A 72,089-nucleotide genomic window follows, 5' to 3' on the forward strand; every position below is an offset into this window, starting at 1 on the left:
ATAATTCTTGTTTCCCTCTTCTCCCTCCAAAACCCAGAACTATCTATTCCTTAAGCTTCCTTTGCTCACTTATTGTTGCACACTCAGTCTAACTGGACTCATGGAAGCTTTTGCATAACTTCATAGGCTTTATGTATCGCCTATGTTAGCATAAATTCTTGTACTGAAGTTCACATCATCATTTCAGACCGCTGATAGAGGCAAGGAGAAAACATTGCTGTACTTTAAAGTGAAATAACTACGTACCTAGAAATGATGGACACCTCAACATCTGTGTGTAATAGGTGTCTTCCAAACAACTGTTGAAATACCTCTTAAAATTCTTGTATAGATAATTCACTATTAACAATTCCACCATGGAATGAATAGAAGCTTACTAGATTTATTTTCTCAAAACTTCTTATTTTTATTATTGTTATTTTATACCAGGTTTTTTGAAGGCAATGATAGCCTAAAACAAGAACAGAGATGCACTTGTGCAGTCTTGTGTTCACTGCTGGGAATGAAGAAGAATATAGAATATCCTGTAAGCAGACGAGTTTCAAATATTTAAAATTTGACATATCTACCATGGATTTTGCTCACAAACAGCAGCTTATTTTTGTTTTTTTATTTAGTTAGTTATTAAGAGCAGAATTCCAGTGAAGAAAGATATTTTTAAGATGTAGTACTTCAAGGCTTCCAAGCCTGGTGTCCTGGTTTCATCTAGGGTTAGAGTTAACTTTTCTTGAGCTGGGAGTGGGGCACAGCCGGAGTGCTGGGCCTGGATTGGCCATTGGAGTATTCTACATCATGTGATGTTATGCTCAGTACATAAAGGAGTCAGGTTCTCTCTCACTTCTGGTCTGTAACAGTGGGATCTTTGTTCTGTTGGGATCACTGGCTGGGAGAGGGCTGGGTATCAGTCAGTGTGTGGTAAGCAGTCACATTGTGCATTACCCATTTGTACTTATGTCCTGGTTTAACCAGGATAGGGTTAAGTTTCCCCAGCAGTGTGGGGGGAGCTCTAGCCGGGTTATTCAGATACCATGCGGACGTCACATCCTGGCAGGTCACATTTTTCCTGGCGCAGGAGCGCGGTGCACTCGTGGTTTTGTACATCGTGCTTCAAACTGCTGTATTTGGTAGCTATTTTGCTCTGTTCATTGCTATCACTATTACTGTTATTGTTATTGTTGTTGATGGTTGTGTTGCTATTGCATTGTTGTATTAAACCTTTCCTTATTTCAGTCTTGGGGCTTTGTATTTCACTCCCTTTGTGGGGGAGGGGCAGCGGCCGCGTGGTCTCAGACCCCGGCAGAGGCTAAACCATTACAACTTCCTATTATTACTGCTGTTTTGTTACTGTCACTAAACTGTTTTTTTAATCTCAACCTATGAGTTTTTCCTTTTTGTCCCTCTCCTATTTCCCAGACTGGGGGACGGCAGAGTCAGCAACCAGCTGTGTGGTGTTTGGTTGCCAGTCAAATTCAAACCATGACAGTTCTTTCTGGCACCCAGCGTGGGGCACAAAAGGTTGAGATAACAACAGATCTGGTCATAATATCAATCACTTGGCTCCTTAAAATTTCATCACCTCATTTGCTGCATGTAGTCCCCATGTTGTTGCTTACTGCCCGTGAGATTTGGATTAAGATTTTTTTTTTGCTGTACTATGTAACACTGATTTATGGCATGATGAAGTCACTGATCCTGAGCCTATTTATAATTGTATTTGAGAATTTTGAGAATTTCAAATATCCTTGGAATGTTGACACTCACATGACCATCTTACTGCTGGAAGCCAGTGTGTTCTTGCATGTGATTCAGGTTTTGTTCAGGGTAAAGCAACTATTTCAGAGTATCACCCAGAGATCTACCCCAAGGTTGGGGGTGTGGGATAGCATGGACAAGTACCTACAACAGATGGCACCTCCAGTGTATTGGAACTTCACTCACAAACAGGTGCAGAATCCCCCAAAACTAGTGAAAGATTTGGAAAAAGTATGTTGTCTCCCTGGTAATTCCAGAGAGGCACAGATCACTGCAACATGCTGGGGCCTGGTCCATGCCTACTGAGTCCTGTTAAACACTATTCAGTACCCTCAAAGGGAAGAGAAGGGCTTTAGATCTGGTAAAAAAATGACAGACACTGCAGCCACTCCAAAGTCCACAACAGAATGTGCAGCCACTACAAACCCCATGACAAGTGCTGTACCTAGTCCAACTCTGGCAACAGGTATTATAATTAATCCAAACCCAACAACAGACACTGCAGCTGAACCAGAGGACCAACCTGTGATGGTGTGTGTTGCTTCTAAACATAAGAAGAAATATACCCAAAAAATCCCCTCACATTGTAAAGGATGACGATGAACCAGGCCCATCACGAGAACAGGAGGAGGAGGCAGAACCTGTGATAGTCACCTGATCCTTATCTCTGAGTGAGCAGTGAGACATGTGAAAGGATTTCAGCTGCCATCCACATGAGCACCTTGTTACCTGGCTCCAATGCTGGGATAGCAGGGCCAGTAACATGGAATTAGAGAGTAGGGAGGCCAGGCAGCTGAGATCCCTGTCTGGGAAAGGTGGCATTGACAAGACAATTGGAAAAAGGACACAAAATCTCAGTCTCTGGAGGTGACTCCTGTCAAGCACGGAGGAGAGGTATCCCTTCAAGGAAGTTGTTATATGTCATCCAAGTAAGTGGACCACTGTGCAAGGAAGTATCCAATACTTGAGAGAGCTTGCCATGCAGGAGATGGTTTATTATGACCCAGACAATGCGCGGCTACCCACAGATCCAGATGAAGTCCAATGCACCTGGCCCACATCACGTAAGTTTGTACAGAGCACATGCTCATCATATGCCAATGCATTAGCAGTAATGGACTGGAGGGACAAAGAGGGACCAACAGTGGATGAATTGGCTTGCCAGTAACGACAATATGAAGAAAATCTGTCTTCCCCTCTCGTCGCAGCTATAGAGAAATTATCTCAAGAATTCCAGTAATTTAAAGAGGACATGTTCTACTCCCCACCTGCATGGACTATGATCTCGGCTATTAGGAGCAAGTATTTCCCTACACAAGAGGACCGGTATACACTATGGGGGAACCTGTGGTATCACCTGAGTGACCATGGAGAACACATGAAGAAATGGGATGGAAAATCTACCTATCTTCTAGAAGAACAAGTATGTGAGTTGGAAGGAAGAACATCTACAAATAGGGTCTTTCAGGACAAACATTGGTCCAGTTTCCAGAAATCAGTTGCCCAAACAGAGCAGAAAGGTTGACTTTGCTCCCAATTTTATGAGAAGAACTTCTGACTTGTATTCACAAGAAGTGATTGATCAGGATGAGACTGAGACCTGTGCATACAACACTAACCTGTTCATCAACTGTGGATACTATGACCAACATTAGAGGGGCCCTGCCTCCAGCCAGGTAGAGGACAGGGACAATCGAGTTTACTGGACTGTGTGGATTCGATAGCCTGGCACATCTGACCCCCAGAAGTATAAGGCTCTAGTAGACACTGGTGCCCAATGCACCCTAATGCCATCAAATTTTAAAGGGGCAGAACCCATTTGTATTTCAGGAGTGATGGTGGGGGGTCTCAACAGCTGACTGTGTTGGAGGCTGAGGTGAGCCTAACTAGGAATGAGTGGGAAAAACACCCCATTGTGACTGGCCCAGACACTCCATGCATTCTTGACATAGATTACCTCAGGAGAGGGTATTGTAAGGACCCAAAAGAATATTGGTGAGCTTTCAGTATAGCTGGCTTGGAGACAGAGGAAATTAAACATCTGAGTTGCCTGGTCTATCAGGACTCTTCTGTTGTGGGATTGCTGAGGGTTGAAGAACAACAGGTGCCAATTGCCACTACAACAGTGCAGCAATGGCAATATCCCACCAATTGAGACTAAGTAATCCCTATCCATAAAATGATTTGTCAACTAGAGAGCCAAGGAGTCATCAGCAAGATGCGCTCCCCTTTTAACAGCCCCATATGGCCACTGCAAAAGTCTAATGGAGAGTGGAGATTGACAGTAGACTATCGTGGCCTGAATGAAGTCACGCCACCTCTGAGTACTTCCATGACAGAAATGCTAGAGATTCAATATGAACTGGAGTCAAAGGCAGCCAAGTGGTACACCATGATTAATATTACTATCATATTTTTCTCCATCCTTTTGCAGCAGAATGCATGCCACAGTTTGCTTTTACTGGAGGGGTGTCCAATACACCTGGAATCAACTGCCCCAGGGGTGGAAACACAGCCCCACCATTTGCCATGGACTGATCCAGACTGCACTGGAACAGGGTGAAGCCCCGGAACACTTACAGTGCATTGATGACATCATTGTATGGGGTAATACAGCAGAAGTTTTTGAGAAAGGGGAGAAAATAATCCAAATCCTTCTGAGAACAGGTTTTGCCATAAAGTGTAGTAAAGTCAAGAGACCTGCACAAGAGATCCAGTTTTTAGGAGTAAAATGGCAAGATGGACGCCATCAGATTCCAATGGAGGCGATTAATAAAATAACAGCTATGTCTCCACTGACTAACAGAAAGGAAACGCAAGTTTTCTTGTGTGTTGTGGGTTTCTGGAGACTGCACATTCCAAATTACAGTCAGATTGTCAGCCCTCTCTATCAAGTGACCCAGAAAAAGAATAATTTTGTATAGGGCCTGGAGCAACGACAAGCTTTTGAACAAATTAAGCAGGAAATATTTCATGCAGTAGCCCTTGGGCCAGTTCGTACAGGACAAGATGTTAAAAATGTGCTCTACACTGCAGCCGGGAAGAATGGCCCTACCTGGAGTCTCTGGCAGAGAGGCCAGGGGAGACTCGGGGTCGACCCCTGGGGTTTTGGAGTTGGGGATACAGAGGATCAGAAGACCACTATACTCCAACTGAAAATATTGTCAGCATATGAAGGGGTCTGAGGTGTTTCAAGGGTGATCGGGACTGAAGCACAGCTCCTCCTGGCTCCCCGACTGCCAGTGCTGGGCTGGATGTTCAAAGGGAGTGTCCCCTCTATACACCATGCAACTGATGCCACGTGGAGTAAATGGGTTGCATTAAACACACAGCGGGCTCGAATTGGGAGCCCCAGCCATATTGGAAGTGATCACAAATTGGCCAGAAGACAAAGATTTTGGAATGGCATCAGAGGAAGGGGTAACGCATGCTGAGGAGGCCCCACCATATAATAAACTACTGAATAATGAGAAGTGATACGACCTGTTTACCGACGGGTCCTGTCACACTGTGGGAAAACATCGAAGGTGGAAGGCAGCTGTGTGGAGCCCCACACGACAGATCACTGAAGCTGCTGAAGGAGAAGGTGATTCGAGTCAGTTCACAGAGGTGGAAGCCATCCAGCTGGCCTTGGATATCACTGAGTGAGAAAAGTGGCCAGTGCTCTACCTCTATACTGACTCATGGATGGTGGCAAATGCCCTGTGGGGGTGGTTACAGCAGTGGAAATGGAGCAACTGGCAGCGCAGAGGCAAACCCGTCTGGGCTGCTGAATTATGGCAAGGTATTGCTGCTTGAGTAGAGAATCTGGTTGTGAAGGTACGCCATGTAGATGCTCATGTACCCAAGAGCCGGGCCACTGAAGAACATCAGAACAACCAACAGGCGGATCAGGCTGCTAAGATTAAGGTGTCTCAAGTGGATGTGGACTGGCAACACAAGGGTGAACAATTTTTGGCTCGCTGGGCCCATGACTCCTCAGGCCATCAGGGAAGAGACTTGTGACGAAGGGGTGGGCTTAACCATGGATGTTATTGCACAGGTAATCCATGAATGTGAGACATGTGCTAGGATCAAGCAAGCCAAACAGTTAAAGGCCATTTGGTATGGAGGACGATGATCAAAATATAAATATGGGGAGGCCTGTCAGATTGGTTATATCACGCTCCCACAAACTCAGCATGGCAAACACTATGTGCTTACAATGGTGGAAGCAGCCACCAGATGGTTGGAAACATATGCCGTGCCCCATGCCACTGCCTGGAACACCATTTTAGGCCTTGAGGAGAAAGTCTTATGGCGGCATGGCACATCAGAAAGGATTGAGTCAGATAATGGGACACATTTCCAAAACATCCTCATAGACACTTGGGCCACAGAATAGTGTATTGAGTGGATATATCACATTCCCTACCATGCACCAGCCTCTGGGAAAATTGAGCAATACAATGGATTGCTAAAAACTACACTGAGAGCAATGGGTGGTGGAACTTTCAAACACTGGGACGTGCCTTTAGCAAAAGCCACTTGGTTAGTCAATACTAGAGGATCTGCCAAGAAGCTGGCCCTGCTCAATCAAACCTTCTACATACTGTGGATGGGGATAAAGTCCCCGCAGTGTGCATGAAAAATACACTGGGGAAGACCATCTGGGTTATTACTGCAATGGGTAAAGGTAAACCCATGTGTGGGATTACTTTTGCCCAAGAACCTGGGTGCACTTGGTGGGTAATGCAGAAGGATGGAAAATTCTGATGTTTGCCTCAGGGAGATTTGATTTTGGGTGAAAATAGCCAATGTATTGAACTGTCAAATAACCCTGTTATTGCATAGCATCATTGTTATGGTTGATGCAGATTATAATAATGGCATCAACTTAATAAAAAAGATTAACTTTGATATATTTAGGACTAATTTCAGCAAATGGTGCCTGCAACATCCTCGAGATCAACATCTTTGCCCCACAGACTGTGAGCATGGACTGCACCAGATACATCAACTATGAACTCTAATTATGGCAGAGACTACACGCCATACTCCTGCCACATCCAAGGTCACCTGCTCCACTGATTGAGCCAACTCCGCCTCATACCTCCAGCCTTAAAAGATTTCATGACAAATGAAACCTGAGCATAATGTAAATGGTATGGAATAAGGGGTGGAGACTATCCTGGTTTCAGCTAGGGTTAGAGTTAACTTTTCTTGAGCTGGGAATGGGGCACAGCCAGAGTGCTGGTTCCGGACTGGCCATTGGAGTATTCCATATCATATGATACTATGCTCAGTCTATAAAGGAGGCAGGTTCTCTCTCACTTCCAGTCTGCAATGGTGGGATCTTTGTTCTGTTGGGATCGCTGGCTGGGAGAGGTCTAGGTATCAGTTGGCGGGTGGTGAGCAATCGCATTGTACATTACCCATTTGTACTTCCTTTTATTACTGTTGTTTTGTTACCATCACTACTCTGTTTTTTTATCTCAACCTATGAGTTTTTCCTTTTTGTCCCTCCCCTATTTCCCAGTCTGACAGGGGAAGAGCGATCAACTGGCTGCATGGTGTTTGGCTGCCAGGTGAGTTCAAACGATGACACATGGAAAGAATGAAATACGTGGAAGAAAGAAAAAATCTTAAATAATTTAAAGAAAATCTACTGCAAATATATTTTTCTTAAATAAAAGACTGCAAAATTTGAGGGTTGCTTTCTCTATAGATTTATTTACCATGTCTGATAGATGGCAGTTGGATCCTACCTGGAAAAGTGAAGCTCTCAACCTACCTGTAAACTAGGCACAGCATTAGTTATGGTAATAGGAACTTCACTGTACTCCCATGTACACCTACGCCTTTACACTGACCTAAAGTGACCCTGTATCCTTAACTAACAGCAACAAATTGGACTGGGTGGTGAATTCAACTGAAATTTGAGTCCAGATCATAAGACAGACTGCTTTCAGATGGAAATGCCTTTTATCCTAAAGCTTTAACCAATGCATTCAAATAATTTTGACTTAAAAGAAACCACACCCTACAATTACACACTTTTTTTTACTAGTCTCATTTTTCATCCTCACAATTTCAATCATGTTTTTCTCAAGCCACAACAAAAGACAATGTAAGGAGATGCCAAGGCAAAGTACTAAGCTATATGTCTTCTTATCTACAAAAAGGTGCTGTTCTCCCTGGAGCTCTCACCATTTCCAGCTGGTGAAACTCATCATACAAGTGATATGTGGATCTAGCTTTCTATTCCTTTCAGATTTACTATGTAAGATGTACTAGAAAATGCCTGGTTTTGACCATTCATTCCAAACTTCCAGCTGAAAGTTGGCTATGTCACCAACTTCTCTCCTTTTGCAGGAGAAGAAACAGGTAAAGAACACATGCTGAATAGGTTTTGCAGAAGTTTTATTTTCCCAGATGTTCCACTGACTAGATCTTCAGGACACAGGAAATTACATCCAATATTTCTGTGTTTCTGAGGGAAGAAATCCTAAGCCTCCCACTATTTTTATAGCAGTACTGTTCTGGACTTTATGGAGATCAAAAACACCAGACAGAAGCTCCCGGAGAAATGTAATGCTTATTAAGTTGATGGGATAAGGTGCTGCCAGAAGTTGCAAATTTCTTTTAAAAATAGTTTTAAATCCCTCTTCTTTTTTATTCTCTTCTCTCATTTTTGTTATCACTGCTTGACATAATAAACAGGAAAAAAAATGCCTTACATGATCAGTCCAAATATTTATCATGCCCAGTAACATTTCTGTGAGAGTGGTCTATAGGGAACACCTAAGGAGAAGTATAAGAAACAGGGTTATTGCAAAACAAAACTTCTCCAAATTATGTCCCAGTCTCTACCATTTTTAGCTTCAGGACCTCCTCAGGCCAAAGATCACATCTCTTTGTTTAGCCATGCACACTAGATTTTTCCCATTTATTGTTGAATTGCTTTTTGAACCCTTGTAAACTTTAAACATTCACACGCACTGTGGAAAGAACTTCATACGTTTACTGAAAAACTATCTCCTCTCTTTAATTTGAATGTACTGTCTGCTACTTCATTTGATGTCCTCTTATCTTCATACTGAGAGAATAGTCATTCCTCATTCACTTTTTCCATGCCGCTCGTGAGTTGACATTATGTTGTACTCTCCTCCACTCTCCCTCACTCCCTCGGAAGGGATTTTTCTAAGCTCAGGAATCATAGTTCTTGTGGAAACTATTTCACACATTCGATGATCCAAGAAGTAATTACCATGTAGCAGTCAAAATCCATGACAGACACTACCTATAATTTTGGCCTATTTAACTAGAACAGATACTGCCTGTCATACCCTTCATAAATAGTATAAATTAATTAGAAACAGATTTTAAAACACTTTCTTTTTCATTTTGTAGGTGCAAAAATAGCACCTAGTGAAATATAAGTGAACACATTAGATTGTAACTCATTGAGCCTTTCTCTTAGACTGAGCCATCACCATCACTTGAGGCTACAGAGCTCTCTAAAGGCATAAATTTCATCCTAGTCTTTCTTTCTTTCTCTAAAATTAATAAAGTGATAAAGGGAGACAATTTATTTTCAAGGACATTTTGCACCCACCTGTCCCATATGTAAATGAAAACCACTATGTCTATGATTGATTAAGAAATAGTTTATCATTATACTAACGAATCTTTTTTTCCTGTCACTGTTGAATCAGAATTACTTTAAATAGGCACATAAGGGACACTTATGGAAAAAGTCTGAGAGCATAACACATTAACCCACACAGGAAAAACCATGTGTATGTTGTGAAGCTTTAAAATTCTTTCAAAAGCAGACAGTCAAGGGGAAAAAAACCCCAACTATCATTTTAATTTTTAGTAAATTATTCTAGTCAGATTGAATCAAAAACTTGATATTTACATTTGACTTTTGTTTCAAAGGGCATGAATAACACAGTCTAGACTTATTTACTTTGATATGTAGTTGCTATAGCAACATATGTAAATTATTAATCTTTGTATGTGAAATATCTCCAAAGGACAGATTACCTTTGTGTTAAAAATTGAGATAGTTTTAAATATTTCCCTGTAATGAAGTAGACTGCTTATAAAACAACAAATGTAGTCAGGAGAATTAGGTCTTCTGAAATGTCTAGTAGCTGCCCTAGAACTGAAAGATATTCTGAAGCTAAAAATTAAATTAATAGTAACAACATATGAAATTATATAATATTTTAAATGGTTAAGTATCTTGACTTTATGTTTTTGCCTAGAAATGTCTCTGTTCCACTCCTGTAAGTAACATAACCATGTATAAATCAGTGGAGTGCAGGACACAATAAGGACACACAGCTATGCAACGTGAATGGAAGAGACCACACTTGCTGCACTACAGAGCAATGAACTCCCTGCACGTGAGGCTGCACCATCAAAATACTTTGCTTGTCTGTGGAGGAGGAAGGGATTACTTAAATCATGATGGCAGCCTTCTGGAAGTTATGAAATTTCTTCATTATCTTAAAAGGTCGCTTATAAAATCTGCCTGCCTATTTTAGCTTTAGGTATAGTTTTTCCTTTAGCAGTCTTTAAAAGTTCTACAGAGAGCACAGTGTCTCAGTGCTTTAATGACAGAGCAAGTTAACAAGGAGATTTTCAAGGACAGCTTAAGCCACATGCACTGAAAAGCAAGAGGCTGCGAAAAGTTTCCAACACATATATTCTATTATATAAATAAAATCTATTCTATAAAAACCACTGAGAAATAAAGAAAGAAGGTCCCATATTAAGGCATTTCCAGGAATCACAAAAAAAATAATATCAGGCCACCTTGGCACATAGTTTTGGGCACATCATAAATTAATATTTGTTAGCAATATTCGTGGGTTTCTTTAATTAGGAAAGGTGTTGGCTGGGAATAACAAAGAAATCTGATAAAGTACTCTAGTCATATTTGACTAGAGTTATAAAGTTGGTTCCTACCCAGTAACTTAGGAAATTAAAAACACTAAATCTAGGATTTTCTCCACTGGGACTTAATCCGGTCCAATTTACAAGTTAGGGATTTATAAAGGCTTTTCTGAAAGAAATGGAGAAATGTCAGCTACAATTTCTTGCTAGAGTTGCACTGAATCTATTAACCTTGCCCAGAGAATATAATGTTCCTGTTATCTCATTTATAATGTTATTTTATATGATTTATGACCATGACATAAAATCTCAAACTAGGTTTTGTATTTTTAGAAAAGTTTACATGCCTACAATATAAATTATTCTTTCATCATTCAGGAAAATATATTAAGAAGATATTTACAATATTTTAACTTTATTGAAAATATAACATGTGAGGACACCAGAGATGGGGGAGAAACTCACAAAACCTTCAGACATCAATGAATATCTGCAACTAGGCTAAAGCTTCTCCTCTCTAATTAAGCAATATGAAGCATGAAGTACATTGAGTTAGTCTGAACTTATATAGATACTGAGAGTCTCTAGTGGAGACAAGCATGTAGGGAGAAGATTTTTGTGTAAAATGGAACAAAGCACTTTAAAACCACTCTGAAAACCACTGTCACCTCCAGCTTTCTTCAGAGAAGAAATTCAGAAGTGGTTCACAAATATATTAAATGTCTACAAACCAAAAAAAGAGGGCAGAAAAAGCAGTTTAGTTTGCATGTCTCCCTTTTGACCTACAAAACATTTTGAAGTTCCCCCTATTTTTTTTAAAGTTTCAAATCTTGAAACACCAGAGATGTTTTTTAATTTTAAATGATACTTCTTTGCCATATTTCTGCCTTTCTGATTTACCAGTTTTGTGCTTGGATTTCATTCTAAATCAAACCCAACCCACATCCAGAACCACAGTGATTCAGAACTGCTTCTAAACAGGTGTCACTGTTTCCATGTCATTCCCAGGAACAGAAAGAGAGTACAAAAATATTCAGAGGATGCTCCCCACTCCATCAGGAATGAATATGTCAGGTTCCTGCATAATACAGCCCTACAGATAACATGAAGGGTATCTTTAAAAATGGCACATGAGAACCTGCACTCGTGCAGGTCTCTTGACTTTACTACACTTTATGGCAAAACCTGTTCTCAGAAGGATTTGGATTATTTTCTCCCCTTTCTCAAAAACTTCTGCTGTATTACCCCATACAATGATGTCATCAATGCACTGTAAGTGTTCCGGGGCTTCACCCTGTTCCAGTGCAGTCTGGATCAGTCCATGGCAAATGGTGGGGCTGTGTTTCCACCCCTGGGGCAGTTGATTCCAGGTGTATTGGACACCCCTCCAGTAAAAGCAAACTGTGGCATGCATTCTGCTGCAAAAGGATGGAGAAAAATATGATAGTAATATTAATCATGGTGTACCACTTGGCTGCCTTTGACTCCAGTTCATATTGAATCTCTAGCATTTCTGTCATGGAAGTACTCAGAGGTGGCGTGACTTCATTCAGGCCACGATAGTCTACTGTCAATCTCCACTCTCCATTAGACTTTTGCAGTGGCCATATGGGGCTGTTAAAAGGGGAGCGCATCTTGCTGATGACTCCTTGGCTCTCTAGTTGACAAATCAGTTTATGGATAGGGATTACATAGTCTCAACTGGTGGGATATTGCCATTGGTGCACTGTTGTAGTGGCAGTTGGCACCCATTGTTCTTCAACCCTCAGCAATCCCACAACAGAAGGATCCTCTGATAGACCAGGTAACACAGACAGCTGTTTAATTCCTTCTGTTTCCAAGCCAGCTATACCAAAAGCCCACTGATAGCCTTTTGGGTCCTTAAAACAGCCTCTTCTGAGATAATCTATACCAAGAATGCATGGAGCGTCTGGGCCAGTCACAATGGGGTGTTTTTCCCACTCATTCCTAGTTAGGCTCACCTCAGCCTCCAACACAGTCAGCTGTTGAGGACCCCCCACCCGTCACTCCTGAAATACAAATGGGTTCTGCCCCTTTAAAATTTGATGGCATTAGGGTGCATTGAGCACCAGTGTCCACTAGAGCCTTATACTTCTGGGGGTCAGATGTGCCAGGCCATCGAATCCACACAGTCCAGTAAACTCGGTTGTCCCTGTCCTCCACCTGGCTGGAGGCAGGGCCCCTCTAATGTTGGTAATTATACCCACTAATGACAAATGAGTTAGTGTGGTGTGCACGGGTTTCAGTCTCATCTTGATCACTCACTTCTTGTGAATACAAGTCAGAAGTTCTTCTCATAGGATCATGAGCAAAGTCAACCTTTCTGCTCTGTTTGGGCCCTTGGTTACTGGAAACCGGAGCAGCATTTCTCCTGAAAGGACCACGTTCTGTACTTGTTCTTCCTTCCAACTCACATACCTGCTCTTCTAGGAGGTAGGTAGGTTTTCTGTCCCATTTCTTCATGTCTTCTCCATAATCACGCAGGCGAAGCAACAACTTCCCCCGTGGTGTGTACCTGTTCTCTCGAGTAGAGAAACAATTGCTCCTAATAGCTGAGATTCTAATCTGTGCAGGTGGGGAGTAGGACATGTTCTCTTTAAATTGCTGGAATTCTTGAGATAATTTGTTCACAGCCACGATGATGGGGGAAGAGACACTTCCTTGATATTTTTGTTGACGGCGAGCCAGTTCATTCACTGTTGGTCCGTCTTCATCTGTCCATTAGTGCTAATGCACTGGCATATGCTGAGTGTGTGCTCTGTACAAACATCCTCCACATGGGCTGGATGCATTGGACTTCATCTGGATCTGTGGGTAGCCGTGCATTATCTGGGTCATAGTAAACTGCCTCCTGCACAGCTAGTTCCCTAAAGTATTGGATACCTCCCTACAGAGTTGTCCACTTACTTGAATGACATATAACATCTTCCTTGAAGGGATACCTCTCCCTCACGCTTAACGGAAGTTGCCTCCAGAATCTGAGATTTTGTGTCTCCTTTCCACCGGTTTTGTCAATGCCCCCTTCCCTAGACAGGGATCCCAGCTGCCTGGCCTCCCTACCCTCTAGTTTCACACCACTGGCCCCACTATCCCAGCACCAGAGCAGCCAGGTAACGAGTTGCTCACCTGGATGGTGGCTGAAATCTTTTCTTATGTCTCGCAACTCACTCAAGGATAAGGATCATGTGACTATCACTGGCTCTGCCTCCTCCTCCTGTTCTCGGGCCTGGTTCATCGTCACCCTGTACACTGCGAGGGGATTTTTTTGTGTATTTCTTCTTCTGTATGGGAGCAGTCATCATGGGTTGGTTCTCCGGTTCAGCTGCAGCGCCTGTGGTGGGGGTTGTAGTGGCTGGAGTTTCAGTTACTTGGTTACCAGGTGCAGAGCCCTTCTCTTCCTCTTGAGGGTGCTGAACAGTGTTTAATAGCACTCAGTAGGTGTGGGCTATGCCCCAGCATGTTGCAGTGAGCTGTGCCTCTCTGGAACTACCCGGGTGACAACATACTTTTTCCAAATATTCCATTAGTTCTTCAGGATTCTGCACCTGTGCAGGAGTGAAGTTCCAATACACTGGAGGTGCCCACTCTTCTAGGTACTTGCCCATGCTACTCCACACCCCCAGCCACTCATAATCCTCCAACCCTGGGGTAGGTTTCCAAGTGATACTCTTAAATAGCTGCTTAACCCTGAACAAAACCTGAACCACATGCAGGAACACATTAGCTCCTAACAGCAGAGTAACCATGTTTATGTCAACATTCCAAAGCTATTTGAACTCCCCAAATTTCTCAAACACAACTGTAAATAGCCCCAGGGCTGATGAGTGCACGCTATAATAGATGACCATCACATAGTACAACAGAAACAAAATCTTAACCCAGCTCTCACGGAAGGTGAGCAACAGCATGGGAAACTCATATTGCAAATGACGTGATAAGATCTTAAGGAGCCAAGCAATGCACATTTTACCTGTTTTGTTGTTATCTCAAAAAACCTCAGTGCCCCACGCTGAGTGCCAAAAACTCTTGAGGTTTGAACTCAGCCGGCAGCCAAACGCCACATGGCCGGCCGTTCACCTCCCGCTTCCCCAATGAAATAGGGGAGGGACAAAAAGAAGAGAATTCGTAAATTGAATAAAAGGAAAGAATTTAATGAATATAACAAGAGAACACCAGTAACAATAGTGAGTCCAAAAAGAAACGGGTAAAATTCAGCAGTGGCTTACCGAGCACTGCAACCGCCCCCACAGCAACACGTGACTGGACTGGAAACCTGAAAACAGCACACGACAGAGAGAGCTCGCACCCACCTGTATCCCTGGGCATGACATCACATAGTATGAAATACTTCAATGTCTGATCAGGACCAGCCCTCTAGCTGTGCTCCCTCTCAACCCAGTGAAAGTTAACTTTATCCTGGTCAAAACCAGGACAACTGTATACTCTAGCTGTTTTTTGCTTTAAATCACAGTTTAAATCATGTTTTACATTACTAATAGGAACCTCAGACAAGTCTGAACTGAGATCCTGGAGAATGCTGGCTCTCATCTGAAGTATCAGGTACTATATATCAGATAAAACCCCTCTGATGTAATGTTTTGTCCCCAAGTTAATGCAATGTAAGCATTTTTTATTTTAGGGATTATTCTACATTTCTTCAGGCAGAATAATATCGTTTTTCTATCCAAGTTCTTGAATATATATGTAGGATTAGTGTAGTTTGCACTGTGTGAGTCATTCAGAATTATAAGGTACAGTAATTTGATTTACTGTAGACAGGACTATCTTTAATTCATGTATGTCATTTCCCCTTGTAAGACTAAAGTAGTCAAAATTTTGATTGCATTAGTTCAACTTTTCCAGCTAGCTCAATATAAACTTTTTGTCAGTTACAGTTTCAAAAAGGACAGAGGGGTTTTTCTTCTCTTTTAAAGATAACAAATGCAAGAATATTATCTCAGAGCTTTTTTGTCTCCTGGTGTACTTCTATTTCCCTTTCTGAACACTTACATGCATGCAGAATCACATTAATGAAATATATTAGAAATAGCTGATCATACTCCATTTCACCATCAAAAAGACAAATATATGTGCTGATCAAACTAATTTAGCTAGTTAGTTTCTCCCATCTTGTTACTCTCTTCTCAGAAGTACAATTCTTCCTTTGCAGTCAGGCAAACTTTGGCTTTGATCTTTGTTTGAATCAACACCTACCTAATCTAAGAGTTGACAGACATAAATATCATTAAGTGTATTCATAAAATGAGAAGTCAGTAAGGATATGAAAAAGTAATGCTTATGATAGGCATCAGAACAATAAATGAAGAGATCTTCAGTCACTGAGTGTCAGCCCTTGAGGTCTGTAGTATATGCAATGACTCCAAACTATTCAAGAGTGTAGCAGTCCAGGACACACAACCTCTGTTAAAAAGCATGCTTGAGAGTGCTGGCATGCAAGAATTTAGTTACTACTTTCTGAGACATCGTTTGCCTTATTAGTTCATGCACAGTGACTAAAGGGTGATGGCAGATCTGCAACAGAATCTCTCCATTCACAGGTCCATAATGGTTTTGGTTTCATCTGGTGCTGATCAAGACCTATAAGCAGGTATCTGACGAACTTGAGCAGGATTCCTGTACCGATGTCCATGCTCTTCACAGACCAATATTTTCTATTGGTCAGCCTATTATCATCAATGGTAGGAAATAAGTTAATCGATGAACATCTGGATGAAGACAAACAAGCAATATGGAGATGGTGCTGGTAGAGGGAGAAAAAGAAACTTAGCTATGAAAAAATTCCTGACTGTCATAGGTCTTTCACTGACAGACTACATCCAGCTCAAAATCTGAAAATGGTCTTAGATTAATTTTCAACACTAGACTTTTGCTTAGCAGTATGAGCTTCATGGTACCTATGATTATCTAGAAAATTCAACTCTTCCTGATACCATAGATCATTGTACTCAAGACTGCTAACCGTATCTTTGCAATGGGCCAAAGGGAAAGACTTAGTTGCAGTAGATTTACTTTTTTATTCTTTCTCTTTTACTGAAGTTTAAGGGAATAGAGTTATGATACTCACATCTACAACTACTTCTATTCAGGACTTATCACCACCATCATCTCCTGTCAACCTGTAATTTCATTTGGGATTTTTCTGACTGATGAGCAATTAAAATACTCATTTTTAAAATTACCTTTAAAATTCATAAGACCACAAGATATAAGTATTATCACCTGCAATATGGAGTTATGATGACCTTGATAAAATGCTATGAAAAATAAGTGAGTAATATCTGAGGGTTGAAAGATTAGTTACTACTGAGTTGCTCTCAATAAAGATATTTTAAATTCTCCAGTTGTGAACATTGAAATAAAATGTGGCAACCAATAAAGTCAGGTAATAGTTTTGATAGTTCTTACTAACTCAACATTCTCTGACTCAAAGCAGTTTATTCTGGTGGGGTTTTTTGATACAGAAAAGAACTCTTATCAGCAAAACAGTGTTTAATTTCTCAGGAGAAAAGATTTCACAACCAGATATATATTTTACTAGGCAACAGACAATCTATGGAAAGAAATATATTTCACTGGAAAATATTGATACTGGCCTATCAAATGGCCTACCTACTTTGAATGCTTTACTATATGAAACCAGAAAATCTAATTATTTCAGAAAAAACACAGCTGCAGTTTTGTTCACCAGTTTGGCCCGATGAAAATGTTACAACATGACAGTAACAACCACAGAGCAATTAACAGTTATGCCACAAATGCTCAGACCTCCTAGTTCAAGATATCCACTGTGTTCTAGGAGTGAGAGGAAACTGGACAGTCACACCTCTGCCATCGTCTGAAATAATACTAATAAAAAAATCCTCACCATTTCACTTCAGAGAATAAATTCTGATTAAAATTGCTGAAAAACAATGCTTATAAATACCTAAATGTCAGACTTTGGCTTTAACCACTAGAGACATAACAGCCACCTAAGAAATTACATATTGGGATTTCAGCACCTTTCTCATTCACATGTTCATACTGTGAATTGGAATGTGTTCCAATCAGACTTTTGGGTTGTGACAAAGGTAAAATTCTAATTAAAACTTCAATGCAATAACCAAAAGAATTTAATTTGTATCACTTTGGCATCTTTTTTCTTCTTCTTCATGCAAAGGAACAAGACAGTGCTTCTTACAGTCTTGCCACATTCTACACTCTGAATCTTGCAGAAAGGGTCATCACAACTGAGTTGCACTTTCTTGTGTTTGTTCCTTCTATAACTGCTAATTTTTAGTATTATAAAATCCTTGGTTTTTCTTTTGAAACTCTTTCTCTCCTCATTTTACCCATCAACTCTATAGCACATAGTGGGCATTCACATCCCACAGCTCTGGAGACCTGACCTTCAGTCCAGTAAGCACAAGGTCATATGTTTCGGCTCTCTAGTCAATGGTAGGAATTAAGCTCCTTGACAGGGCAGGATAATGTAACATACCTTGGTTCCTGCTCCAGACATTGGCCTGACAGGGACCTAGGAAATGAGTCTTATGGTCAGAACAACCTCAAAACATAGATTTCTCTTGTTCAGGTTGTCTCTACATTCAGGAATTAGTGTCTATTCAGGTAATAAAGATATGAAAACAAACACATATTTTACTTGATGTTAAAAATATACTACCTGGAATATTTTATCATGGCAAGGAAAAGTTTACAGTGACCTTTTCTTCACCTGGCTTTCTTTATCTGCATAAAGTTCTGAATAAACGAAGGCACATCCCAAGATCAAGTTTTTCCTGTCCTAGTGTTGTCATGACACAGTAAAACAAAAGAGAAATTAAGTATTAAAACATATTAGCAACATAAAAAATGTTTTAAAAAAATCATGGTTTTATTATAACAAAGTTGAAAGTCATGGGAACTGTTACTTTTGCCTGTGCAAGACTCCTGGGGAAAAAAAATGCTTATGGATTAATGTTCCATCTTTTCAAAGCACAAAAGTCTCCCTCAGAATTGAAAGTGACTTGAAGGGAAAATGTCACTGATGTGCTAAACTTGTGATAACTTATTTTCTGTAGTAATAACATTCCTTAATAGAGCTGAATTATAGAACAACTACTTTAGAGATACTTCTTTTATAATTCTGAAGTGAAATAGCAGAATCCCCACTACACTGAATGGGACCATTTAGGGTAATTTCTTTTTTCTGGATCCATATTTCAGTATTTATTATCATCATGCATTTTGGGGATACATTGGTTAGACACAGTTCTGAGGCATTATAAAAGTAAACTAAGGAGTCTCACGCATGCTTTTCACAACTTTCCATCCACCATGCTCAAAAATTTATTTAATCATAGATAGAAGAGGTGAAATGGACTTGTAGTTTATCTGGGTTTGGATTGTTCCTACTGAATTTCCTCAAATACTTTATCTGTCTAGGCTATTTCTTCAGTATCAGCAACTATGGTGCTTCCACACTGACCTCAGAAGATTACAACAGATTTTAGCTGGCTCTCTCACTCTTTGTCTGATGGAAAGCACATTTTCCAGTGCAGATTTTCACATTCTGGAACTGTGTTTAATAATTCCCCCCCCTCCTTCTCATGAGCAACCTTTTGACAGTCCTTAATCCATGTTTCTCCTGAGCTGCACATTTTTTGTTCTGTCCCTCTTTCTTCAAATGTCAGTTCTCCAAGGTCTGTCACATCATGCCTGTGGGCTTTCAAATTACATCCAGTTTATTAACATCTCTTTAAAATATTTTCTTTATATGATGTGCATAAAATATACTGTAGAAGCAAATTAAAAACAAAAGAGCAATGGGAACTACCAATAGACTTTAATGCTCATTCCTTCTCTCCCTTATATCATCCTTGCTCAGGTTATAAAAATCTGTAAAAAAAGCAGATCAAAAAGCTAACTGTCAGATTCACAAGTATTCAGACATATAAAGGTAAATTCTTAATATATATTTTGCTTGAAGTCAGACTTAGAAACCTAATAATGTGAGAGCAGGGGACACTACTATGACCTCTGCTCCTACTCCTTGCCACCAATCACCAGAGCAGGGAAGATGCAGTAGCCAGGAGCATAAGCTTTTCTTATAGTTCCAGGCTTCAAGCCCACCCTTATTGCATGTTCTGACCAAGTATGTTCTTGCCATTATATGGCCTCTTTGGTCATTTGACAGTGCTTGATATACCAGTGTCCCTAGCAAATGTTTTCTTTTTTGGGGGCCCTTCCCTCCTTCCCCTCCAGAAAAAACTATTTAATCCACCTACAATTAAGCAGACATTTCCAGCACTTTTTTTCTTTTTAATGTCATTTTGGACTCACAAATTAGGTGTCCCTGTGCTTATAAGCTCTGCAGATCATACCTTCCCCCTCAGTGACAGCCAAGTTCAGCTCAAAGCACAGCTGTCACTGCCAGCTTTTTGTAAAAATAAAACTAATATTTCCTCCCACACTCAGTCTCTCTGTAATTGCTGTAACTATCAAACTCTCACTCAAGAAACAGGAGACCAAAATTTAATTGTCACTTCAGCATGAGAAGTTTAAACCCACAGTACCCATATGCCCAGCTGACTGTCCTAATAACCAGAATACGCTGTTTTATGCAGAAAATGATGCAAGATTCATGAAATCAGGGAGAGGAAGATGCTTCACTCCACAGCCCAGGGATGAAGGCAGTTTTCTAGGATGAGAATCCTGAATCTTTATCTCTCTTCTAGAAAGAGACCATGATTTTGCAATAAAGAAACAGTATACAAAGGACACAATGTCCTGTCAGTGTGCTATTTCCTCACCCTGAAAAACCTTTGTCCTTCTTTCTTCTAAGAAGCTGAAAGAGAAATCCGTGCAGATGCTGCTCTAATATAATTTGTCTGCAAGCAGGTGACTTCTATAACCAATTTCCCCTGAATGTTCCTTAGAATTTAAAAATACTTAAACCTCTTAATAACATCAGTATATTTTCAGAATAACTTCAATGATGTTGGCCTTGTTGACAATATAAGTTACATCTGTTAACATCAGATTATTTTAACATGTTAAAATCAGTCCTTAAACTTTACACTTTAGCCAATTTCCTCAGAAAATGAGAAAAATAGTGGCAAATATATGTTTATGCATTTACAAGTGAAGGATGTAACTCTGGCCTCCAGAGCATGGAGCTCACTTAAAATGAATAAGCAAATAAAGCATGTACTCACAAGGTACATGTTGACTTTTGTTCTTTGCTTTGAGTATACCAGTATTCATTTTCCTAAAAATCTAATTCCTTGAGATTGAAGGTGTCTTAAAACATAACAAGACTCTCCAAAATGAACATTTTGTTACAAAATGCTTAGGTAAATAACCAAATGTAAGGCAACTGATGTGCATAAACTACAATGAACAACAGAAGGAATAAATTACACTGTTTTGTGTCCTCCTATGTGTAACCAATAGGGAGCTGTCTGGCTACATTAATTTTTACACTTATTTTAGCTAAATCTGAGATGTTAATGCAAAAGCTAATACTAAAAGATGTGTACTTGTAACATTCTCCAGAGACCTCAAAGTCCTATAACAGACAGATAAGCAGCACTGCTCTGTACATATGAGATGGAAAGAGCCAAAACTGCTTGTCACAATGTTGCAGAGTGATTATTAGAGATAGTATTTTGTTCAACTTTCTATGCCTTAGTAGAAAATATAATCTGATGTTAACTGCAAATATGAAATGGGGGAGGGGTTGAAAAACGTCATGGCATATGCAGACAGCTTCCTGTCACATATCAGTGTTTTAGTAGAGTATTTTGTTAATTCCTTCACTCTGACCTGAAAAGGACAACACTGAACAAGAACACACTACAACCAACAGTTAAGCATTTTAGTGGTAGTCCTTCCAATTTACTTTACTTCTGATCACATTTTTCCCCGAGTAAAGTCTCTTAACAAACACAGAACTTCTAAAGGAATGTTCTGTTTGGCAAACTGCACATGAAAAAAACCCAAAAAACCCAAACCTAAAAAAGCAAAATCTAAATATTTTCAGTTTGAGTACCACACTTTTAAGAAAAATATTTCCAACTCCCTGAATTCCAAGGTGTTTTTCACTGGAACCTGAAGTGTTTTGCAGAATTACTTTTATAAAATGTCAGCAACCATAGGATCTAAAACAAACCAAAAATTTCCTTAAAAGATTAAATTATAATCCATTTCTAAAAGTTTCCTCTATTTTTCTTTTTTACAATAGAAATTCTAATGTAGAACACTAATAAATCTGTGAGACAAAGGTGTGAGACACAAAAATCTGTTCTTGAAGCAAAAATTTGTTTTACTTTACATGTTTTAAGCTTCATCCACTAAAGTATCATGAACATTTGTAAGTGAAGTCATCTCTTGGGTATTTGCACCCAGTCTCTCTTTTAATCTTTCTTTTTCGTAGAAAGTCTAGTGGGTACCTATCTATCTATCTATCTATCTATCTATCTATCTATCTATCTATCTATCTATCTATCTAATCTATCTTTTGTATGTATGAGATTGTGTGTATGTATACATATTATACAATGTGTATACACCTATGTTGTTTCTCCCCTAAGTATTGGGAGCTAAAAATAGACACTTGAGGTCAGTAATAAAAATTTGGAAAGCAGCAAACATAAATGCATGTTAGCAGCCAGATAATATAATACAAAAATACAGCTTTCTCAGCCGAACAGCTGGAAATTTTTGGCTATTTTCCATTTTGAAAAGCCTTTCCTCAAAGTATTCAGTGTCTGAGGAGACAACTGCTGTGCTTCCCTGCCCATACAAAAACGTATTACTGGGATTTCATATAGTAAAATAACAGAACCAAATAACAGAACCAAATGGATTTCCTGTTTTTACCTTAACTCCTTGGGGTTGGCATAAAAATATATATATTAATGATGCAATTTAAATAAAGTGAGCAGTGACATTTTCTGCAACACGGTTCATTTTTGCAGGATCCTATTAAACTTCATTACAAAAAAAAAGAAAAATCCTTTGTCAGGTAGCACTGAGGATCAGATAATTTAAAAAACCTTGGTTCTGTATATGGCAGTACAGGGCCATACTGGAAAGCCACAGATATTGGTTTAGACATCTTAAATGGCAGAGGTGTCATTACAATAGTACTGAATGGTGATGCATGTCATTAAATGAAGCTGTTGCATGACATGTCTTTCAATTATTTGGATGTGCTGGAAATACTGCAGGAATTTCTTTTAAATTTAAATTTAAAGTGTAAAGCTAATGGCATGCCAATCAAATTCAACAGAATGTCATAGAAATGCAGATGGCAAGAAAAAAACTGTATCATTCAGTTTATTGTGTCCCCTCCCCCTGCTAGAGAAGGAGCATTTTCTACAGGGAACATGAAAACAAGGCAAGCTGGCACTTGCATCCCACTTACATCCCCACATTGGTCTAAATGAAAAAGAAGAGTTTGGCATAAATCTTACTGCATCTGTTCAAAGAGAAGCAAACATTATCCTTAATAAAAGACTTAAGGCACATGTCCAGCTCAGAGCTCACACACTTCCAGGCTGATTGAAGATACATGGTTTAACAGATCAGTACACAAGACACAGGTCTCTAGAATGAAAAGAGGCCAAAACATGTTTCCATGGCTGAAAATATATGAAATAAGGTAAATATTGAATGGAAATGTTTTATAAATGTTTACATTTGTAACAATGTTGGAATGGCATGTGCCATTTCACAAGGCTTACTGCCCAGCTGGGGTGAATGGTCCTTGGCTACACTTCAAACCATTATTATCTCTCCAGTGATCATTAATCCTTCTTAAACACCTTAATCATTATTTCTTCAATACTGACATATTTTTAACTAGAAGGGTCTGTTTGCAGTGATATAATTTTCAGGTAAGCACAACAAATCAGGGCATCTTATGAGGAAATGAGAAAGATGTTAAGTGAAAAAATGCATGCACTTGTTTCATGCCAAAGCCTGGAAGAAGGAAATAATAATATTCAATTAGCTCTTAATTTACAGTAAGTAAGCAGAAAAAAAAGTGTTGAGGTGGAAGCATTGAAGGGTCAATTGAAAAGTTGTTTCTGCAGGAGTCCATGTGCTACTTTCAGGCAAACTGTACAGACACTTAGTAGGAATTGAATCAGTGCTTCAGAAAGATTTAGAGAATACAAGAAAGGAAATTTACAACTTCAGTGGGTTTTTTTTTTAAGTGCCAGGGTGAGCAGCTTTCCCAGCAACAGGGTTCCTAATTACGATTAGATATTTGCAGTTGTGGAGGAAAAAGTGTTAACTGTCTGCATTTCCATCAGGATGAGAGGGTGGGCTGTTGAATTTTCTTCACAGGAAGCACTGGCCCTTTGAAAGGGGTGTAGCAGATTTCTACATAGGAAGTTTCTAAGTAGGAAAGAGGCTGTACATTAGAAACTTTACAAGGTGGACCTTCTTTTGACAACTTATATCATTAAGTATGTTGTTAATCACACTGCACACACACACACACACCTTCTCTACTTTATCTATTACAGGCACAATATAAATATGCAAAATCCTCAAATTAAGGCTTGACATATTTTAATTAAAATTATTCATATGTTTTGACAGCTGATACTAGTAATAACAAAAAGAAAATTGTTCCTACATTAACAGTGTAGATGTGAAATAGGGAAAGTTGCAAACAAGTTTTCATTATGCTTCTCTCTGAGGTTGAGAGAGTAAGGTAAACTGCTGAAAAAAGCTTGACTTATGAATTTATGTGTACTTAATACTTCCTCAAGAGTCTTAGCAATTTCACATGTCCCTAATCTCTCCTCCAGCCCCATCTCATAACAAGAAGAACAAAATAGCAAAAGCAAAATATTGCTTACTCTGCTAACCTGGTAGAAACTCTGAATCTTTGCAGCTGTCATGCATCTAACTTCATATTTCCTACAGCTATTTATTGAATCACAGAATCATAAAATCATCTAGGTTGAAAAAGACCTTGAAGATCATCTAGTCCAACAATTGACCTAACACTGACAGTTCCGAACTACACCATATCCCTCAGCGCTATGTCAACCTGACTCTTAAACACCTCCAGGGATGGGGACTCCACCACTGCCCTGAGCAGCCCATTCCAATGCCTAACAACCCATTCTAGAAAGAAATACTTCCTAATATCTAGTCTAAACCTTCCCTGGCGCAACTTGAGGCCATTCCCTCTTGTTCTATCACTTATTACTTGGTTAAAAAGACTCATCCCCAGCTCTCTGCAACCTCCTTTCAGGTAGCTGTAGAGGGCGATGAGGTCTCCCCTCAGCCTCCTCTTCTCCAGACTAAACAACCCCAGTTCCCTCAGCCGCTCCTCGTACGACCTGTGCTCCAGACCCTTCACCAGCTTCGTTGCCCTTCTCTGGACGCGCTCGAGTAATTCAATGTCCTTTTTGTAGTGAGGGGCCCAAAACTGAACACAGTCATCGAGGTGTGGCCTCACCAGTGCCGAGTACAGGGGCAAGATCACTCCTCTGTCCCTGCTGGCCACGCTATTTCTGATACAAGCCAGGATGCCATTGGCCTTCTTGGCCACCTGGGCACACTGCTGGCTCATGTTCAGCTGGCTGTCAATCAACACCCCCAGGTCCCTCTCTGACTGGCAGCTCTCCAGCCACTCCTCCCCAAGCCTGTAGCACTGCTGGGGGTTGTTGTGGTCCAAGTGCAGCACCCGGCATTTGGCCTTATTGAAACTCCTACAGTTGGCCTCAGCCCATCGCTCCAGCCTGTCCAGGTCTCTCTGCAGAGCCTCCCTACCCTCGAGCAGATCAACACTCCCACCCAACTTGGTGTCGTCTGCAAACTTACTGGGGGTGCACTCGATCCCCTCATCTAGATCATCAATAAAGATGTTAAACAGGAGTGGCCCCAAAACCGAGCCCTGGGGGACACCACTCGTGATCAGCCACCAACTAGATTTAACTCCATTCACCACAACTCTTTGGGCCCGGCCATCCAGCCAGTTTTTAACTCAGCAAAGCGTGTGCCCATCCAAGCCACGAATAGCCAGTTTCACCAGCAGAATGTTGTGGGAAATGGTGTCAAAGGCCTTGGTAAAGTCAAGGTAGACAACATCCACAGCCTTTCCCTTCTCCAATAAGCAGGTCGCCCTGTCGTAGAAGGAGATCAGGTTTGTCAAGCAGGACCTGCCTTTCATAAACCCATGCTGACTGGGCCTGATCATCTGGTTGTCCTGCATGTGCTGTGTGATGGTACTCAGGATGAGCTCCTCCATCAGCTTCCCGGGCACCGACATCAAGCTGACAGGCCTGTAATTTCCTGGATCATCCTTCTGACCCTTCTTATATATGGGTGTCATATTGGCCAGTTTCCAATCTGTCAGGACCTCTCTGGTCAGCCAGGACTGCTGGTAAATGATGGAAAGTGGCTTGGCAAGCACCCCAGCCAGCTCCTTCAGCACCCTTGGATGTATCCCATCCAGTCCCATAGACTTGTGTGTGTCTATGTGATGCAGTAGGTCACTGACTGTCTCCTCCTGGAATGAGGGGGGGTCATTCTCCCAGTCTCTGTCTTCTGGCTGAGGAGGCTGGATTCCCTCAATACAACTAGTCTTGTTATTAAAGACTGAGGCAAAGAAGGCATCAAGCACCTCAGCCTTTTCCTCATCACTTGTTACCATGTTTCCTCCTGCATCTAGCAGGAAATCCTGTCTTTTTGTTTATCAACAACGATCCTTGCATTTTTGCAAGTACTCTCAAGATACAGTAAAGCAGAATGATGAGAAAACAAAAAAATCATAAATTTTCCTATTTGTGTATAGAAAATTTGCCCATCACAAGCATGATCCATTTTTACATATGTACATACTTGTTAAAAATCAATAATAATCATGACTACATTAAGAATGATGCCATTGGTAAAGCTTCCAACATTTAATTGGCTATTATATACATGGCTTATTTACATCCCTGCAATAAAAAATGAAATTTAAGATGATCATTCAGAGCACGGTCAGCAGAAGAAAATAATAAGTATAAAAATGGACTATCTGTGACCCAGAAAATAGCTTTCCTGGCCTCTGTCACAGGGATACTTAGCCTGTATCAGGGAATAATTCCATACCATAGCTTTATAAAATCAAAATTGTTAAGCAATATTTTATGTATTGGGCATTATTGTTATTCTAGATCTAGACATGTAAGAGGCTGGAAATGACAGGATCTTGCCTGATTGATTTTTTCTCTTTAGAGTAATGCAAGGTAACTTATTTGCCCAGAAAGAATCATCTCCATTTCCAATCTGGTCTAATTTAAAAACTATCATACCAAGTGATCACTGTTAGTAACTACCAATATTATACAGCTTTGAAATGAAGTTCAAAAGCTATGACTTGAAAGCCAAGACAGGATCATAGTTCTAGTGTTGCTCATGGAAAGAGCCCCTTCGTTTAATCCAAATGGTCCTTATGACGAATGTCCACAATAGATATTTTCTTCAGCCCTCACACAAATAAAACTAGCAAAAATGCTAGGAAGTGATATGGTTTATCAGTCTTTCCATTTGCAGAATCTTGGATTATACTGCTTTTGGAAGTTAACTAAATTTCCTATTGTAGCTACATAGAATGCTTTATCCATAAGAAGATTTGGTAAAGAGTATATCAAAATAGTGCATATACTGGGAAGAAAGGCATTTCTGTCATCAAGTCCATTATGAACAAGGGAAAAGAATTACTGAAGGGCACTTGCACTGAAAATGCAAACAATTAACCACCACAACCAAAAGAATGGTGCTGAGGCAGGTATCTCCCCCAGTCCAACCAGTCAGACCTGCTTTTCTTTGCCAGTGGATCAGTCTAATATCACATCAGACACAGGTAGCTTCTACACCACAAATACACCAGCAGTTTTCATCCTTTTGTGGTCCAGAACACAAAGCAAGAATAGAAAGTTTTCCCTGCAATCAGGAAAACTAAGTAGAAAACACAGAGAATTTTTGTTCATTTTGCTATCAGATGCGTATCTTCATTATGAAAGCAGGAGCAATGCTGAATAACAATAAAGGGGCCATGTCATTCATGTACAAGACTCCTCACGTCTTCCCCATAACCTCTGAGTGCAGCATACTGGCAGGTCTATTACCTACGTTGTGCAAGAACATACTTTTCACGAAGTCCCTCCCATGCTCCCTCTGCATGGTCTAGATATTTCTTTAAATTACAGCTCAGACTTCTGGCGGCATAACAGTAATCTAGGGACTGAAACCCTTCAAGCATTTTCACAATATCATTGTTTTGCTCATAGCAATTATGAGATCAACTGCTGCTTTTTCTGTGGGAAATACTGACCACCATCAACACTGCTATGCAGGCTGCTATAGGGAGGTTGTACTATCAGCTTGGACTTCCCTGTTGCCCATGTCCAATACTGGTGGTACGTTTTTTCAAAAGGCACTCATCTCCAAGCAGCATGGCATCTGAAAGCAGGGAGTACTAGTGTCTAATAATAATAATAAATAAAACAGGCACACACATCAACACAAGGACATTTTTAAGCAACTATAATTCACACTAAGTACATATGTTAGTTCACAGAAAAGGCATTCAGTACTTTTTAGAAAGACTGATCATAGTAAGTCTGGTAAGGATGCACAAAGATACGTTCTTTTGTTCACAAGTAACAAAGAGCTTTAATGCCTGCCTCAGTTTCAAATCTCTGTGCAACCATAACAGTGTCACTGCTGTGACACATCCATAATCTGTAATGCATTTTGAGATTCTCAGATGAAAGGACCTATATAAATGGAAACTATTATTATCTATATAGCAGACAGTTGCCAGCTCCACTGTAATATGCTGTTCTCCTCGGGGGGCTCAGGCATGTGAGATGCTAAGTACTCTCCATTTCCATTACATCTCCTTGGAACTGAGAGTGCTCAGCATCTAGGAGGATCAGGCACAGAACTGAGTTTGGGCTTCAAACCCACAATACTCACATATGCAAAACTTCCATCAAGGTTTTTAATCTGTGCTTTGGGCTGTAGAGAGGGTGGCAGAAAGAGGAAGTGTAGCAGAAACATTAGGGGAAAAAAGCAAAATACAATAAAACTGTGAAGATGTAAATTGCTAAAACCATTAAAAGGGTTATTGCTCTTTGAAGACTAGATTACTGAAATTACTGTCCTCCCATCAGATGACTAAATAATGCACCACATAAAGCAAGAGACATTGTACTGGCCATAAAACTCACATAATATCAACAAAGAAATACACATTTATTAAATGACACATAAAATGAAATAATAATTACACAACCATTAAATGTAAAAAAAATAAGTGAGAAATTCAAAATGTGCATGTGCATAAACTGAAACGTTTGCTTTGTTTTACCCAGTGCACACACACAAAGCAGTAAATTTCTCACTAAGGGTTTTGGGGTTTTTTTCCCCCCTCCCCCCACTGGGAACAGCACAATTTCAAATCCTCAGTATTTCCACCTCTAATTGCTAGAAGGGTTCATTATCAGCTGTCTAAAGTGCAATACATCAACCTTGCAGAGCTGATATACAAAAGACTTTCACACATCTGATGGGCTGCTGTGCTAAATACATCTTAATTTGTGCTGCATCTGCTGTTTTCTAATTTGTTTGTCATGCTGTGAATGTTACAGACTTTGCTGCAGCAGCTCCCTGATTTTTTTATTTTTAAAAACACAGCAGCTACTCAGAAAAGAAATGGCTGAGTGCCACCATTGTTCCTCTGATCCACGGAATCACATCAGTTCTCTTATATTAAGCATTAAATACTTGATGATATATGTTTAATATATTACATGCACATTCTACCATATGTCTCAATACACAAACTATATGTATGTGTGTACTATTTACATCTTCCTTGTTAACATTCGCTAGATCATAGATCTCTTCAAACCAGTTTATGTACATTTAAAAGAATGGTTAATTTAAGCCACTTCATGTTCTCTGTGCTCTCAATTTTTACTGGCAATCTTTTTTTTCTTGACAAAAACCTGGGACAGAAGCACTACCAAAACCCTAATTCTTAACGATTCTTACACATGAATGAAGGCTGGTGCCTTTTTTACATATTGAAGGGCATTTGTGAACCCACCTACAGCCCTCAGTGAAATGAGTTTGATGCTCTCTGTTCAGTCCCTGCTGAGCTGAAAAGCAAATGGTAGAACAACATGTGTAATTCAGCATGATTCAGAATACATCAAAGTCTCTGTACAGAAGAAGCCTCAGCTTGAGCTGGCAGGGAAATTAAATTTCTACTCTTTTCTTAAAGTGGAGAGTTTTCCCAGGTACAGTGAGTGCTAACACTGGGGAGAGTACAATGAATTTTTAGTGAAGCAGTCTTTGCTGTCATTAACCTTCAAAATGACAAGAATCCCCCACACACCCCTTTTTCAAAAATAAGAGTGAAATACCAACTATTTTGTATGCGTCCTCTTGTAACTTCATGGGTTGCAAGGTTAGAATGGTACCCACCTAGCACCATACACATGTCTTCCAAGAGATCTTGATCTCTCAGAGCCCTTTCTCTTAGGAAGGCAAATCCACTGCCAATCACATCACCATCAAAATCAGCTTTCAAAGAGATTTTAAAACACACATTACTGCAGAGCAGAATCTTGCCATTGTCAAATCCCCACATGGTGTACACAAAATAAAATACCATAACCCAAGCTATAAGTGTTGTTACAAATAATGTTCCTTACTTATTTGTTTATGTTTAGCTGTCAGTCTTCCAGCTAGACAAGAAAATGTGTCTTGTGCACAGTAGGTGAGATATAATACAGAGGATAACTCTCTTTGTTTCAGCACAGCCCAGTCTTTAGGGCCGTAATGCAGATTTACTTCTGTTTTTGTAGCGTGACCCCTGACAGTCCAGGTGTGGAGAACTATTTACATAATCACAGAATCATAGAATCATTTAGCTTGGAAAAGACCCTTAAGATCATCAAGTCCAACCATAAACCTAACACTGCCAAGTCCACCACTAAACCATGTCCTTTAAGCACCACATCTAAATGTCTTCTAAATACCTGCAGGGATGGTGAATCAACCACTTCCCTGGGCAGCTTGTTCCAGTGTTTGAATCAATCTCCAGACTCCAGTCTAATGCCAATCAGTCTCCAGTGTCAAGTCCTCACAAGAACATGGGTCAGCTATTACAGAGGCAGGCTTTATGACTGGGGAAGACATAGACAAATCAGCGTTACCGTAAAAGAGTATGTTTAATCAATAAGGCATATTGTTCAACTAGTGTGGAAGAAAAAACCCCTCATATAGTAACAGCATTTGTAAGGTTAGTCAATTCAGCTAATTGTAAATGCTTTCAGTTGCCAGTCCCTAAACAGTTCCTTCTCTTTGTAGCTGGCAATTCAATGTGGGATGCAGCAACACTAAGTTGGAGGAAAGGGGAAGGGGAAGGGGAAGGGGAAGGGGAAGGGGAAGGGGAAGGGGAAGGGGAAGGGGAAGGGGAAGGGGAAGGGGAAGGGGAAGGGGAAGGGGAAGGGGAAGGGGAAGGGGAAGGGGAAGGGGAAGGGGAAGGGGAAGGAAGGGATCAAATTACTCTCCATGGTGTACTGTGCTTCTGTCTGTAACATCAATATATTTACCACAGGGAGATAATCTTTTCTTTCTGCTAACATTGCCTTACCTCCTTCATTACACACAAAACAAAGCAAAAGGTCTACGTTTCATAGTCCAGGCAGATGGAAAGGAAATCAGGGTATTGATGTTTTTGTTCAGTTCTTTAAAAGCCACATGTATGACTAATCAGTGGGGTAGTTATTGCAGTGCTCTTTATTTCATGACCATAAGGAAAGAATATTTTTGTTCCCAGAGAATTGTTTCCTGTAGAAAAAAAGACAATCAACCTGTTTCTGTGTGTCCGAGAACTAAAGACAGGCCCACACAACAATAAAGAAAATACAGCCTGATTTCAAATGTTGTCTCTAGTGCAATTTAAAATCAGCCTGTGAAGGCAGGTTGATGGTGTCTGAAGCACATAAGTTGTGTACTTGTTTGTTATTTCTGAAAGCACTTAGAGTTTTCTAAGGTGATGCCTGCTCCCTTTTCAATGTACATCCTAGACCCATTTCTGTATTCTGAGTTTGAAATACAAAAAAATCTTTCCTTATGTCACCCACCTCAGTGTGACTTTTAAGTAATGCCAAAGTTATCACATGAGCTTGAAAGCACTGTTTGGTTTTGTCCCTCATGCATTTCTGGTGCTTTCAGCAACTGAAAGACATCAGCACCTTTTAACTGTACTTTTACAAAGCCAGCCAGAGGTCAGAGACTTCAGATCTTCACAGAATCAATCAATATTGATTAAAGGTCAAAGCAAGTACTGAAAACACAGCGTGCACTCCCGCCAAACAAAGCACCATCCTTCCAGTAGCAAAAAGAAAGAGAACAGAGGGAGAAATAGCAGCTTGTCTCATCCCTTTCTATCTTCTGAGCCCCAGATGCCAATGCCCTCCTTGTCCTCTCTGTGCCCCTGCCAGCTCCTCCTGGCTCTTTGCGGTGATCTGAGCCCACACTCTGCTTGGATATCCCTCAAGAAGAAAGCTCTGGATATTTTTTTCTTGTATTTCAAAAGTCTCAACACAGGCTGCACTTGTCAAAAGTCTGCCTGGCCCAGGCTCTGAGGATCGATAACAATGATATAATCCAGGAAAAATACATATTTATACAAGGTAATTCAGCTAAGGCTATCACATAAGTGTTCTTACTTGGATAAGTATTTCACATGAAACTGATAGCTATATGATTGATTTCTCTGTTTACAGGTAGATTGTCTGATATTTTGCCTCTCTTGTATTTTTAGCACTTAGGAAGGTCTGTTCCCACTAGTCATATAATTAATATGTCAAAATTCAAGGCAAATGATTAAAACCAAAAGGTGTTACATCAACTGGGGAAACATCTGAAGCACAAATTTCACTACTCTAATGGCAATTATATTTTTAATTTGCTGTGTTTAATGAGTTTGTATCTTTCCCTCCCAATTTCTAGTAGAAAAATGTGAAAAAATGCTGGGTTGGAGTGGAACAAAAGCAAGAAACACAGTTATAGAAAGTGTGTTTTATTAGGCAGAAATGATCTTCTTAGAACTGTTGTTTCAGAAATAAGTTAATAAATAATTTGTTTATTTTACACAGATAATTGCACCTTAAGAGTGCCACACAACTTTACAGCACAAGAAACGTCAAGGAAAAATGTGCATCTGCATATCAGCTCAGTATCAGCCTAGGTGCTGAATAGCCTAAAAGATCCTGTGTCTGTCAGCTGTGCTCTTCCTAAACCATGTGGATCCCTTTCCTCTGTAACTGTCATCTTGACATAACCTTCAGGGTGGTGCTGGCATAACTTTAAGAAGAGCCTCCTGGACACATTTAGGCAGCTGATGTAAGTTTTGAAGTCCTCTTAACTCACCTCTCACACAGCAAAGAGAACTGGACCCTATTACTGTGTGAGGTTTGGGGGTATATTTCTTCTTCGTCTCATTCTTGTATTCTCCACCACTACCATATTACTACCTCTTATACCTTCTCCTCTTCACTCTTTCTCCCACCTCACTTCTTTTTCCTTTTTTTAAAGAAACAATTTAATTTTCTTTCCAGATGGTAAATTTCTACATCAGTTTAATAATCTCTTGAAGGTATATTGGAGTATTGCTCAACTCACTTCTAAATTAAAGTACTTATTAAAAAACTTTGAAGCACTTTAACAATTTTAAATCACTCTGCACATAGCAATTTAAAATTATTGGAGCAGTTTTATAACCACTTGAATTTGGAGGTGATCAGAGACCTGAAAATGTGCAATATAGAGTAATTTAAAATTATTAGAGTACTTCACATTTTTTATAAGCTCTTCAGTTTGGAAGTAATCGGGTTCTGACTTGTGAGCTTGCGCATTGTAAGTGCTCCTCATTCTTTGAGAGATACAGCCTGTTACATCAAACTACTTCAATTATTGTAGATTGCTATACATAGAGCATGCTCGGAAAGATCACTTCTTAAATTAAAAGTATTTTTCACTACAAATCTGTATAAAGGCTTTAAGTGACACAACAGCAATTTACCCTTTTAGACAAGGTTGTTTGAAGTTCTCCCAGGATAAAAACAAACCAAAAAATCTACATAAAAATATCTAAAGAGGTTATGTAAGAATATTTTCTATGAGCCTATATTATGACTCTTCATCAATGTTCAGAATCAGCCTTCCACGTGTGCACATATACTGTTCTATACACCTTAATTTCATGAATAAGAATTTGTAAAAAAAAATACACAAAACTGAGAATCATATATGAATAATGTTGTGTATTTCCATGTTGTTCATACTAGTGATTAAATGTTATCCCACTAGAGATTTTTACAACTTTTATATTTTCAGTCAAAAAAAGTAGTTTTGTACTTGTTCAGGATAGCATTTCACAGTCTCCTCTATCAATAACAAAAGCATCCTGTCTGGAGAACAGTCTAAAAACAAAAACCCCACAAGAATTCAGACTCTACATAAGGGAGGACCACTCTGCAGGCATTGTTGAATAAGTATAACATATAGAATATACTTTACACAAAAAAGTGCTTTCAGGTATCTTGAGGGAGGCAGTTCAGTTTGTTTTTTTACCAGTGGAAAACTTCAAACAATAAATATAATTACAGCAGAGAAAACAACAGAAAAACTGGGCTTGCTAACACAATTGGAAACAATGAAAAGTTAATATTATTTGTGGAAGAGCTGAATTGCTGTTACTTCAAAGTGCTGCAAGCCATAGAGTGTGCCTATCAGAAAAAAGCAAATAAGGGCACAATGAAGCAAGTAATGCCAAGTAGCTTTCCATAAAATAAAACATCTCTAAGAGTTCAGCGAAAGGTCAACAGTAGCAAGACTACAGTGCTCTCCAGTAGATGAAAGCATTAGACCTTAAAGTCAGATCTAAGAGTGCACATATTTGTGTTTATTTTTTCTGACTTATGTTCCTCTCTATATTAAAACTGTAAGAATGAAATTCTGGGGTGATTGTTCCCATGAACAGCAAGATTTCAGGCAGGCAGATAAGATTAAATACTAATCCCAAAAAAGCATCATAATTAATTATCATATATAAGCAATAAATGCTGTATCTATGTCAATCCTTAGTGATTCAATATTTATAAAATTTGAAGCAATCATTTAATGCAATGTTTGAGTATCAGAGCTGCAAAACTTGAAAATCATGTGAAATCTTCTAAAGAATCTCTTTTAGCTATTAAATCATGAGAAAGCACAAAGGAGTAGGATAATTGGTCAGGCAAGTTGCGTTTCTCGGAGAAGATTTTTCAGTTTAGACAGGTGAATTTAACTGTTAATTTGTTTCCAAGCTTCTAGAAACAGAAGCTTCTTGACAATGTAACCTAACCCAGGGGTTTGGAGATGATAATGAACAAAATCATGGAGTAAATACCCAGAGAACTGTATAATACACAATACTAGGTAATAAGCTGTCAGGGAAGTTTTCTTCTCTACTATTTTCACACAATATTTGTCTTGTGTCCTGAATTAAAGGAAATTATATATCTTTTTATGCAAATCCTAGACACTGAATATATATTTGTTCACATAATATGTTCCTCTGAGAGTTCTGTGGAGCCCTCATTCCATGATTCTAAATGCTAAAGAATTACACAAGTTAATGCACTGTATTGCACTAAAGCTCTGCATAAAAAAATGTTTCCATTTATCAGTTTAAAATTCCAGTCTTGTCCACAATCATTGAAACAGCAGCTTTCCTTTTATATGGGATCAAGCTTCTTAATATTAGTCATCTCTTTAAAATGTCAAACCATTTTTCAACTTCCTTTCATCTACAGTCTGAGTCTGGACTAAATGTCCCCTTTCTTCTGTTGTTCTCACAGATGCAACTTCAAAGAGCACTTCAGAAAAGCTTTGGCAGGATTTGTATTTTTCAAAACATATTTTTGGGACCACCCTTTTGATTTTTCTTCACATCTCTGATAGCAATACATATCACAGCTCTTCACCAAAAGATTTTAGGAACTTCTTTAGAGGACTCATGCTGTCTGTTAATTCAGTAGGTATATCACTAAGTAGTTCCCTCAGTCACCATATTCGCAGCCATCAGCTGTTATAATCAGAAGACATCAGTTGTCTATCCTCTGCAATACATGAGCCCATGACCCAATGCTACATTGTAGCTCCTGGAGTCACCTGTGGAAGATTTACTTCTTCGCTATTAGAAGATGAGTCCTAATTGCAGTAGTTTTCTCGTCTCTTGTATTTTGTTTCCCTATCCCTCAATTTAATCCCTTTCTCAGTAAATCAGAGATGCACTCCTTTACTCTGTGATGTTTCTACATAATCCATCTAATTTTGGATTTTGGCTTTGATGCGTTCAGTGCATACGCCTCCACATATTCCAGTTGGACAGCAGCATACCAGGCAGTAAACTGGATGTAATCTAGCTCTGCTCTTCAAAACAAAATTAAACAGATGATTTTGCTTTCATTGAGTTTACATTTTATCAGTTCATGTTCTGCTGTTTAACTAGGAGCTATGGCTATTCTAGTTTCTTTAACATATTTTATTGACTTCAGTCCACTAAAAATTCTCCCCATCAGTAAACACAGTCAAGATCCCTTGTGGTTACACAGTGTTGTCAGAGGCTTTTCTCAGCTGTTTCACTTTACAAGGTCACTTGTCCCTAGTAATACATATATAATTCACATATGAACTGGAATAGTTCCCCAAAAAGCCATTCATCCCCAGAGGAAACTGCTCTTTAATTGTTTGTTATGCCCTCTCAGCAGGGAGGCTGACTTACAGCATACATGTGCATCATTTTATTTAAATGACATCCTACCTTGCTACAAAAGCTGCCAGAGCTATTTGATCTTCTTCTACTAAGGCTGCCAACTACAGAAAGTCCCCTGAGAACAAAGCAGCAGATGAAAAAGAAGTGCTGCTGCTTCAGGCAAGCCCTTTTAGCCAGAGCTCTACCAGCAGCATTGTGCAACAGAAAAAAATACACACTTCAAAGGTAATTACAGTGGGATGCATCTTTATTTAAGGTACACATTTTAGGATTGATTTCCTTCCCTTGGCAAGGGGAATTGCAAACAGCACCAGCCCAAAACACCAAGCGTTATCTGCAAACCAGAAAAAGGAGCCTCTCTCCCACACTCTGCCATCCTCTCTGCAAGTATCACACCTTGCAATAAATGCCATGAGGTTGATGTCCCACAGCAGCACATTTCCCAGCCACTCCGGTGGTCACTCGACCTTTCCTAGCCTCACTCTCACCTCAATCCCCTCACCAGGTCACTTGCAAGATGCCCCAGGTTGCACTGGGACCCTGCTCCAGCAGGACTTGGGGTCGGAAGCACCAAGGTTCTGCTTTAATGTGCACCAGCAAGACAGGGGATGGAGCTCAGCACTGCATGTGAGAATAGCACCTTGCACAGCAATGCAAAAGCACAGTCTGAATGAAATTAGTGGTTTTGCTTGACAGATGTTTACATGAACTCTCTCTTCACTTTTAATATTTGGGAAATTGTTGCCTGAGGTTTGCTTTGATTTTCAAGTTCAAATGAAATGTTAAAAATATGCCTGCAAAGGAAAGCAGAATTGCTGACTTTCGATGGGTTTTGAATCCTAAGTCTCAAGATCATCGCAAGGTTTCTCCAAAAGCTTTATGAAACAAAAAAGGAATGGAAAAAAAATCCCCAAACAACACATCACTCTTTCCCTGAACCTAGGCTGAGTTTCAAATCTGTAATGAAACAAAAAACTAGACAATGTTTAGGTTGTTTAAGGTTTCATAATAAGTTGGAGTCAGAGGGTTAGATTCAACCCTAAGATAATGAGTAAACACATTGGTTTATATTATGTCCCTGTATTGCTTCTGATGATAGAATTCATCATTATGAGAAAGATTATGGAATTTTTATTTCAGGACTTTTGTCAAGCCAAAAATTTTCACCTACGTTATGGAGTCTGAAAACAAAAATTTGTGGATTTGGCATAAGGTTTGAAGGACATGCCCTGCAGATTCTTAGGCAAGATTACTGAGCAAGTAAAGTGTACATCTTCAGGGTCCAAATCATGTTTTAATGGCTGGAGAAAACCGCAACAGAAATTTGGGAGTGTAGTTTTATGCTTCCTCATGCAGCACAGACACTATCAGTAAAGGTCAGAGCTATTTATCTCCATCTCTCATTTCAGTGTTGATTGGAAGAACTCCTTGCAGTCAGCAGCACAATACAGCAGAATCCTGCCCGGGAGAAAGCTGGCAAGGGTGCTGGGTTTTTAAGTGGCTGTTACCAATCCACATTGTTAGCACCTGCTGCCACTGCAGCTTATCCAAGTGCAGTGCTGGCTCATTGGCTTTCCAACGCTCTGACTGGAAGTGCCAAAAAATGTGGCATGGATGACATGCTTCAGCAGCAACTGGAGAGCACCTCAGAGAAGGATCTGAACAAAACTGATTCATGTCAGGGTAACCAATTCAGAAAGTCAGAAAAAAACCCAGAGAGGCAAAGGTACATGTGTCAGGTAACTCATTCTTGCATCCCCTCCAGTTTTATAAAAGGATTAGATACATTTGTATATTTATACATCCGTTTCTTTCTTTGCAGGTCAGTGACAGCCCACAGAGCTCTGTGTGGATTTACCAAAAATAATTACTCTGGTCATTTAGCAAAGCAGAGGATCCGTCATCCAGAAACCTATTGCCTAGCAACAGTTTGCTTACCCTTCCTCCCTCGCAACAAGAAAATGTAACCTGCTCTCCCTGCCCCCACTTGTTTTTATAGGCTTTCTGGCTGCTGGCAGGCACAACCACTCACCTCACTGCAGTTCCACTTTACAACTAGCCCCACTGGGTGTAAAACTCCTCCTGAAGGGAGGACTGTCTGTGCTGTTTAGGTCCAAGTACATGTGAGAAGATGCATAGTGTAGTTCAAGAAAATACTGTCTGCCAAGAAAAGGTGCAACTTCTGTCTTTGATGAAACAGTCTCACACTACACTTAGATCAAACCCACTTCAACTAAGATCATCAATGTAGCAGCTCTGGGCAAACCATGATCTGGTGTGGTGTGGGGTGGAGAGAAAAGGAGATAACAAAACCAGTCCTATCAGCCAAGAAATTGTAGCAGCACCACCCACTGTCATAGGACACCCAATTTTCTTCAAAGGTTTTTCATTAGCATATATTTTAGAATTACTGTAATGTCACAAAATTATAAACTACTTTCTAATTTTGTTCCGTGTGAAATTATTTAGGCAGTGATTTATGGAAAAGAATCATTCCCTCTTGCCCTGTGGAAGCTTTCCTGCTCCTTTCCCTGGCACAGGCAGCACCATTTGGTCTTTAGCTGATGATTGTCAGTAATACAGAGCTTTTTCTTATTTTTCTCAAAGCAGTATTTTGGAAAATTGCACAATTTATTTGTTAACAACTTTGTATAACATCCTGGGAACATTTTGGACATTTTGAAACTACACCCAGAGATTAAATTAACATTACACAGCTTTTGCCCTCTTCTATACCACCCACCTCTCCACTCCGTGTTACAGTATGGCAGTCTCAGACCTGACAGCTGTCCTTACTCTCAGTAGTGCACTGCTGTTAAGTACCAGCTTTTCCAGAGCTGTATGCTCATAAATTACAATTATCTAAGATGATATAAATACTCTATATTGTCCCTATGGCACATCTGTGCTGTTTCACAGTGTAAAACTTACATATAGGCTGTAGATGTATTTGTCACTGCTTGGCATTCATATAGTAATATACACATTTTTAAAGTTATTTCAGGCTTAAAAATGTCAAAAAGTCCTCATTCTAAACATTTTTCTCAGCTAGTCAGAAATAGCTTTTAAAAAACCCACCATAAATACATAGAGACTTATACATACCTCTTGAACTGTGCTAGTGTTCAACACCTAATGTCCATCTCCCAAAACACCAGATACCAGAGATATCAGAAATAAATCTCTGTTTAAAGAACTGTCAGATGGCATTCTTGAAATGTACAACTTTGAGATGACATTTTAACTTGAATTGCCTTTGAATAACAACACCTATAATACCTAACACCCACATCATCCAGTAAAGAAAGAAGATAAAGGGGAAAAATATTAATATATATTAACATTTCATTACTCTGATTAATGGAGTGTTCTTTGAATAACAGCACAGTATCCTTATAACCATTTGCTATTATGTTTTATTCCATGTTCACATTTTTTTGAAATTTTTTCAAATTTTTTGGGAGGTTATTTACTCATTTCAGTGTAGTTCTTTATAGCTTGTCGTAAAGTGTTTCAGTCTCTCCCTACCACTCTTGTCCCTGCCCATTTGGCAATGATTTTATCTTTTGTTTTAAATGCTGCAAAAACTAGCACTGTGTCCTTGTTCATGTGCCAGCATCCTTGATTATTTCAGCTGCAGTACGAAGAGCTTGGGGAATTGTGTTTAATAGTTAGCTACTGATGAAGAACCTGGAAACTAAAAAGAATATTTGCTCTTGAACAAGTCTTGTCATTATGGGAAACCTGACTTTTTTTTTTTTTTTTTTCACCCTCAACAGAAAAATGGCAGTTCATTAATGAAAGAGATTTAGGAAATCCCTAGAATAGTCTCTGACAGTTTGGAAACAAATAATAGATGTTAATTTCAGGTCCTAAATTCTGACTTTTTCTACTTGTAAAGTACTTAGCACATGCATTGAAGCCATAAGCTTTTTTTAAAAAACATAAAACATGAAAGCAAATACTTCTAAGATCCTTTTTAGTTTTTCAGCTCACTTAATTACTTATAAGACTATATTTTTGGTAATAGGCATCTAGCCACAAATTTAAAGATGCCCTCTTAAATGTAATTTGATTGCTACAGATATGTCCATAGTGCATGTATCATGTGTTACACTTTTACAAATACAAATGTACATTATAATGCATTTGTTATCTTAGATGTTAGTAACATCAGCCTTGATCTAGCACCACTGAAGTGTACAGGAACTTTAATGATCCCTACAGATGCAGAAACATACTAATACTATTGAGCCTATGTCCAGGTAGAAACTCTGAAACACATTTTGAACATAATGCCACACAGAAAAAAGATGAAGTGGAAGAAGTGAGGTTTAGAATTTTCAGAATGAAAAAGAAACAGAAGAACAGAGGACACATGCGAAAAGCAGGGTAAAGATGGGGAAAACTGAGGAGGACTATTAGCAGGAACAAATCATGTTTCCCAAAGTTCTACATTACAGGGCACTCTGCTGTACAGGATGTGTAGCAGCAAAAGCAAGCAAAACACAGATTATGCAATAGTTAAAAACAAATACTCTTTTGACAGCATAGGAAAGATGCACAAAACAAAATACAGAGATTTTCTGTTTCTCTGCTTCATTTTCCTCTCTAACTTCATGTAACCTCTAGATTTAGGACAAAGTACAAAAAGGGATTCAGGATACTTTCTCTTCCACTAGCATAGCTTCCCCTGTAAAACAGGCAGTCTCTTCTCACTTTTGCTTCTGGTTGTTTGCTGTCATGTCATACTGTATTTCATTTTTTTCCATTTTTCAGGCTGAAAGAATCTCTTTCACTGATAAACTGAAAATTCACCTAAATCCACAGTCAGCTTCATCACCATCAAGTAATCAAAGTCTCCATTTGACTGATTTCTTATTGAGTTACTACCCAGAGAATTCAAACATCGATAAAAAATATAGTGTACGCTAAGTAACAGAAGTTTTTTCATTCAATGCTGCTCCACTGAGCCAGATCTTGACAACCTTGTTAAGGATCATATTACTCCATATTCAGATATTTTCATTATTAACCTACATTGCCCTCATCTTTGACTCAAAGACTTCAACTTCAGAACACAGACTTTTCTGGGCTTAAAAGCAGTGCCAGAGGTGCAGAACTGGTCCAGACTGTTACACAGCTCCATAGCAATGCCTACAACAAACACTGGCAGAAACAGGTATATTCATACCACTGGGAAAAATTAATTTGCACCTGAGCTGACAGAGAAAAGAGGACTTCTTTGGTCTCTGTAAGGGCTACCAGCGTCACTGGTCCTGGTATTACACAACAGTGGAAACAGATTTGAAAATTTTCAGCCTAAGCAAAACCTATTTAAGCTGAGCATATCCGTACGCAGTCTCACTGAATTGTTTTAACTGCTTGTTCTTGTTCTTTGTTTCAGTCACAGACTCTATGTGAACAGCTGCTGATTTTGTTAATTTTCAAAAATTTTTATTACACAAACAACCTTTGGCTTATTGTATTAAGTAAGCTTTTGTTTTGAGCTTCATACTTGCTTATAATGGTAAGGTATCCACACAGTGAATGAGAAACAGCAATGAAGAGAGAAAAGAGCCTGCCAAAAATGAGAGGTTTAGGCCGTATGAAGACATTGAGGGATATCTGTGATGTGGATGCTGTCAGCATTGCTTCTTCCTCTCTGCTTGGCATTTCTGAAAGCCATCTTACACTTCTGAAACTCTCCCAGGTTTTGCTGTGTAGCACAGGAGACTATTCTCCAGTAAATGAAACATCACTGAGCTCTATCTTTTCCAAAATGCCTGGAAAGCTCAGTGAAACATAAAAAGCAAACCTAGGGTACTCCCACAACTGCCAAACAGCCAGTTCTATGGCAGACACAGATGCCTGCATAGCTTCTCTGAAATTAATGGGACAGGAGGGAAGGGGGACACATGAGATAGAGTTAAGTGGATGCAGCAGGGATGAGAAATTAGGGCAGAATTATGATTGTAGCAAGGTCTTCCTGCAAGAAAGTCAGTACTTTTTTCATGCCTGAGGCTGGGCATTTAAATCCTCACTCATTTGGCATCCATGCCCTAATTAAAAGTTATGACCAACTTGTGAATAACTGTAATGCTATACCAACAAATGGATGTGGCTGAGCAACTGAGAAATTTTGTGTGGAAGAGAACTGAGTAGAGGAGTTCCAAATAGAAATGTCCAGACAACTATCCATTTCCATTTGATTTCCTGTGGGTAAAGAAACATGTCACTACTAATCCAGGTCTTGGAAACATTAGCTTAGAAGCATAAAATAATGTGTCCACAGGTGCAAGGCTCTTTTTGTCCTTGGTGAGCTGAGGAAATGGGTGTGGGAAACACCTCCCACACTAATTTTACATCTGAGTGCTAGTCTCCCACAGAACTAAACAGTACCAAGTTATGTACCCCAGATGGCTTTTGATTTAATTAGCTGGCAAAGAACAGTAAAAATTCTGTGGGATTATGTGTTCATGATGGGCACAACGTTTTGCTTGAATAGATTTTTGACAACTGATTAAATGCTGAAAGACCAAAAGTTCATTTGCAAAGTATTACATTTACTTAAAAAAAAAAAATTCTTAACCAGGTGCTTGTTATATAGTTCTGACTCCTACAGAGCCTGTAAATGCTCACTGCTTGCATGTCTGCTACTGTATGTATTATTACTTACAGTAATGCTACTGACAACATTATTTAATATTCACATTTAAGTACTACTGCTAGCATTCGATTTCTATTGCTAAGTGCTGTATAAATGGATTGGAATGACCTGTCTTCCCTTTGTGAATGGAGCATAGAAATGGAGGAGTTGGGAGATAGTCTCTCTAGATGAATTAGCCACACAACATTTAGCATCTCACCATCTTTGTAGAGCTAGATACACCACGGCTGATAATTTTTCAAGGAGTAGCTCAGGGTCTTTTGACCACTGTTTATTTCAGCAGAAATGTGTATTTGCAGCCCAGCAGTTGGAAGGAATTTCAGCACATGAAAGCTGTTATTTTCAGTATTGTTCGTGTACAAATAGTTACAGCATCATCTCCAGAAATATATCTCATATAAATGCTCTCCACAGGGCAGAGGAAATTAAATCAAGGCATTAGGAATAACCTTTCACATTTTTGCAAAGTAAGATTTTGCTTTTGCCTTTTAATAGGAAAATCAAAGTTGTGATAAAAATTACATACACCTAATTTTCTATAACAGAGGAATATAGAAATATACCTGAAAGTAGTTTGACTACTGTAAAAACTAACCTGAGACCTGAAATGCTCCTTTTCTTTAGCTTTTCAAAAGCACTTGGCTATTTACTGTAATATTTTTTACTCAAGTATGGTCAAAGACTGTCAAGCATGGTTTAACATTTCTTTGGGTTGCAACAGTAACCTAGAGACAGGGAAAGAACACCATGGAAAGTCATTCTGTCTCCTCTAGCCACAGAGCATCAGCTCTAAACACTTCAATAGCAAACAGATGTCTAAGTCCTGACTGTGAACAAGTGATTTAATACGTTTCCCATTCCATCCTTTCAAACTCAGCAGTCTCAGGAATTTTAAGGATTATTTTTTTCCTCAGGTGATCAGCAAGCTTTCAGTTTTGGCCAAAAACCTGTAGACCTGTGAGAACAGGAGGGATACCATGAATTAAAACATCTCTTAGATGAATGTCTGCACACCTGTGTGAAGAAAATTGGATGAATTTTCCTTCATTCTAGCCTAGACAACACACATTAAAACAAGGGCAACTGCACACAGTAAGGTCTTCTTCCCAGTAGCGGAAGAGTTTCTCTGCAAATCCACTTTCCAAACAGAATGTAGAAAAGCAGGCAAGCCCACACACATGATGTTGGGCTTGTCACCACAGCCAGCAGCCCAGACAGCCACTAGCCTCTCCAAGGTGCATAAGATATAATTTATCAACATTTAAGCACTGTTTTGAGACAGATAAACTGATGTAGAAATCTAAAGTAGTGTATTTTGCCTCACAGTTTTTTGCTTTGCTTTTTGCTTTACATTTTGCTAGGATGAAATTCTTTTCCTGGGAGACTCATTCCTCCACATTCAACTGCAAGTCCTGAAGAAAGCAGAAAAGCCTGTTTCTGTGCAACCGCTCAATACAGGAACTCCTGACCACCATATATCACTCAGGTCACTGCAAAATTGATGCATGGAATAAACAGCACTGTTCCAAATACCAGATCTGAGGAACTTTCCCTAAAAGACTGTGACAATTTGCAGTGAGGTGTTCAGGGGTACACTGTCAGCTGACCTAGAGATGAGCCAGTCAGCGATGCAAGTCCCTGGTGCACAAACTGTGGAGTCCCTGTTGGTTAACTAACTTTTAGAATCCTGTTTCAAAATAAAAATTACACATCTGCATTTCTACACATAAACATCTCCCCCATAGTCACAACATGAGGAGATTAAGCATTCTCTCAGCTAAAGAATACAGTACACAAGCACAGAGAAGAAAGAAGTTGCACAATATATTGCTATCCTATTTTGATTCAATTCTAAGTATTAATCACTAAAACACTAATGAGGTGTTAAAGCATTGAAGAGGTGTTCTGTAAGGATGCTCATCAACCCTTCAAAGTATTAAGGGACTCTGGACAGAGGAAAGGAGGAAGGTTAGAGGTTGTTACTGATTTTACTGTTTCTCTGTGGGTTGACTAGTTATTTCTTTCATTACCCCAAAAGCTATGGAGGAAAAAATAGTCATCACTTCCTAGGCAGAAGTCTGAAGGATCCCAGAAAAGAGTGTGTTGAACTTCGACCCAGTCCAAATATTTATATATTCAGGAAACATTAGTCTTCAGATGCACACTACAGGGTCTGCACAGATGCTTTCTTTGGCAGCAGTGTTGCATGCTGTAATTTCTCATTAGCAACAAAGTTCACAACTACAGTCTAGCTCAAAAAAAACTGTAAATAAATTTTACATTAGATGTTTTGTTCCTCAATTATTTTCACATATTCCTAATAAACCTTCCTGCTGTAAGGACTGTTGGACAGGAATATGTCCAAGAAAAGAGAATGTGCTCTTACCTTATTTTCCATACAAAATGAATGACCATATCTAATTGCAGCTATCATGAGCAGTGATGGTTTAAAAAGAATATTATGCCACATAATTTGAGTGATAGCTTGCCATTATGAGTGAGACAGTTAAATATACTCTTTGACAGTTCAGTGAGGTTGAAACTTTAGGTTTTCCTGCATTTGTCAAGTGGTTGCCCCTTACGCCACCTCAGACAGTCAAGCTAGTCTTTGTTGCTTTCCTGTTTCTTTTTCCACATCTTCTGGGGGGAAAAAAAAAAAATAAAGAAAGAAAACTTTAAACCCACATTTTTACACTATTAAATGCCCCTACAAAACCTGCTTCTGCTACCTAGATTACCAATCACTGCTGCCTGGCAAAAGAAGACAAGATTTGATGCTAAGACTTCTATGCTGATCTCTCCCTGGTGGTTACTTGATTAGATACTCTTTCTATTCTGTATCAGTTGTCTCTTACATGTCACACCTCTCACTGTAAACATTGGGTGAAGAATACCTGTAATAAACCTCAAGATTCATTGGTACTGCTGTAATTGAAACTAACAATGATGCTTGAGATAGATATATACAGCTGGACTTTCTTCTCTCGGCATATGTTATCAGCATATCTGAAATTCTTGTTTATCATAATTCCTGCCAAATAACACCAATCTCCAGTATTTCAGCATTCAAAGCAATAACCCTGTTTTTTTAGTTGAGAAGACAGACATTGTAAGCAATGTCATTTTATTAGGTTTGTTGTTAAATATTAATGTGAAAATTAAGCAAGGTTTAAGCACAGAGTTTTAAGATCTATTTTTTTGTTACATCTGTTATAACAAACCTTTATTAATATGCTGTGAAATAAGAAATCTACAACATCACTAATAAAACCTTTTAAGTGATAATCCTTCAGAATCCTTCCTTGTAATGGTTGAGCATTTGCAGTACTAAACCAATGAAATTCACACATACTGCAATGGACTAGTGGAACGGTTATTGCAACATTTTTTCCAAAGTACCTTATGCTTTAGATGATTAGAGAGTAGTCTTATGTTTTAAACTTTCTGCCAACAGTGAGGCTTTAAGTTGAGTTGGACTGTGGATAAATTGTAGTGTAATGTATGTTGACAGTTTAATAACATGGGTTACTATCCTTAGTTTTCTTTATGATGTAATACATCTTTGTAGGAGTCCCTGGAGATTTCTACTATGATTTTCAAGGCAGAGAGAACTCAATAAACTAAAATACTCTGAGCAAGGTTTCTATTTCCTGTATACTTTGGAAATTTTCCTGAAAAATAAATAGGTGCTACAACTTTTAAAAGTTTTTCTGACATGACTTTTTGTTTTTCTTGTCATGTAATAGATTTTAAAGGTACATTTTATAAAAAGTTATACTTTTTTTAAAGTTCCTTTCTATAATAAATGGTCTTATTTTTCAGATCTCTAGGGGAATTTTCTTTTCTATAAAACATAGTAATTGGTTTCCTTTTCCCCTCTTTCAATTCTCATTATACGTGCATTTAGATCATGAAGTCTGCAGATGTTTGCTGGTAAAGGTCACATACATTTGGAGTAATTATTCCTCATGTTTTGACAAGTACATGCATAGGAGTGGTTAAGCATTAAACAGCATAAATCCAAATAACAAGATCAAATATAAGAATTATTTAATTCTTCAACTACTTCCATTTCATTTTTACAGATAATCAGGAAAAGAAACTAATTAGAATGGAAGGAAACTATTGGTTTTGATTAAATATCAGTCTAAGTGAAAATAGCTTAAAAGGATCTCCAATCCACTTTAATATTAAATAAATTCAATTGCCAGTTTTGACAATATTCAGGAACTACTGAACGCAAATTCTTTATTTAATATATTTCTGTTTGAGTTGTATACAAAAAAATGTTAATTTTTGAAGTGCAATCACTTTTCAGAATGATGCCTATAGATGATGTTGTGCAAATGCTTTCAAGCCTACGCTAAGATATGATTTGCTGTGATTATGTGTCCTCAAACATTTGTGTGAATAGATGATTATTTAAACAATATGGTATTCTTCCCTATTCCAGGCTGGCTGACCACACAGAAAGTTTTTCAGGACACTTTTAGACAGTGCTTTCAGTATGAATGATTCATATGAGCTAGGCTGTTATATTTGCACCAGTATTTATGACACATTCTTTCCACTCATTTCGTGTAAACAAAAATTTGCTCATCTGAATGTTTGCAGTAAGTGCATAAATGTAGGCTGAAATAAATCTGTACTGTTTGTCAAATAAACATTAACAAATATTTTCTTAAAGTACACACAAGCTCTACTTTCCTGTTAAAATAAACCTATTGTAAAAGAAGCCTCATTAGGAAATTCCTGAAGGGCATGTTGTAAGACCACCAATACAGAGAAGGTCGAATGGTGTGATTACAGACACTCTGTAAAGACAAAAAGCAGAAGCTGGAGTGTGTGACCTTTTAACTATAATTTAATCCCTTCTCTCTTCATCATTCCTTTGCTGAATCTGAGTAAATGCTGCAACCAGTGAGCTCCCCAAAGCCTCTCAAGCCAAAATTGTTTTCATAGTCCCCACAGGAGGAATACTCAGATTTTTCAGCATCATCAGTCACACTGGCCTCTTGCCAGGAGCCCAAGGGCCATGCCTAATTGACATTCACATCTACATACATTTTCATCCCTGGAAAATATAAGCACACACACAACTGTGACATTTGCTTAGGCTAGTACCACTGACAAGATAATCCTGACTGTTTGAATTAACTGAAAACCAGTTGTTTAGGTTAGTTGTAAGGTTCACCTCTGCCCTGCTGCCTCAATGCACCCCTACAGGCAGTATTTGACCATCAGGTGGGCCATATACTGAGCAACAAACCTCCACAGTGCCAGAAAGACCCAGGGGCCAGACACCTAAAGGTATTCAGCAAATCATGCATACACATGGGTACCAAATGGAGTTGGAAAACCAGATCATTCAACCCCACCAACTGCTGTTGAAACATAGTCTTGTTAAAATTTAGTCCTGTAACCATAATCTGGGAAGCTTCCTGGATTTACTCCTTTTTTTAACTTGCTGTGAAAACACAAATCCTTTCTACCTCCATGCTAGTCATAAATGAGGTGGTTCCTAATTATGTCAATGATCTTGATGAATGACTGGCAGACTTCATCATTATTTCTGTGACTGATCATATCTCTTATTCTGCCTCTGGATCCCAAGAGGAGTGCCAAAAGAGTGTTGAAACCAAATTTAGCTGGGACAGAAGGATGACTTTAGTAGAGAAAATTATTATTATTATAAATTTTACTTTTCCTGAAATTTATCTAGTCCATACACACACAGCCCCACCTTTTATTACTGTTAGGCATGTGCTTTACATATGTATCACATATGTGATCAGCTCCCTCTTGATCAACACACAGGCATCACCACTGGGACTCTCCAGTGCTAAACACCACAACTTATTACAGCTTCACATATGAGGCTATCTGGGAAGAGACAGTAACACCTTGCACCTCTGCAAATCATTACAGTAGAGAAACTGCAGTACTCAGCTGATCAGTCATCACTGGGCTGCAGACTGCAAATCTCATTTGCCCTCTGCATTATTATGGATATGTACTCCAAAATCAACTCTCAGTTTCTGGACTAGTAAAAGAAAAAAGTCTTATAGTCAATATAGGTAGAATTAAAAAAAGAAAAAAAAGAAAAAAGACAAAAGACAGTCAATCAAAAATTAATCTGGGAAACTAGATAGAGCTGTTGTTTATTTTATTTAATAATATTTATGAAGATGTTAGAGAAAAATGAGTTATTAACCTGTAGGTTACCTTCAGCTTCTATAGAGATTTATTTTTTTTTCTTTAGATTACTCCAAAGAACTGTATGAACTCAAATTTTACAATAGCCCATTTAAAACCTGGTGCACAGAGAGGTTAAATGATCAGCACCACAGACCAATACAGTTCAAAACCAAAGATAAATCTTGCCTCCCTGGATTCTTCCTACTTCTTGCCACAAGCAAGCACCACCTTTGCAGCTGAAACAATGCAGCTAAAAATAGCGGTATTTGCTGAACCTACATTTAACAGAGTTTCTTCTGATATATTTGAGCCTAAGTAATGGAAGCATCAAGCCCTTCAGTGTGCAATTTCTTTTAGTAAATATGCTCAACCTTGTCTCTGGAGCTAAGACAGTGGGATTTTTGCAGACATGGTGAATCAATGGCAGACACCTGACCCACTGATCTTCACTCTCTATCTTCCACCACTAATAGCTGATAAATCTGCTTTGTTGAGAAGTAAAAAGCAATCAGCACAGGACTTCTTTATTTGAAATATTTATCTGGGCAGCCAAAGCTATCACTGTCACTGAAACTATGTGATGGCAAACAAGGGCCCTATTTTGGACAGTATATGGGACAAGTACAGCAACTAAGGTTCATTTTCACAAGATTGAAGCACTCAATCAATTCCATTGTAAACTGAATCCCCCAAACAGGTTTGTATGGGAACCTTGTTTTGGCTTCCAAAAATTGTTATAGCTGATCTAATAAACTACCCAAATAAAATACGTCAATACCAAAGAACTAAGTAGCACGGCTACAGAGAAAAAGTTGTCAATAAATACTCGGGTCACACAAAACAGTACTGTTTAGAACAAAATGTTGATGCATCAAATATGTAAATGATCAGATTACAATTATAAAAGTCATTGCAAAGCACTAAAGACATAATTGGCAGAGTTCCTACCAGTTAAATCTAATCTCCAATACACATCAGCTGTAGCTTGGCTTGTCTTGTTAGGTAAACAAAATGTGTCTTGACTGTCATTGCCATAAAATATTAATGCACTGGAAGTCTCTAAACCTTGCTAAGCATAAGGCCTATTATCACACTTAAGAGCAAAGCAATCTAATAAATCGCTGGCTGTATAAAAACTAAGTCAGCTGGCAGAGACAGTAATCTCCCTAAGGGATAGTAAGAGCCTAATCTTCAACTACAGCAGCTGCAGTTCCAGAGAAATTATGTTTCTACTGCTCAGTAGAAATACATTTGTGCTGAATTCTGTTATTTAAACTCTAATGGAATCATTAGGAGTATCCATACATTATCAACAATGCAAAATGAACTAAAAACCATCTATGACATAGGATTATTACAAGCATCATTTTTTTATTATTATTATTGTGCTTGATCTTTGTTGCTTTTAGTTAGGTCCAAACAAAAGCTGAACTGGATATTCCTAACACACATTTTCTAACAACACCAAGCTCATACATAAATAATCTTGTGTGTTTACTGAGCACTGTGACGATGTCCTTAACTGAAAACAACTTACTTTTTTGGCACTGGCATGAGGTCCTTGAGGCTGTATTTAACCATAAACACAATATTGTCATATACTTTGTAACAGAACAGATAACATCATGATTATGTTATTTTTATGGTGTACTTAGGAAACATACTGTGTGATTCAAGAGAAACAAATCACCAGAGACATATAAGACTGCACATACAAAAAGTAGCTAACAGAAAAAATACCTTAGTCAGGATATTATCAAAATTATTTCTCTGTTATTTTGGGATTAATAGGAACTTAGTCTGTCCTCAAAATGGACTAGAACAACACCTAAAGAGCATGAATTACATCTGTAGATGATACTAAAGGAAAAATGCATGCTGAAAAATAATCTTAAAATATGCTAGAAGCAAACAGACATTGTTCCTGAAAAAGGTTGTGATAGTTTATATGACAAAATAAATTACTTTATACTGTGTTTGATTGCACATTTTCCATTAAATTATATTTTAAGTGGTTATTAGTTATTTAGTGGGTGAGCATTTAGCTTTTTAGTGTAAATTTTATGTAATGAAAATAATTTTTTCTTGAGCACTGAAGTATATTTGGCCCCACACAAAATCATGGAATGATTGTGTTTTAAAAGGACGTGGGGAGGTCTGAAGTCCAAGTCCTGCTGAAAGCACTGCCAATTAAGTCAGGTTGCTCAAGGCTGCATCCAGTCAGGATGTGAATATCTCCCAGGACACAGATCCCACAACCTTACCAGGCAATCTGTTCCAGTATTTAATTGTCCCCATGGTCTCCATGTAATCAGAATTTCTATTTTTACAGCTTCTGACTCTTTTCCCACCACTCTGCACCTCCAAGAAAAGTCTGACTTATCTTCCCTATTTCCTCCCATTTGGTAACTGTAAGCTGCAATAAGGTCTCAGCTCAACCTCCTCCTTCTGAGGCTGAACAAACCCTGTTCCCTCAGCCTTTCCCTATACACCACATGCTCCAGTCTCCTTCCACTAAGTCAGCACCTTTCTTGTAGCAAGGAGCCAAAAATGGACACAGCATTCCATATGTAGTCTCACAAGATTTGAACAGAGGGGAATAATCATCTTATTCAACATGCTGGCTGCACTTTTGCTAATACTTCTTCTACACACCAAAAACTGCAATAGCTGAAGCTATCCAGGACCTATGGGCCTGAAAGCCCTGCAAGACTGTGACAGCATGGACTCCCACAATAATGGTGACTGTCATGTCACTATAAATTATGTGTATGATATAGTGGGAAAGGCAGGTGGAAGAACAGAATGCATGTGGACATGCAGTGAGAACTCTGGAGATGAAGAAAACACAACATTTGTGTAGCTAAATATTTAATATTTCCTGGCATTGTTCTGTTACATTTTTCCATTGTAAACCATGTCTTTTTTCCCCTTTTACAGAAACACACAAAATTGCCCTGCTTTATCTTCCATCTGTCTTTTCCGCTTTTTTAGATCTGTGATGGTATTTTTTCTGTAGCATCCTGACCAGTTCATCAGTTTTCTATCTTGAACTTAATTTCAAGTTTCCTGGAAAGGCTCAGAGACTGTAAAAAAAGAGCTACTTATCTGCTTAGGGATGTCAGCTCATAAAACCATATGAGAAACTGAGAAAGTTGGAGCTGTTTAGATTCAAAGCATAATAGATGCATATAAAAGTGTATTTGGAACAGAAAACATACATCAAGCAGCTCCTGCATGGCATTCTTCATAAGAACAAAGGGGTATGAAAAGACAGTGAAAGACAGCAAATTTTAAGCTGATAAAAGGAAACACTTCTTTTACAAAATTTCACCTGTGGAAATCATTGGTATAACATATCACTGAGAATGAGGATCTTAGCAGGATGCCAAGATTAGGCATTACAGTAATATTAGTTATGATTGCCCGCATTTAAAGATCCTTAAGATTGAAAAACCCCGTGCTCTACTCTTAGGAAAAAAAAAATGTGATGCAAAGTTACTTAAGCAACCTTAATTGGCTCCCTTGTGCATACGCATTATGATACAATCTTCATGATTACCTACCTACATGATTACTTGCTATTGCCTCAAATACTGGTAATTCCTACCTTTGAAGTGCTTGACTTTTCACCCCTAATAAAATTTCTAATTTCTTTCCTTTCTTTTAATTTGAAAAGTAAATTTTCAATATGGAAACCAACACTGATCTTCAGGATGCTGGAACCGTTAATTCCACCAGACGAGCAGCCAGCACCTTTACTAATGACACAACTGGCTTCAATGGGAGTTTCTTACACTGTTAAATCAACTAGGAAAGGAGGGACAGAAGGGGCTGGCATTAAGTCTTGCAATTGTTTCTAACACCAGACTAGTTAAAGCCTCTGGTTCTAGAGGCAAATGCATAACAGCAACCAGCCACTTCTCTCAACTGCAGCAATAGTTTTCCCTGTCTTGCAGCTCTGTACCAAGCACTAGCCAGTCTCCCTATTGTTTCTCTCCTCACCTCACACCTTTCATTTTGCCTATCCCGGCTCCTATGAAATTTTGGATTACTTCCTCTTACTTTCTTCTGACACCCTGAGCTTACACCAACTCTACTGGTCCCTGCAGTCCAACAAAAATGTTGCTTTCTAGTTAAGAAGAAATTTGCAAGAAGGATCCCAATCCAGTTCTGAATCTTTTGGGGTTTGCTTATGCTGTAAACTGGATACAGAACAAAACATCTCCCCAGGGCTGGTAAAACACGACAACATCTTTGTTCTCAGGAGTGAGGCAGAGTTGATGTATCTGCACAGGAATGACTGCTGGGATTACCACGCAGATCAGGTGTGCTACCTAACATTGCTCTAGCTGCATCTGGAATGAGCATGATGAAAAATGACTAAATGAACTCTCTTCTGCCACAGTAACTGTGCTTTTCTTAGGTATCTACTTAAATATGTGGACCAGACAAAGACAATGTAGTAGAGGTGAGGCAGTAGAATGATTTCTAATGATACTGTGGATCAAATAGCCTTCTCTATTACAGTCCAGTCACAAGGCTTCATGTCTTTCTTGTCAAGTCAGACCTGTGATTTGCAAGTGATGCTCATTTATTCATAGAGATGCCTAGATAGTAAAAAATGTCAAGTTATTAGGCAACTTTTTACTGAAGAGTGACCTGGAAACAAATAGAAATTATGCACTTTCATGACTGAGCAGTTTTATCAAGGTTGAGACACACCAAGCTACATCCCAATCTCATTTAAAGAGGCAAAACAAGCTTAGCAACCTAGATAGACAGGAAAGAAAGATCAGAATCTGGTTCATGAAGTCAAATCACTGAACCATTGTTAAACTGTGTTTGTTTAAAGTAATAGGAAAACAGTGGCACCTGCCTCCACAAGGAAACAGGGAGGCTAAAAGGACAGATTATTAATGTAACGCTCTGCTAAAGTGATATTTGTGTTAGGCTAGCTAAATGGAATCAATTTGTCAGAGACTCTGTCCTACTCATTAATATTTCTTTTCCATCAAAACGGAGAAGTGACTCCTGGCTGCATTTTATTCCCCACGGTATGAGGCATATAATCCTAACACACCACGCTCACTCTGATTCAGGCTCTTTTTTAAAACCAGAACAAAATAGTAGTACAGACTTCTGTAGTGCTCTGAGATCACACTTATTTGGGGAGTAGGTGTTAATGATGCATAGTTGTTTAGGATTTACTCATTGACAAGTAACTCATAAACAAATGTGTTTAGTAAACAAAGAAAATGTCTAAAGGTAGTTATCATCTAGGTACTTGCTATATTGTCTTGTTGATCACACTGCTGAGTTTGTTCAGAGAAGAGAAAATAAAACTTCAAGTTTATCAATTCTGGCATTTACTGTCGATAGCACAGTTCAGATCCAGAAGAAATTTTGCACTTCCTTATGCTTCACCCATTAAGTAAATCAACCAATCATTTTTAAAAGCTTCCTGAAGAAGACATTCAAGCTGGTTTTGCCCATTTTGTTGTAAGCAAGGAACATCAACCGATTATTTTTAATATCATCATCTGATATTTTCTTGGGTCATACTCTTAACATCTTTCACATAACTTTGCACAAGAGACTGAAAGTGTTTGGAATAGCTTATGATACTGACTCTTTAAAATCAGCACCTGGATTTAGAGGGGGTAATTGTTGCAACTACTGTGATCATCAATCTGCTTTCCAAGTGCTTTAGTTCCTCAGAAGTCTTTGTTTATTTGAGACAATGTTATTGATTTCATCTCACCCATATTAGATTTCCTGCAAAGATTCATCTATTCCCGAAAGATGTCAACAGCGCTAACCCAGAATAATCTAAGTGCAATGATTTCCACTCAAATTCAGATGTTGAAGAAAGATACATCCCTCCTGTGGTGGTATTGTATAGACAAGTGGAGCTATCCATCTTTTAATTTGGACATATAGTCATAATCACTTCTTACCAGAGATGTCAAATTACCTTCATTGTATTTACTACTGTATCCACACCCTTTGCCTCTGCAATTCCCCATTGTCTGCCAGATTCAGGAAAAACTCAGCTATTAATATAGTAGTTAATGTGATGAAACAACTGATAGGGCTCAGCACCTTACTGTGATGGACAGACATCAATTGTTCAGTAGTAATGATCTCCTGCTCAGCATCTTCAACTAGCACTTCTGGAGAAAGAAAGATTATACATTTAGATAACTACCAGACCTCACTCCCCCTCCCTTGCAGTCAGACGAGGATCTTGCCAAAAACACTCACCTTCATTTCTGCATTCTTGATCCACTATTGCTTATTTTTGGAAAAGACCTTGAAAAAGTATTAGGTTCATTAAGGCATCTCTGCTAAAATCTGGGCCACATCTCCAAAAAGACCACTTGAACATAAGCTGCCTTATTCAGGGTAGTTCATCTGATTTAAAGTATTTTACCTTTAAAGAAGGGAAACAACTTCTTTCCACCATGAGCCAAGAAAAGTCAGTCTATTCCAGTTGGTATTGCCACGCTGAGACCTGGTATCTGGAGAAAATACCCCACAGTGTCCCAGACATGTAGCACCATCATCCCCATCCTTTCCTCAAATTGTTTGCAGCTGCTCTTACTGACATCTGCTTACCAGACTTCCATGGATATTACTCACTTAGCTGGGTCAGTGACCATAGCTCATTTGTCTAGGGAATCAGGACAGCATTATCAGCCACAGTCACAGGAAATATACTTAGAAATTGCAAGACTACAGCTTTTTCGACTCAAAAAAATATTACTCATTTTCTACCTTCTGCTCAGTGTCCTGCTTCCATGTTCTTCAAGAAGACACTCATCCCCACTGGTAAAACCTGTTACACACAACATGAATGGCCCTTTTGAAAAAAAAAAAAAAAAACCACTTTTCTTTTTGCTCACTGAAATGGTATGGTTCCTCAAGAACTGCCAGTTGACTGCCAGTTCTGCATAAGGTTGAAAGTTTTAGAATCAAATGTTTTGTTGTAGCAGACACAATTACTTTTAAAACTTTATTAAAAAACTAATGTCTTTGTCTTTTATATGTAAGATTTCCATAGCTAAGTTATAAGAATAAATAACTGTTGTTAGTGCTCCAGGCAAGTTCAGTCATTAATGCACTGGATGCACTCTGGCAACCTTATCACTGCATCATCTGCTTGAGCAGATAATTTCAGTATAAGTCTACAGCTCGATGCAGTGGAATGTCTGACAAAATAAATCAAGAAATACACCAGTGTATTTCAGCTGTTTGGATGTTCCCCATAGATTCCAAGGTGCTACCACTTTTAGGAAATATGTATGGATAACAAAAACCCAAACTCCACACGCTAAGTATCTTTATACTTGGAAATTTAGGACAAATTCCAGAGTCACAAGAGAGAGACTGCTTCAAGAAAGAGGACTAGATTTGTAGCAAGCCCACCAGCCATTCTGCAAGGTTGTAGAATAAGACGAGCAGGTCAAATGCAGAATGTAACACATTTTACAGAAAGGGCAGCAACGAGCACTTGGTAATGCTATGATTTCATGGCAGTTTATATTCCCATATGATTAAGCAGCTGGTATAAATCAGATAAACTGACCTGTTTGATGTATATCACAATAAGTTAACTTGTATACTGGTCACATTAGATGCAAGTAAATTCCATTTTCTGGTATTTACTTCCAGCTACATCTTTATTTAGAGCTGGATATTGTGAACATATTGATAAGGCCGCTCCGGCAAATCCAGTGACTTATCCTTGTGGAAGTTGGCTTGCTCACATTTTTATAATGCAGGTACTACATATGCCATGACTTTATGATGCTTTATTCTGTCATTGAAACATTTCATATTATAAATAAATATCTTAAAAAATACTTACAAAATCTTTGTTATGGAAACTTCTTCTCCAACAGAATGTGAAGAAGTCAATTGTAGACAGAATATTCAATTTCCCATATATGCTCAAAAGAGGTCAATGCATCACAGGAGCTTTGTACAGAAAACCTGTTAAAAATACAGTACACATGATATATTTCCCATCATAAATCCTTGCAAATTTTTTTCCTGTAATTTTCCCAATTCAATTAAACAGCTTAAGGTGACAGCCTTCTGTCATTTTTCTTGAAAGCTGTTCAGTGACATATATGAATCTCATAAGTGGTCAGGGAATGCAATCCCCTCCTCCCAAAATTCAATTTCAGTGCAAACAGTAGACAATTTTAGAGCAAACAGCAGGAAAACTGTGTAGATACAGAGTTCTGTCTATGCTTTCCAAAACTGCTTAAGGTGATGAGCCCTTTCCAGGATAAGAAACATTTTATTACATTCTTTACAAAAGACCTGTATTCTTGAGTAGTTTAATTATTCAGGGACTAATTACATGAAACATTGAGATATTGCATATATTCTGACCAATGAAGTTATTATTTTACAACACTGAAGGTCTGTCTGGAAAGAAAAAAGCATCATACCAAAATATCAAATCAAGATTTTACCTCAGTAATTTTTAGTTATTTCAAGTTTTGAATATAATTATGATAAATGCAAATGTGTTTTGTGCATAAAGGGAGTTTCACACGAGCCTGGAATGGAGAAATGGTAGTGACCTATTAGATGGCAGTTAGAATCAGGTTTTTAAGTCATTAGTACCGAACTGAGAGTTGACACAAAAAATAAACAAAAACGTTCATACGAGAATCTTCAAGTTTTCTGAAATTCATACAAAAATTACAATTTCCTGATAAAATAAAACTAGCTGTCAGTTTCTACGGAGTTGTCAGAATATTTCATAGTTACCCAGACATTTTTGTCACGTAAATGCTACCTTGGGTGAAAGACCTGGTGAATCATTTTCCCATCTGAGTCACTGAGAAAATAGCTCAGCACACTGGGTTGAGAACTTAAAGATGAGATGGTTTCAAGATGCTCCCCCACCACTTAAAGAATGGATCACTGCCTCAAGGAAATTTGAAGAGAGAATACAACTCCAGGCTTGTTTGTTTGCTTGGTTTTGGCACAGTAACAAATCAGTTTCCACTGGTTTCACTGCTTTTTTGTACATGGTTAAACCACATGCATTCTTCTTCTTCAGAAGACAAAAACCTAGAATATGAATTTCCAGAATAATCAGCACAAAGGAACAAATTATTATCAGAAATTATTCATTCACCTCATATAATTATGAAAGGCAACTTGGTAGTGAAGCAAACCCTGTCATCATGGATCAATGCAAGCAGTTGGGTACCAAACTTAAATATGAAGTTTTCTCTTTTTAAACCATGACAAAGGATAAGCCTATCTTTTGGTGGGGAGGAGATGAGACAACAGAGAACATATTTTGTTGGCAACAGATTTTCATAAACCATTGAATCATTTCATCTTCTTTGCTACTGCTTGACTAGCTGAAGGCTAGCATAGTCCCCTGTCACAACTAAAAAGCCTCAGATACCACAGCTGTAAGTATTTCTGGAACCCACTATAACACTGCCACAACCTTGCCACAAGTCCTATTTAGGCTAACATGGGCCTATTCCATGGCTTGGACTGATATTCACACGTCATCATTGCTCACCCAAGCTCTAAAACTCATATTTTGCTGAGAATTGCAACTGTGGAGAATCTTTTTGCTGATATACAGGATTTTGCTTGTTAAATCAAAACTGCTGTTGATACAAAAATCTTTGATACAAAACCAGAAGGGGATGATGACCTGAAACTAGACTGACTTCATGGCCTTGCCAAACATATATGTTCTGACAAGGTCTATCATGCCTTGATCATCTGTGTTCAGTGTAATAGTGCATGTAATAAGAACTAATGCATAGATACCATAGTATCTATAATATATCTAACATTATAGAAAACAGCAGTCTCATTATCACTGACACCATTAAAAAAGGAGAGAGAAGGACCATCCATCAAGAAGGACCAAAAAGAGCAGGATTTGGCTGTGACTTCTTGAGTCACATGACTCAGAGAGTGGGCATAGTAATCATTGATGTATGGTATCATGAAGTTTATAGATTAGGATCTTTTGCTATAGTTGTGTGCAATAGATGCTCATTAGCAAACACTTTTGGTGTGCGTACCCCTGCCTTTTATGTTCATCTTCATGCCATCAAACAAGATCTCATGTTGAAACACCTTGTACAACACACAGGCCTACAGCTACACTCAGGCCCATCATTAGCTCTGAAATTCAGGTACTGGGAAGATATTCTGTTTTCATGTGAGACCAGTCTCCCGTCCAGAAGCAGTAATGAAATGACAGAATACTCCCTATCATACCTAGGGACTATCCAAGAGACTACACTTGTTCCCAGACACATCTTTAACCAAAGTAAAATCTCAAGCCTTGTGACATACATGTAGATGAATAGAACTAAATATGTAGATAGAAATTTAGCTTTGGCATTCACTGCTTATCTGAGCTGTTCCCCTTGGAATATATTAACTGTTTCTTTGAATGAATGAATACATGATTGACATACTTAGTGCCATCCAGATAATTGAATCCAGAAATAGACATCTGTCTCCTGCTTTTACGTAAAGTCATCCCCCCAAAAATCAATGTATATGGAATAAGAGCTGATCTCTCCTTCTTTCTTAATAGTAAGTCACTGTCCTTTGCAGTACCAATGAGTTTATTGCAATAACAAGTAATCTAAATCTATTTCTCTGTATTTCAGTCTGGCTAGCTGAAGCCTTACATTTCTAAAGTCTTGCTATAGTGAACATTTACATCATTTGACAGTGTTAAGTAGCACACTTAAGAGAGCCTGACATCCATTTCTTAGAGTTACATATTTTAAGTTGATTAATATTACCCAGTTTTATAAAAATAAAATGCATAAATGCTTAGAAGACAGAGGAAGAAAACGCTATCTCAAAGACCAAGCATACAACAGAAAGAACAGAAACAAAATGTGATCACCAGGTTATATGATGAAAATAATAGTCTCCCTGAAAACTACTGCATAATTTGAGTAAAAAAATTCAGAAATAACAAAAACCTTCTATTTTCCCTTAACATTTAAGGTGAATAAAGCACAAAAGCAAGAGCTGCTAGATACAGTCAAAACCACAGCCTACTAAAATACTTGCTTATTACTTGAGTTGCAAAGAATCATAATTCACTTGGATTTAAGTCTGACAGATCGTTTGCAGAAGTTCTGAGATTTCTGCCTATACACAAAACAGTTACCATTTGCAATATATATTAAAGCTAATATTTAAGGAAATCAAGTCAATAAAAATATACATGTCTTACAGAATGACAGGTGCAGAAGACTGAGCCTTGTTGACGTTTTTCCTGAAAGCTGCAAAACTGCAGCAGGCCATTGAAGTTTATCATAGACAAGAAAACAAAGCAGTACTCCTATACTGCAGCAGTCTAAGAGAAACTCCATGAACTGAATTCAAATTTATGCCCACTTTAGGGTCCTTTATTTATAGCTACAGTGACCCTCAGTAGTTCACAGAAATCAGATAAAACACGAGGAGTGGCATATGCAGCAATGTAGGAACTGCTAGTCAGGAAACAAGCTCTAGACTCTCAGAAACTTGTTTTGTGACCTTTGGAAAGATATGTAACTACTGTGTTGCTCATCTTTTGGAAAGATATCTAACTCTGCATTGTTTGTCTCCTGCTGTGTCAAAAAAACCCCATGTCTACACATCTTTGTAACATGATTTCACTCACTCACCGTGTTTGAGTATGTGTAACTCTCCAGTAAGGCATTGCTGTTCACAACTCACACCAGGGGATACATTCTGTGCTCTTACCCAACTCCATGCACAGGAAAGTTCTCTATATACTAATATAATCTGGTGCTCAAAAGCAGCAGATTTTCCTCTTCCTTTTCTTTTTTAAAAAAACTATTTATATCAAATTAAAGTCACCACAAATATCTATTAAAGATAATATGTGTTTAAAAACTCTAATGAATTTTTCAATTTTCTTCAGGTTTTTTTCTGTTCATTTTGTCTCTTTTCTCAGCAGCAGTTTGTCAAACAATCCCAGCTACCCTTCAGTTTGTTATTGCTCTTCACATGCATCAGACAGCACCAGCTCCCAAATCAAAAGGGAACTGATCTTAATAGAGCTGCCAGCAGGTCTCAGAGCTGACCACTTTTCAGGGGTACTACTCTCCTACATGCTGCCTGGGCAGAGAAGCAGAGGGTTCAGGTTTTTTTAATAGCACTGTTTTTCTCTCCATCTGGCCATCCTTATTGCTTCCATCTTTTCTTTGTCTTTTTTCTCTAAACTGAAGAACATGAAAAAGAAAATATCACTATTTCACAATTGCAGATAATGTGCTTTAGAAAAAGTGTTCCTCAAATGAAAGATTCACTAGGTAGATAAGGGCAGATAAAACCTCTTCTGAAACAGATTTTATCACTGCTAATCCCAAAATGGGCTCAGACTTACATTGCCAAAATGGAATTACTAATACCTGGCTATTAATGGTTTATAGTTACCTGAAAAAGGTGCACTATTCAATGCAGTCAAAGAGTTAATTTCCTCAAAAAGAGTTCCAGAATAGCCGCTTGCTAAAACAGTATTGCCTCCAGTTTAGTAAACAGAGAGAGGTGAAGAAGGGAAAGAGTCTTAAACCCTTGAGCTGCAAATGCCCCACTTACTGGTGAAGGTAGATCCCTCATGGGATCAATTACCAAAATCCCTTCATGACTGTGGGTACCCATCATTTCACTCTCAAAGAATTAAGCAGGGCTTGCTGTTGCACTTTTCTAGGAGGCAGGAGGAGAGGAAATGCTCACCTTTTACAAAACAGTTCCTCAGTGTTGAGGTTTGAACTCAGGCGGCAGCCAGACGCCACGTGGCCAACTGTTCACCTCCCCCCTCCCTGGTGAAAGAGGGGAGGGACAAAAAGAAGAGAATTCATAAGTTGAATAAAAAGAAAGAATTTACTAAATATAACAAGAGAACAACAGTAACAATACTGAGATCAAAAAGAAACAGGTAAAATGCCGCAGTGGTTTAACGAGCACGGCGACTGCCCCCACATCAACACGCGACCGGACTGGAAACCTGAAAACAGCACACGATAGGGAGAGCCCGCGCCCGCCTGTATACTCTGGCATGACATCACATGGTATGAAATACTCCAATGACTGATCAGGACCCAGCCCTCTAGCTGCACTCCCTCTCAACCCAGGGAAAGTTAACTCCATCCTGGTCGAAACCTCAACAGTCTCTACCTTTTATTCCATACTATTGATGTTGTGCTCAGGTTCCAAATACATCCTAAGGAATCATCATCCCTTTTTCCCAGGTCTCACAGATATCATTCCCTCAGTCTATGGGCCGTCCTTCCACAATGTCTACTGAGTTCATTTAGTCCATAACTTTGGGTTCCATCTGTCATGACAGTCTTTAAGGCTGGAGGAATGAGGTGGAGTTGGCTCAGTCAGTGGAGCAGGAGGCTTAGGATGTGTCAGGAGGATGTTGTGAGGCACCAATTGCCATAACAGGGTTTGACAGTTCAGTTCATTGTGTTTTCACCTAAAAATCAAATCTCCCTGAGGCATACATTAGACTTCTCTGTCCTTCTGCAATACCCACCAAGTGCACCCAGGTCCTTGGGCAAAATTAATCCCACGCATGGGTTTACCTTTACCCAATGCAGGAGTAACCCAGACGGTCTTCCCCAGCATATTGCTAATGCTCACTACAGGGACTTTATCCCCATCCATGGTATGTAGGAGGTTTGATTAAGCAGGACCAGCTTGCTTGGCAGATCCTCTGGTATTGACTAAACAGGTAGCTTTTGCTAAAGGCACGTCCCAGTGTTTGAAAGTTCCACCACCCATTGCTCTCAGTGTAGTTTTTAGCAATCCATTGTATTGCTCAATTTTCCCAGAGGCTGGTGCATGGTAGGGAATGTGATATAGCCACCCAATACACTGTTCTTTGGCCCGAGTGCGTATGAGGTTGTTTCAGAAATGTGTCCCATTATCTGGCTCAATCCTTTCTGATGTGCCATGCCGCCATAAGACTTTCTCCTCAAGGCCTAAAATGGTGTTCCAGGCAGTGGCATGGGGCACGGCATATGTTTCCAACCATCTGGTGGCTGCTTCCACCATTGTAAGCACATAGTGTTTGCCATGCTGAGTTTGTGGGAGCGTGATATAACCAATCTGCCAGGCCTCCCCATACTTATATTTTGACCATCGTCCTCCATACCAAATGGGCTTTAACCATTTGGCTTGCTTGATTGCAGCACGTCTCACATTCATGGATTACCTGTGCAATAACATCCATGGTTAAGTCCGCCCCTCAGTCACGAGCCCATCTGTATGTTGCATCTCTTCCCTGATGGTCTGAGGAGTCATGGGCCCAGCGAGCCATAAACTGTTCACCCTTGTGTTGCCAGTCCACATCCACTTGAGACACCTTAATCTTAGCAGCCTGATTCGCCTGTTGGTTGTTCTGATGTTCTTCAGTGGCCCGGCTCTTGGGTACATGAGCATCTACATGGCGTACTTTCACAACCAGATTCTCTACTCAAGCAGCAATACCTTGCCATAATTCAGCAGCCCAGACAGGTTTGCCTCTGCGCTGCCAGATGCTCCGTTTCCACTGCTGTAACCACCCCCACAGGGCATTTGCCACCATCCATGAGTCAGTATAGAGGTAGAGCACTGGCCACTTTTCTCACTCAGCGATATCCAAGGCCAGCTGGATGGCTTCCACCTCTGTGAACTGACTCAATTCACCTTCTCCTTCAGCAGCTTCAGTGATCTGTCGTGTGGGACTCCATACAGCTGCCTTCCACCTTGGATGTTTCCCCACAATGCAACAGGACCCAAGGGTAAAGAGGGCGTAGCACTTCTCATTATCTAGTAGTTTATTATATGGTGGGGCCTCTTCAGCATGTGCTACCTCTTCCTCTGGCACCATTCCAAAACCTTTGCCTTCTGGCCAATTTGTGATCACTTCCAATATTCCCGGATGGCTGGGGCTCCCTATTTGAGCCCGCTGTGTGATTAATGCAACCCATTTACTCCACGTAGCATCAGTTGCATGGTGTGCAGAGGGGACACTCCCTTTGAACATCCAGCCCAGCACTGGCAGTCGGGGAGCCAGGAGGAGCTGTGCTTCAGTCCCAATCAACCCTGAAACAGTTCAGACCCCTTCATGTGCTGCCAGTATCTCCTTTTTGGTTGGAGTATAGCAGTCCTCAGATCCTCTGTATCCCCAACTCCAAAACCCCAGGGGTCAACCCCAAGTCTCCCCTGGCCTCTCTGCCAGAGACTCCAGGTAGGGCCATTCTTCCCGGCTGCAGTGTAGAGCACATTTTTAACATCTTGCTCTGTCCAAACTGGACTGAGGCTACTGGATGAAATATTTCCTGCTTAATTTGTTCAAATGCCTGTCACTGCTCCAGGCCCCATATAAAATTATTCTTTTTCTGAGTCACTTGATAGAGAGGGCTGACAATCTGACTGTAATTTGGAATGTGCAGTCTCCAGAAACCCACAACACCCAAGAAAGCTTGTGTTTCCTTTCTGTTAGTCAGTGGGGATATGGCTGTTATTTTATTAATCACCTAAACTGGAAATTGACGATGTTCATCTTGCCATTTTACTCCTAAAAACTGAATCTCTTGTGCAGGTCCCTTGACATTACTACGCTTTATGGAAAAACCTGTTCTTAGAAGGATTTGGATTATTTTCTCCCCTTTCTCAAAAACTTCTTCTGCTGTATTACCCCATATAATGATGTCATCAATGCACTGTAAGTGTTCCGGGGCTTCACCCTGTTCCAGTGCAGTCTGGATCAGTCCATGGCAAATGGTGGGGCTGTGTTTCCACCCCTGGGGCAGTTGATTCCAGGTGTATTGGACACCCCTCCAGTAAAAGCAAACTGTGGCATGCATTCTGTTGCAAAAGGATGGAGAAAAATATGATAGTAATATTAATCATGGTGTACCACTTGGCTGCCTTCGACTCTAGTTCATATTGAATCTCTAGCATTTCTGTCATGGAAGTACTCAGAGGTGGCGTGACTTCATTCAGGCCACGATAGTCTACTGTCAATCTCCACTCTCCATTAGGCTTTTGCAGTGGCCATATGGGGCTGTTAAAAGGGGAGCGCATCTTGCTGATGACTCCTTGGCTCTCTAGTTGATGAATCAGTTTATGGATAGGGATTACAGAGTCTCAATTGGTGGGATAGTGCTGTTAGTGCACTGTTGTAGTGGCAATTGCCACCCGTTGAGATTTTGTGTCTCCTTTCCAATGGTTTTGTCAATGCCCCCTTCCCTAGACAGGGATCCCAGCTGCCTGGCCTCCCTACCCTCTAGTTTCACACCACTGGCCCCACTATCCCAGCACCAGAGCAGCCAGGTAACGAGTTGCTCACCTGGATGGTGGCTGAAATCTTTTCTTATGTCTTGCAACTCACTCAAGGATAAGGATCATGTGACTATCACTGGCTCTGCCTCCTCCTCCTGTTCTCGTGATGGGCCTGGTTCATCGTCACCCTGTACACTGCGAGGGGATTTTTTTGTGTATTTCTTCTTCTGTATGGGAGCAATCATCATGGGTTAGTTCTCCGGTTCAGCTGCAGCACCTGTGGTGGGGGTTGTAGTGGCTGCAGTTTCTGTTACTTGGTTACCAGGTGCAGAGCCCTTCTCTTCCTCTTGAGGGTGCTGAACAGTGTTTAATAGCACTCAGTAGGTGTGGGCTATGCCCCAGCATGTTGCAGTGAGCTGTGCCTCTCTGGAACTACCCGGGTGACAACATACTTTTTCCAAATATTCCATTAGTTCTTCAGGATTCTGCACCTGTGCAGGAGTGAAGTTCCAATACACTGGAGGTGCCCACTCTTCTAGGTACTTGCCCATGCTACTCCACACCCCCAGCCACTCATAATCCTCCAACCCTGGGGGGTTGCTTAACCCTGAACCAAATAGTTGCTTAACCCTGAACAAAACTTGAACCACATTCAGGAACACATTAGCTCCTAACATCATGGCAACAAGATTTATGTCAACATTCCAGAGATATTTGAATTCCCCAAATTTCTCAAACACAACTGTAAATAGCCCCAGGGCTGATGAGTGCACGCTATAATAGATGACCATCACATAGTACAACAGAAACAAAATCTTAACCCAGCTCTCACAGAAGGTGAGCAACAGCATGGGAAACTCATATTACAAATGACGTGATAAGATCTTAAGGAGCCAAGCAATCAACATTTTACCCATTTTGTTGTTATCTCAAAAAACCTCAGTGCCCCACGCTGAGTGCCAAAAACTCTTGAGGTTTGAACTCAGCCAGCAGTCAGACGCCACGTGGCTGGCCGTTCACCTCCCGCTTCCCCAATGAAATAGGGGAGGGACAAAAAGAAGAGAATTCATAAGTTGAATAAAAAGAAAGAATTTACTAAATATAACAAGAGAACACCAGTAACAATAGTGAGTCCAAAAAGAAACGGGTAAAATTCAGCAGTGGCTTACCGAGCACGGCGACTGCCCCCACATCAACATGCGACTGGACTGGAAACCTGAAAACGCCACGCACCCGAGAGAGCCTGCACCCACCTGTATCCCTGGGCATGACATCACATGGTATGAAATACTCCAATGACTGATCAGGACCAGCCCTCTAGCTGTGCTCCCTCTCAACCCAGGGAAAGTTAACTTTATCCTGGTTGAAACCAGGACACTCAGATACGGGACTAGAGATGTGCCAGTGAAGCAGATGTGCTGTATTCAGTTTCAGCTTTCCAGAGAGGATCCAGGTGGGACCCAAATCCCTTGTTGCAATGCTCACTAGGACTGTCTTACTTCCTGACTTGAAGAGATATGGTTGTATTATCTTCTAAGACTCTGTACTCCCATACAGATGGTGTTGAGGTGACAGTTTATCCATTGGGGTCTGTAAAAACTAGGCAGTGACTATGTGCTACAAGCACAGAGATTGACCTCTTCACCTTTGCTCTTAAAATGTGCCTCATGAAAAATATTGGGCCAAAGAGAGAGAAGAAAAATTAGTCTGTGAAAATTAGTGAAAATTAGTCTGTGGCCTAGTGCCTACAAACCACACCTAGAAAATGAGAAGTTCTGCTTTCTGAAAAAGCACGGGACAGGGTTATGCCTTCTCCATTATGCAGAATCCAATAGGCCTTGCCAGTGGACACTACATAAAGGGAGAACTATTGTCTCTGCTAACCAGCTTATAACTCATTTTCTCTTTGGTGGTGTGATCTGCACTGTGGAACTGGGTGTCCTTCAAGAAATCTTACCAGATCAAGACCCATGACAGGCTTGGTCGTAATCAGGCTGTGATGAGATGCCTGATCTGGCAAATGATGAACTGCTCAGCCCTACAATATGTAGACTCTGGAGGCAAACCTATGCATGCTGTAGGTCAGTTCTAGTCTGTATTAGACTGCTGGCATGAAAAATGTTATTTTTTTCTAAAAAATACATGAAAGAAGGAATTCATGCAACTTGGGCAGCTGGGAAGTGTGTTCTTAAGATCCCAAATTAAGTACTTTCTCTATTTTTAAATGACATTTTTTCAACAGTAAGTATATTAAATTAGAATTTGGCGTTTAACCATCAAGATCTAGTAATTGCAAGTGCTGACAACAATTAGCATGTTCTTCAGTAAAAAGCATTAACAGCAATGTTTCCTTTTACCAAATGTTTTGACAGATAATGAATGTTAACATGCTCCCCAAAGTAAATTATTACTACTGGTGCCCCCAGAAAGAGCAACAAATACCAAGGTCACACCTGTACAAAGGTTATATTTAAATGGGAAGTCTTCTTCTTGTGGTTCATTTCTCTGTTAAAACACTAGGGACAACAATAAGTGAATGTTTAAAAATAAACAGAGAAACTATGTTTTTCTGCCTCAAGCTACAAAGCTCAGTCACGTAAGTCTACAGGTGGAGTGATCTGGTAAATACCATGTGACAGTAGTAGTGCAGGTGAGTGCAGGTGCAGGCTGCCAAGCAGCAGTGGTGCTCCTGCTCCCCACTCAGCCACCCCAAAAAGCAAACATTCCTAGAAGACATTTCAATAAAATCATCTGCCCAACTAACACTGAGATGCTGAAAGAACAATAAGATTATATAGATATCATCTGTAGAAGCCTCCAGATCAAGCACTGTGCTTAAAGCACAACATATTTACATAGTGAATGTAATTACAAACCATACCTTTTTGTAAATCTTTCTACTGAGCTATAGTTTCATGGCCAGAAGAGCTACAGCCATAATACCCCTGCTCTACATGCTGGCCAGTGGTTGGGGACAAGGTGGCCCTTTCCCCAAAGTTTTCATGGCAGATTTTGGTTGTTGCAAATCTTTGTTCTTTCTTGCATTTCTGATTAGGAATTTTACCATTACTAGTTATGACCATTGTTGGTCAACAAAAATGTGCACAAAGAGGCCAGGAAAATTTGTTAGGGGCCCAACAGAATTGTGATAATAAGTTATCTGGCCTTTGACATCATCATCCCCAGATTTTAAAACATAACTCCAGTGTAAACTCAGTAGCCTGAGTCCAACTCCAGCATTTTCTCACAAATGCACCCAACCTCCAACTGAAGGCTCGGGAGAAAAGGATGGAGAGGGAGGAATCATGTCTGTTCTAATATTTGCCTTCATTATTCAAAACTTGCTTGATAACCTGGAAAAAAAGAAAACACTGGAAGTGACAGAGAATTTGCCTGTTTTTAAAACTTGAAAACTGCATCAAGAAAAAGCTATTTTACATTCTTCTTCTATATATTCATTTTTCCTCAGACAGAAAGAAATCCTCAGCATTACTAGAAATGTATCCTCCATAAAAATATAGTTTATTTATCTATTCCTACAGAAATTTTGTTGTGTTCAAAATGCTCTGCCATTCTTTTTGTGTAAGTGCTTACAAAAAATTCTTTTGATATCAATAATATTTTCACATAATAATGAAATTATTCACTAAATCCTACTGCTTTGTCCCTGATGTTATACTATGTATATACCAGATGGGTAGGTTCTGTCTAGGCTCTCCTCCAAGAAGTTATCAGCTTTGTTTGCGATTAGCCAAGCATATCGCCTTCAATTTATAATCACTATCTGTTAACCCAAGGACATCAGGAATCTTCCTAAATTGTGTCTACTGAATTTCTGCCAATGGCCTGATGAGGATGGGATCCGTGTTCCTGAGTACGTTACACTTGGGCAATCTTTGCACTACATTACAACCACAGGATGTGCACCTGTTTTCACATAGAAATAATTTTTAAGAATTGATGAAGATTGAACAGTTTACACCTCTATGATTTTTTAAAAGTGGAATACAGTACATTTAAAAAGAGAAAAACTCCAAAATACCCGGTTTTATTAGAAATAAAATAAAAAAAAACCAACCCAAACCACAAAACCCCAACATTGGCAGGGGCAGCTCACTAGTGATTTTTGACAAACTAATTAGGACAGAGAGTTAGAGACGTTTCACTGACAGGGTTTGGTTCTTAGTACGTAGCAAAAGAATAAGAATCAAAACATGACAGACTATTTTGATATCAAGCAGCACAAACTTAATCAAAACTTACCAATGTCCCTTTTCCAGAGAGAACTGTCAAAGTCTTATCCTGTTAAGCAGTTCTTTTACTGACAAAGAGAGAGATAACTCTCTTGACTAATTCTCAGTTATGACTGAAAGTTTCTTTTCCTGCCTTTGATAAAGAAGTGGCCCAGTGAAATCTGGGCATTATGGTTAGTAGAAAGATAATCTGTCTGGTTTGGCCAGGCAGCTGTACTGATCTTTTTGCAGCTTAAGCTGCAAATGTGTCATTCCCCATCCCATCAGATGCTGCTGCCCTTGGCAGGTGGGTGTCAGGAGCCGATGAAAGGAGTGGGAGGGAGAGAAGCAATGAACAGAGGGTGGGAGATGGAGGCACCTTATGTGTCTCCAGCAGGGCTCCCTCCCCTGTGAAGGCTGCCTGCTTACACAACCTCACTTGCACGCCGACATGATGATGACAGCCCTAGCAACAGCAGCTGTTGATGTGCAGAATTGACAAGGAGTACCTGGTTGCAGCAGAGCAGAGGCACAGCCTCTTCCTGTCCCTTCCTCCAGAATCTCCGTCGATTCACTGTGAAATCTGTTGTCTTTTTAACAGGTATCTGAAAGTCAGGGAGGATGGGAATGCTTGTAATTTCACTTCTTTATTCACTGGATTTAACTTCAGTGGGCCAGAAACCAGTATATCATATTTTGAATCCCACCTTTCTCTTCTTTCCTGAGGAGGGGTTTAACAGCTCTAGATCCATATCGCCAGGCATTTGTCAGTCTTATTTTAACTTCTGCCTCTTCCATTTTGTACTTCTGGCATCAGCATTTTGGTTACAGCTACTGCAGGTTTGGGTTTTTTGCTTTATTTTAGAAAAAAACCTATTTTATTTCTAATTATTTTTAGAAAAGAAACTAACTTAGAATTAATGGACATCAATTGGCAAAACAAGTATAAAATGCTTCCAGCATTCATTAATCCCACAGACCACAGGGATGTCAGAAAAGCATGTGACACAAGGAGCCTTGTGAGAATGAGTTTTATAAAGAAATCTCTGGAGGTGGAGAATAAATCTGCTGAGTATCATCAGCTTTCACTTCTGCAACTGGATGGTCTTTGTCTGCTTTGTGTCTTGGCCTTCACATCAGCTTTATTCCCTGCCCACTCTCCCAAAATTAAATCCTTTAACTCTCATCAAACATTCACCATGGAAGGGAGATCAGAAAACTGGCATGAAATTCCAAACTGCCTCAGTAATTTGGCAATTTATTTTGTAAGCATTCCTAAAGTATTGTCTGACAACAGCCAACAGCTGAGCTTGCTATATTTTTAAACTGTTGTGCACAATGTCTTAGTACAGATGCATGCTAACATACGATATGAAAATGTAACTGTTTAATATACCAGTTTCCTGCATTCAGCTTCATAGCGTTAGGTATGTATGTCCCACTGAGGTACTGCACAAAGCTTACTGTGTAGCCTAAAGTGAACCACAGCCACCTAGTAGTAAGAAAAATACATTGGCTTGACGATACTGTGGCATACGTATATTTGAAAATCAGTGAAGTGTAGCACACTTTGAATTCTGAGGACAAATATTTACACAGAAGAACTTCTGTTTCACACTGCATTCATCAGCTGAGAATCTGCGTCAGTCTGTATCCTGCCAGCCTTGTTGTTGTGTCCCTGTTACTGTTCTGCAGTCACAAACTGATTTATTCTTACCTGATAAATGTTGGTACCCCACGAAATGAATGTGCAAGAAAGTCCCATGAAGAACCACCAGAATAAACCTCGTGATGAACCAAACTCCATACAAATGGTAGAAATAGATAACACCTTGAGGGACTGAATGAACAGGACAACACTGAAATGAGTTTTGAAGAAAAATAAATAAAATAAAACACTAAAAATAAAATAAAATAAAATAAAATAAAATAAAATAAAATAAAATAAAATAAAATAAAATAAAATAAAATAAAATAAAATAAAATAAAATAAAATATTAGCTGGCTGGGGTGCTCGCCAAGCCACTTTCCAGCATTTACCAGCAGTCCTGGCTGACCGGGGAGGTCCCGACAGATTGGAAACTGGCCAATATGACACCCATATATAAGAAGGGTCAGAAGGATGATCCAGGAAATTACAGGCCTGTCAGCTTGA

Source organism: Strix uralensis, chromosome Z (assembly GCF_047716275.1).
Source record: "Strix uralensis isolate ZFMK-TIS-50842 chromosome Z, bStrUra1, whole genome shotgun sequence".
Classification (NCBI taxonomy): Eukaryota; Metazoa; Chordata; class Aves; order Strigiformes; family Strigidae; genus Strix; species Strix uralensis.